Source organism: Nelumbo nucifera, chromosome 6, assembly GCF_055504915.1.
Source record: "Nelumbo nucifera cultivar China Antique chromosome 6, China Antique-T2T, whole genome shotgun sequence".
NCBI lineage: Eukaryota > Viridiplantae > Streptophyta > Magnoliopsida > Proteales > Nelumbonaceae > Nelumbo > Nelumbo nucifera.
Genome location: NC_142654.1, coordinates 54531567 through 54600162, shown reverse-complemented (window position 1 = coordinate 54600162; position 68596 = coordinate 54531567). Strand labels below are relative to the sequence as shown.

At 36.2% G+C, this 68596-nt stretch overlaps 1 pseudogene across 1 annotated transcript; it reads left to right on the top strand.

Moving 5' to 3' along the window:
* Positions 1 to 40191: 40191 nt before the first annotated feature.
* Positions 40192 to 49674, top strand: LOC104602093 (GTP-binding protein YPTM2-like; annotated as a pseudogene). Its single transcript, XR_016077696.1, has 9 exons — positions 40192 to 40219; positions 40439 to 40455; positions 40976 to 41059; positions 47743 to 47790; positions 47874 to 47921; positions 48550 to 48621; positions 48721 to 48876; positions 48990 to 49093; positions 49355 to 49674. The product of XR_016077696.1 is annotated as a GTP-binding protein YPTM2-like (transcript).
* Positions 49675 to 68596: the final 18922 nt, after the last annotated feature.

The following is a 68596-nucleotide window of genomic DNA, read 5'->3' as shown; positions in this document are numbered from 1 at the left end:
TATGGTATTCTTATAAATTGTATTAGAAACAATATCAAATACGTAAAATTATTTGAAAATAAAAACATGGTACTAATCAATAGGATCAAGAAACATGGTTCTATTCAGTAATAGGAACATTTACAGTTTCCAAAAAAAAAAAAAATAAAAAGAATATCAACAATCAATATTTACAAAATTGCCTATAGAATAAGAAGGATATTTATACATTTCATTTTGCGTTATTACGGGGCATGTTTTAACTTAATCTCCTAGAGGGATGGCACATTAACTGATTACACACTTCAAGTGCCCATTCATCATTTAGTATTCTAGCTCTTGTTTTGCATAACTATCTGTCTCTACCATCTCTTCCATTGTCACAATAACCAACATGTCTTCCATTACATAGACTTGGGAAGAGAAAAAGTGTGGCAGTCCTCCTAATACCTTGCAAAATGCGTTGTTCTTCAGTCAGTTCAACTTCGTAAGCAGCTTGAAAGAATGTTTGTATTTCTTTTTTCTTATACTTCTCTTATATAGATCGTGCTATTGGCTTCCATTCATCAAGTAAAGATTTCAAAAGTATTTGGATCCTCCTTTCATTGGGGAGATATATATTATTACAATTTAATTGTTGACACATGTCACTAACAACTCCTATATGCTCCATCATGTTGTGTTCTAGCTTCATCTTATAGTTTTCAACCTCATCAAGGATACACATGGCCACTACAAATGAAAAATTAATAACCAATGAGTGTAAATATTATAGTTTAAATTAAAAATTAATGAAGATATCATAATAATATATAAAATAAATAAAGTAAATAAACATTTAGCTAAGTGGTTATTAAGGAGAGTTAAATAAAAGTGCACCAATCTAACCTCAATAAGGGAAGTGTGTTTATCAATTATAAAGTTATATAAATTTTCAATTAATTATTATTAAAATATTATTAATATGGTAATAATTATAAAATCAGGAATAAATATAAAATTGCAATCATAATAGTAATAGTAAATGTAATAATCCGGTTCAAAGAAACCCAATCCAATTAATTAAAGTCAATTAGAATACTCATAGATTTTGAGTTCATTCATGTAGTGGTAATTTGAATATATTTTTTATTCCAAGTCTTTATTGAGTAATATAGATTAATAATTACAGAATCAATAATATTATGTGTGTATTGATTTTGAAATAAGTAATATTAAATTATTATTATTATTTATTTAATTTAATTTGTATTTTTATTATATCATAATTAATTTGTTATAATTACGACATGTAGTTAATTCCTGAAATAGTATTTGCTTTTATAATTCTTTTAGTTTAACAATAATGAATAATTGAAAATTTATAATTTAACTTTCATTAAATGAAATATTTGTTGGAGAATAATAATAGTATTAATTATAATTACTTATAATAATAATAATAATAATATAAATAAGTAACACTAATTATATATTTGTAAAATAAATATAAAATGATTATGTCCCAGTTAATAATTAACATTATTAAAATACTTGTTAATTATCATTAACTAATTAACATTCATAAGTAATAATTATCATTGTTATAATTAAGGAATTAATTATTAGTAAGTAATTATAATCAATAATTATTTTTTTATCAGAAATAATTATTATTAAAAATAATTAATAATAAATAGTGATAATAATAATTTAATTATATTAATTAATATAAACATTAAATATAATTATTGATAATAATAATAATAATATAATTAATTATACAAATTAATGGAACAAAGGTTTAACGAAAGGTTATAAAAATTAATTACATTAATAAATATAAATTAATTGATGGTAATTTAATTTAATGCAATGCTAATGAAAAGATCCGGACAAAGAAGCTCAATATATCCCACCTACGCTCAGGTTCTATTTTCTACCTTCATCATCTAGAGCCAGATTACTATTTAAGTAATTAGGTTTAATGTGGAGGGGATAGTGCTTGCAAGATGCTAATTCCTGAACTTGCAAGATGTCAATGGGTGAGATGAAGATCGGATGGCAAGGGGGATAGTGCTTTTGGGAGATGATGATGCCCAAGGATCTGATGGTAGAAGCTTATGGCAGTATATTTGGAGGGCCTATTTTTGCCAATATTGAAAAGACTTTGTTGGACTGATGCAGCACATGCATTGGGTGCCAACAAAATGATCCAGACATGGTCAAGAGAGAATGGAATTTTTAAGCACTCAACCACCCACCACATCATGACTCATGGATGGAATCATGATTCGAGTTGAGAAAGCTTGGTCAAGGTTTTTTTGTTGATTTTTAACCCAAATGGCCAAATCCTCTGTTTAATTTACAGGCCGGCACCTGAAATGAAAAAATAAAACAAAGTGGGGTACTCTGTGGGGTCCATTTGGAAAAAAAAAATGATGAATATTGTTTTGACATTTTGTGAGAGGAAGATAAAGACTTGGAATTTACTGTTTCGTCTCCTTCAATATGGCTGGTGTCTTGAGCAAAGTCATGGTCCTGGTGGAAAAATGCACAAGCATCACAAAAAGAACTAAAATGGAAATTTGGTCCAAACATTCTTCAATGGAAATGAATCGGGTTTTTTTTTGTCACCTAGGAGAACCAATGGGTTTGGGCTAAGGCTGCAACTTGGGCCGGTTTGGCCCGAACCCAATCCTAAACCAACCCAAAAAAATTGGGTTGGGTTGATGTAAGGGTTAGGATTAGGGTTGAAATTCATGAACCCGACTTTACTTCTGGTTAGGTAAGGGTTAACCCCTTAGCCAATCCGAACCCGACTTTATAGTACATATCATATATAAATATATGTTATATGTAATATATAACATACGTTGAATCGTTTAGATGCATGATATTTGCATAGCCCCACCACATAGTATCATGTATTTCTTTTAAGATAATCACTTCACTTAATCCTAATCAGAAAGACTAAAACCTTAATAACATTATTTTATTTTTTTTGAAAATTTTATTCTTCATCTCCTCTATGCTGTTTGCCACCCAAGAAAGATTTATCGTAAGCCATAACTCATAAATCATAATAAACTATAGTCATTTCTAACACTTGTTTTTCTGAATTTTGTACTAAAAGAACAAAAAAAAAAATATCAACAAACAAATACTAATGAAACATAGGATTAATATATGTAGTGAAAGTTTAGTTAAGATCTAAAATCAAGAAATTCTATTAGGATTTAAGGGATGGGAAAAAGGTTGGGTTGGGCCCAACCCAACCAACCCAACCTGAAAATGACTTCGGGTTGGGTTGGGTTGGAGGAATTTAGTTAGGGTTAGGGTTAGGGTTGGGTTGGCCGGGTTGAAGGTCAAGTTGGGTTAGGATTAGGATTGGGATTTGGGGTATAAAACTTAGGGTTGGGCTAGGGTTGACCTCAACCCGACCTAGCCCGGCCCGACTTGCAGCCCTATTCTGGCCATATTCATCCGGGTCAATTGAGTCCTTTTCCATTTGGAGGTCCCTTGAAGAGGAATCCATTACACCTTTTCATTATTTGATTAAGAAATACGAAAATAGATTAAAAAACAATAAATGGATTTTTTATCCTTTTCCCCTATTTTGTTCAATATTCACCATTGATTTTGGTAAATTACTCATTTGGTTCATGGCAGTAAGAGTCTAGGATTGGAATCGAAACAACTCATTCCAATTCCAATTCTTTGGTTGGGTACAATTGGAATCCAACTCCCATAGGCTCCTCCCTTGGGAATGAGACTTCCTTGTAGCTGATTCTGATTTATTCAACCAGTAATCAAGTACATTGTTTGGTTGTGATGATTACATGATCAATACAATGTGGAGTATCTATCCAAGTATACACATTCCTTCTAATTGCACCAATTTTGGCTAGAGGACAGCAGCAGACCAAACATAACAATCCTGAAGTGGCTATGTAAGGTCTAGTCTTGATAATTAAAAGTTTAATTAATTCATATCAATTATCTTGAATTTATTATCAGCCTGAATTAATAAGTTGCATTATTTTTAGTAATTAATTATTATTTTCATTAATTTTTGTTAGCAAGTTCTTAATTTGTTGTAATTCATTTTTTAATTAATAGTAATAAGGTATTTTTAATTAATATAGTTTATAATTAATGAATAATTTAAAGTTTTAATAATGATCATTATTAAAATATTTATTAATTATCTTGAATTTATTATCGGTCAGAATTAATAATTTCATTATTTTCAGTAAATAATTAGTAGAAAATAGTTACCATTAATATATAAGTAAGATATTATAAAATATAAAATCAGTAATAATAATAATAATATTACAATCACAATAATAATAGTAGTAATAATTATGATACTATTATAATTATTATTATTTGTTAAATAATGAAATAATAATTAATTAATATTATCAATAAATATTGATTTCATTACTTTAGATATATTAGATATATAATTATTCAGTATCATAATTAATAATATTATTATTAATGAAAATAAGTATAAAATGTAAATATGTAATAATCATTACTTATTAAATGTTTATATATATTGAAATTTTGGTTAATGAAATTACCGTTGATTAATTCAAATTAACACTAATTAATTAAGTACATTAATTTCTGAATATGTTATTATTTGAAAATAATAATTATTCATTGCAATAAATAAAATAAGTAATTTCAATAACCATTAACATATTTCAGTAATTTTCAATAATTATTTTGAAATGTCAGCTTTCAAAATAAGTAGGTATCATTTTTCAGTTATTAAATTTTTCCTGAAAAATATACAATAATTACTCACATAATAATTAACTTTTACAGTAATTACATTAATTTGAAAAAAATGTGAAATTTTGAAAAGTCAGACTTATTGTAGGTATTTATTTTTCCTAAATAATGAAAATAATTACTAACATAATATTTTAAATTAAGTAATAATATTTTATTATTGAAAATAATAATATTATCAGTAATATTATAAATTCAGCTTTACTGTAACAAATATTCAGTATGATAATATTATAATATTTAATTATTCAGTATAATAATTAATATTATTATGACTGAAAATAAGTATAAAATGTACATATGAAATAATCATTACTTATTTTAAATGTTTATATATATATATTGAAATTTTGGTTAATGAAAGTACTGTTGATTAATTCAAATTAACAGTAATTACAGTAATTAATGTACAGTATTTTGATAAATACAGTTAATATTTATGATAATTATATGTAATTTAATAAATTACTATAAATACAATTAAATTAATGTATTTATTACTTAATAGTAATATAATTAACAGTAATTAATTTTAATAGATAATAACACTATTGTTCATTATTATTACTGATAATAATAATATTAATAATGAACTTTACTTATATTTTTATGAATTATTATGAATATTAAATGATTATAGCCAAATTAATAATTACAATTATTAATATCATTATTAACTATCAGTCCGAATTAATAAGTATTATTATTATCTCTAATTAATTAGCAATAAGTAATTATGTTAATTAATTATTATCAGTAATTAATTATAAGTAATTATTATCAGTTATTAATTATCGCTGTTGGGAATTAATTATCATTAATTATTATTGGTAAGTAAAAAATCGTTATTAATTATCTCTTGGGAATTTGAATAGTCCGAATTAATGACTATATATATATATAATGATATTAATAATTGTAATTATTAATTTGGCTATAATCATTTAATATTCATAATAATTCATAAAAATATAAGTAAAGTTCATTATTAATATTATTATTATCAGTAATAATAATGAACAATAGTGTTATTATCTATTAAAATTAATTACTGTTAATTATATTACTATTAAGTAATATAGATAGATAGATACATTAGATTTCTATAAATAGCTGATTGTTATTATTATTTACTTATTTCAGTAATTTTCAGCAAGTAATTATTTGATTTAATAGAATTTAAGTAACTAAATTTTGCTATTTACAATTTTTTAATAATAATCAGTATTATTAAATTATTAATATTATACTAATTATAAAATCAGAAATAATTATAAGATTACAATCATAATAGTAATAGTAATAAAAATAATTGTATTATTATTATTATTAAGTAATTAATTTGCTGTAATTAAATAGTTATTTAATTAATGAAGTAATAAATTTATTGTGAGTACTTAATATGTGTATATTAAGTAATAAATTTATTATAATTATTATATTTTGTTAAATAATGAAATAATAATTGATTTTGTAATTAATTAAGTTAGCAATGTTGAATAATTAAAAGTTTAATAAATTAACTTTCACTCATTCAAATAATTAATGGGAGATAAAAATATTATTAACTATTATTGCTGACAATAATCAGTATTATTAATATATTAATAATTATATATTCAGTAATAATAATAATAATATTATTATTATTATTAAGTAATAATATATTCTTATTATGTAAGTACTTAATTTGTGTATATTAAGTAATAATTTTTTAGTTAATTAATGAAATAATAATTGCTTTTATAATTAATTTAGTTAACAATGTTGAATAATTGAAATTTTTTAATTTAACTTTCACTAAATAAAATGTTAATGGAATTGCTAATAATAATATGAATAATTAACATTACTTATATATTTATGAATTAATATAAATATTAAATGATTATATCCAAATTAATAATTGTCATTATTAAAATCATTATTAATTATCAGTCATAATTAATAAGTATCATTATTATCAGTAATTAATTAGCAATAATTAATTATAAGTAATTAATTATCGTTGTTAATTAATGTTGGTAAAAACATTAATATTTTGGCAACAAACATTGATATTTTGGTATTTACAATTGTTTTTAATAATATTTGGGTCAACAAACATTAATTATCGCTTTAATTAATTATAAGTAATTATTGTTACTAAACAAGAACCTTGGCAATAGTAAACAAGATGCGTATCCATGGTGAAAAAATTGAAGATGTGGCTGTGGTGGAAAAGATTCTTCGATCAATGGGTCCTAAATTCTCTTATGTGGTTTGTTCTATTGAGGAGTCAAAAGATCTTGATGAACTTTTAATCGATGAACTGCAAAGTTCTTTGCTTGTGCATGAGCAGAGAATGACAACATCAACATGTTCAACCGAAGAACAAGCTTTAAAAGCTTCAACTCATGGTGAAAGCTCTATAGGGAGAGGATCAAATAGAGGTCATGGTCGAGGCCGTGGAAGAGGTTCTTATACACCAGATTCTCGAGGCAGAGGCAGAGGACATGATCACCACCAGCAATCTCTCAACAATGACTCAAAGTTTGATAAGTCCAACATCGAGTGCCATCGCTGCCACAAGTTTGGTCATTGTTAGAGCTTGCAGTGCATTCAAACTTGTAATGACCAAACTTGTGGCAGCGGTAGCACTCGATGTTGGACTTATCAAACATTGAGTCATTGTTGAGAGATTACTGGTGGCGATCATGTCCTTTGCCTCTGCCCCGAGAATCTGGTGTATAAGAACCTCTTCCACGGCCTCGACCACGACCTCTATTTGATCATCTCCCTATAGAGCTTTCACCATGAGTTGAAGCCTTTAAAGCTTGTTCTTCGGTTGAACATGTTGATGTTGTCATTCTCTACTCATGCACAAGCAAAGAACTTTGCAGTTCATTGATTGAAAGTTCATCAAGATCTTTTGACTCCTCAATAGAACAAACCACATAAGAGAATTTTAGAGCCATTGATCGAAGAATCTTTTTCACCACAGCCACATCTTCAATTTTTTCACCATGGATACACATCTTTTTTACTATTACCAAGGTTCTTGAGAAATACTCATCTACAGACTCTCCTTGCTTCATGTGAAGAATCTCAAACTTTTTGCAAAGAGCTTGAAGCTGCTGCCTTTTCACCCTTGTTGTGCCCTGATACTTTTTCTTCATGGAATCCCAGATCTGTTTACAAGTATCCTTTTACAGAATAGTCTCCAAAATGAAACGATCAATTGCTTGAAACAAATAATTCTTTGCCTTGAGATCCTTTAACTTTCGTTCTTCTAGTTTCTTTTGCTCTGCTTCTGACAATACAACTCCAGGAGCTGGTTCAGCCACACCTGTTTCCACAATAGTCCAATACTCCTTGGATCATAGAAAATTCTCCATCAACATACTCCAATGATCATAATGACCATCAAAGCGAGGAATTGCTGATTGCACATAGCTGTTGTCTAATGCCATTGTCGCCTGCTGACTGTCTACAAAAGAACAAAATAAACCCAAAACCCTTGTTGGCTCTGATACCAAATGTTAGTGCTTAAAACTAGTTAGGACTCACGTAAAAGGCAAAGCTAATCTATTGACTAGAGAGCATAATTTTATTGATGAATTTAAACCATTAAATACAACTAAATCAGAGATGCACGTAGCAGAAAAATAGGCAGCAACTAACCCATGACTAACAACTCCTAAGCTCATGGATTTTTCCTAAAGAATTGATAAACACTACCTAACTTCCTAAAGAATAGGATTACAAATTTATTCTGCTGAATAACAACAAAATAATAAACTTTAACAAAATGCAATTTGAAGCAGCTCATGTATTGAACTTTTCTCCCATTTTAGATCTGCACAATCAATCTCTCCCGTTTTGCTGAAACTTTTCTTTTACCGGTGTTTGAAAATAGAGGTGTAGAGTTTGAAAACAGTGGGTGGTGGATGGATGCAGTCCAAATGGGGTTTTGCATTCCTTATGTCTCCTCTTCCTACTGACCCAATAATGTCTTTTCTTTTCGTTTAGTGGCCTGCTAACTGACTATGTGAGGGGTTTTGCATTCCTGAAATTCAGATACGTGAGTTGCTAAGTGTGGGGAGGGGCTGTGGCTTACTGCAATTTTCTATGGCCATGTCTTTGAATGGGAAGGCATTTGAGAAGGCCACGTGTCTGATTGGGATTGGGAGGGGCTTTGGCCTGAAGTTACTGTTCAAATTTCAATTTTCCTTTTTTTTAGAAAAGGATTGAGAGTGAGAGTTTCCTAGTTCACACGACATTGCATTGTGATGCATGTTAGTGGGCTTTGTTATCAAAAGACAATTAATTAGAAGAAGACACTTTCTAATTTGTTTATCAGTTTGAGTACAGGTGTCTGAATGGAGAAGAACCACATGTCTGACTGAGAAGACTTTGGCCTGATTTCATTACATTAATATATATATATATATATATATATATATTAGATGAGTGTGGCCTTACCATTGCTTGAAAACACTAGAGAAGTGGCTGGAGATATAACCATTGGAAAGCCTTTGAAGATTGATGCGGAAGACAAAGGAGCTTCATATTTGAAAGGGCTCGATAATTTTTTTCCCGAAGACGTCCTAGACTTTTCTTTTCTCAGTGGGATAACATTGATTTGGTGTGATATCACTTTCTTATTTTTTAGATCCTGTGTCCCACATTTTTTCCATCCAATCCTCTATTTCCCTCAAAACAAATAAATGAAAAGAATATTTTTAGAATATTCCCTTTTCCCATCCCCATCCCACGGACCAACGTAGCCTTAATTCATCTCCCTATTCTTTTTTTTCTCCCTCCTCTCCCACTTGCCATTCAACTAAAATCCATAAACCAAAGCTAAAGGAACAAACATTAGCGTCAATTTGAGAGGACTAGATTAAAGATTTAGCTAAGATGGTTCAATTGTTTTGAAGTGCTCTAGATAAACCTGTAGGATTTAAGCCATCTTATAGGCTGCCCATGTAGGGATTACCTCTCAAAAGCTAAAAGCCTAATGTGCTTCAACCCTTCCAAACGAGTACTAAGTAAAAGGGGAAAGACTGATTGGGTCATTAGGGCCACCTTTGGGATTCTATGGGGTCACAAATACACACATCAACAATCTATACTAGGATAGCTTACTAGCTAGCCTATGTTCCATGCCTTAGGGATCTTTGGCCCACAAAGACTCTACCACACTCCAAAAGCCCAGGCATCTAGCTATACATTGGGAATATATGTACCGAAGATATTCCCAACATTCGGTTGGATGCCATATGGGTAGAGTTTTTATGGGCAAAACTTGTTTCTAATGGAATAATAATAAAAAAATCTGTTACAAAAAGGAAAAACAAAAACATCCATTACTACACCATTTTGTTGAATCATATGAATAAAGGGGATATATGTTTTATCTTTTTTGTTCACATGTTTTTTGCACTTGCCTCCCTTCTTGTCATATATATACCAATAATGAAATGTGTGTATTAATGGACACCCCATGTGTTGAGAAAATGAAATCTAGTAGGCTCTATGTGTTCAGGAAATGGCATCCGAGCGTGTGAAGCCCATACCAACTAAACCCTATTTAATTTTGGCTCATGTGGCACATATAGGTGAAATGATGACACTGCTCTCTCGCTTCAACCTATCTCTCTATACATATCATATCTCTCTCTATTTATCAATCTCCATTCAACCTTTCTTTATTACATCACATCATCTCTTTCTCTATAGACATTACATCAACTCTTTCTCTGATTATCACTCACTTCAACCCTCCCTCTCTTTATACATGTCATATTTCTCTCTCTATCAATCTCCATTCAACCTCTCTTTACTACTTCACATCAATTCTCTCCCATGACTCTATTACATCACATCTCTCTCTTCTCTAATTTTTATTCTCTCTTTCTCCCTCTAATCGTTAGTGAATTGAGTTTAATTAATTAATTTAAATTAAAACAATAATTTTAATAAATCCCATTATGATAACCTTTTCCTCTCCCTCTCTCTCCCCCAATATATATATATATATATATCTTTTTATTTTATATCAAATAATTAATTTTTATTTTTATTTTATACTTTTTCATTATTTTATGTACTTTTAATATTATATTAACAACCTTACTTAAAAATATTTTTAATTTCACTTTTATGATTTTTACTATTTTTAGAATCAAAACAGAGAGGAGAAGAGAGAAAAGGGAGTTATTTGGAACCAGTTTCATGAGAGAAAGACAGAGAGAGAGAGATGGGTTGTGTGGAATACAGTCACTACAAGAAATTTGATTTCTAACAACGGACAAAACCATTACTAGAAATCTATAGCAACGGACTAGCGACTAATACAAAACCGATGCTTCTTCTACCGTGGCAATAGGTTCTAAAACCATTGCTAGAGATATTATTTAGCAACGGACGTAACCATTTCTATAGTCTTAATCCCTTGCAACAAATACTAGGCTGACAATTACTAAAACAACTATAGCAATGAACAACACCGTGACTAAAACAGTACAAAACAGAAAATTGGTTGATATGTTACTATGATCATTTTTATATAACCGTTGCCAAATGATACCAATAGCAATGGTTCATGAAAACCGTTGCTAAATGATACAAATTAGCAATGGTTTACCATGAAAACCGTTGTTACAATACATTTCTAATGATGGTTTTCATATACAAGCATTGCTAAAAACCATCTACAGCAATGGTTTTTATTTAAAATCATTGCTAAAAGTTATCTATAGCAACCGTTTATCATGAAAACTGTTGCCATAATATGCTTTTAGCAATGGTTTTTATATAAAACCATTGCTTAAAATAATTTATAACAACAATTGTATATTAAAACCGTTGCAAAAGACTATCTCTAACAATAGTTTTCTTGATAAATCGTTCCTATAACATGATTGCTATAAGATAGTTAATCATGAAAACCGATGCTAGAAATTATCTTAAAAGACTGATTTTCCATTGTAACCATTAGTAAAGGCAAACTACTAGCAATGATTAGATTATATATGTTCTCTTTGTTCCCATGTAATACAAATAAAAAATAATTTATAAACAAATATATTTTTTATTCAAATTATCAAATGCTATTACAAAGTACACTTATCATTTGTCAAGAATACATGAATAAGTGTTTTAAACAAAAAAAAAAAAACTTCCATGCCTTGCTCATAGGTTCAACCAATAATGTTTACTTTAATGTTGTACCCCTTCTTTTTGAACCTACAAGAATTAACAAGTAAATCATGAATAAGATCACTAGGAGCTAGAATATCTGGTTTGAGAAGTTCTGGGAAGTTGTAATCTTTTATGTTGGGTTCTTGAGCAAAGAATAGTGTTACATGGGGTGAAGATTTGTGGAGTATGGGCATCAGACCATCCCCAATGCTACCTGTTGCCTTAAAACTCCTCACTAGTCCAGTCTAATCTCTTGAAGTAGAAATGTTTCCTACAACAATAGAGATACCGAAAGCCCAATAAATGGGTGCTATATGAAGCTTTTCACACACACACAAAAAAAAAAAAAAGATGAATGCTTTCTTTCATCTATACTATCTTGTACAATAAGAGTCAACACTACTTTTGTGGGATAGTAAGCAGAGTCAACACTACTTCCAAAATAAGAGTAGATGCTCAGTAAAGCTTACGTTGGATAGTTCCAATAACAAAACCAAATTTATACTTTTGTGACTTCTACCTGAGTGACTGGTTAAACCATGGTTTGGCCAATTTGACCATCACATCAACATAACACCATAGATGCAATTGATGTATCCAAAGGACCTAGAAACTAGTTAAATTTGGATAAAAAGTTCATGGTTCAATTTAACCATGTTTCATTATGCCTTTGACATGTAATTGATATGAACCGGAAAGGGTCCTAATTAAACTAGTTGGTTCAGTTTATGTTGTTCAAAACATGATTAGTTGCAGGATGAGCTACTCCCATTGTATAGCCCTTTAAAAGATATCAGAATAATATAATCAACCTAATTTCAGCTTCAACCATTAAGGGGTTCACCTCCTTAATAATTTATTTATTGATTTTTTATAGATAACTCCTTAATAATTTATTCACTAAAAGATTAAGCAATAAGTCTTTTAGTTCATCCATTTTAGCTGTTACCAAACAGAGCCTAAGTACGAACCATGTGCTAGCAACCTTAATTGTTCAACCCTGACTTCCTCTTAACAAATAAAGCTTCGGACCTTTAGAAATATTATAGCCTGTAGAATTACCATTAAACTTTGACTTTGTTGTTTGCTCTACTGATGTGGACAGATAGGGGTAGTCCTATAGATTCATTTTACTAGTAATGTAGGTATATAGTGTCCACTCAGACCCTCAGGGAACATTAAACACTGAATTGATACCACGTGGCTGCATACGAACATCTTACAGCCAACTCTCCTATTGCTATGAACCCACGGTGCACCATAGGCCTACGATGAATCCACAGCATGGATTGTAGAAATGCGATAAACCTGCGGTTCATCGCACGCCCTCGACAAGCCCACTTGCAGCTCGAGCCAAGGGAAACCTGGGGTGAACCCGCGGCGAGGCCCGCACATGCTCAGACTTGCGATAGACCTACGGCTCATTAAGGAATGCAGTGAAACGCCACGTAGGGCTAACAAGACATCGCCTGCTAGACAGTGATGTCACTGGTGCCATGTCGATTAAATAAGGCACACAAGAGGTGGTAGCACACATGAGTAATGAGGGCTCCTGAGTGAAAGGAAAGCCGATCATTGGGAAGATTCCCATGAGATATGTGGCAAAACCCTAGTGGTCCACTTAATGATTGACAGCAAACACAATATCCCCTTTCCTAATAGGAGATGAATATCTTTATTTCCTACCTTTTAGGATCTTAGGATCTCCCCCATAAATAGAGATCCTCCTCATATTGAAACTTACTCAACATTCAAGAACCTTTTGCCTTGAACTCCTTACTCCACACAATACCCTAGCCCGAGAGCCAATTTCCCCCCAACTCCTAGTCTTTCTCTGTCTTTCAAAGAGACCATCCCCCAACTAAACCTTACCCTACCTACAGTAGAATCTCTGGTTCGTCTTTGATCATAGAGAATGGCCTCACGAAGGATTAACCTTACATTCATCCCTGAAGAGTAAAGCAACATCCTGGAAAATACCAACCCAAGGATGGAGGACCAACCCGAAACGGAGACACCTATCCAAGCCGACATCAAAATTCTCTCGAACAAACTATACAAGTTCGAGGTGCTTTTCGAAACCCGGTTCAAAAAGCTCAAACATATGCAGGAGGAAACAAGGAGAGCCCTCCAAATCCTACTCCAACGCTCGGCCCAATCCGAACAAACCCCCTTCACCCTTGTCGCCACTCTTGCTGGCATCCCCAACCCTAGCTGCCATGCCTCCAACCCGATTCCCGCCATCCCAGAGCAGTTCAATAGGACTGACCTAGCACCAACCCAGATAGGCAACCAACCTATCAACCCATCCCAAACCTTCCTCCGCATCGACCCGATGACAAAAACCCCGCTCAGCCATATTGAGCTGAGGGAATACATCTAGGGGCTGGTGGTGGAAAGCCGCAATCGAGTGCAGGATTCAGCCATCTTACAAAAGCCGTATTTTGATCATATCTTGTACAAGCCCTACCCTACTGGGTACACTCCTTCACAGCAATGGCCGTAGTACGATGGACAGAGAGGTAGTCCACAAGAACACATCAACAAGTTCAAGGACACCCTTGGTTCGTTCGCTCTAGACGGAGACCTCAAAGTATGCAAGTTCTCAAAATCCTTGACCGGCCTGGCGTACACATGGTTCATGAGCCTCACCGCCGGAAGCATCAATTCGTGGGGTGAACTGGCTAAGAAATTCCTATTGAAGTGGTTCACCTTGGAAAGAAAGATAACAATGGCTAACTTGAGGAACGTGGAACAAGGACCGGGAGAGGATCTCTTGGCCTATGTCATGAGATTCCAGAAGCTAAAGCACTCTGTATTCGATGAACATGCCACAGAGAAAAGTTTCATCAAACAGTGTGTGCAGGGCATATGCCCTAACTACAGGATCGGTATTGAGAACGTGGAGGTAGAGACGTTCAACCAACTGTGGAGGTGTGCAGAAAGAACGACACATACCATCAAAGATACCTCCCCGTATAATAGGAACGAGGCGTATGTAATTGACCAGATGTCTAGAAACAATAGAGGAGCCAGACAAGGGTTGTACCAGCGTGGCAATGCCCCAGGAAAAAGAAGCAACTTACCAATCCCTCCCCCTTTCCCCTGCACATGGGAGGAGGTGATCATGATAATGAACAAACTAGTCAAGGATATAGTCATCAATCTGCCACCACCACCAGTAGGAGTAGACCCAGAAAAGGACAGGTGCGGCGGAAGGTGGTGCAACTTTCACCAATCACCGCATGACTTAATGGATTATTTCACCCTGAGGAGGTTATTTATACAGAAAGTAAAACTTGATGAGTTCGTAAAGAGAGACTAGGCGTGCGTAGAGACCGATCCCCTCCTAGCCCATACCCAAGGAAGCAGTATCAACATTGTAGGAGCGGCCAACAAATACCAATACAACACCCTAATAGAGAAGCTGGATTAGAGTCAAGAACTACAACAGTTCTTCCGCAAGCAAGGGACAAATACGATAACACAGAAGTTGGCCATTAGAGCACTGGCAGAAGTTTTCAGGCACTCGCTATAGCCTACAGTTGCGACTGCAGCAGCGTAGAGTTCATAGCGGAAGACATGTTAACTGTTGACACCCATCACAACAGACCATTGTACATCCTAGCAAAGATAGGCGGGTTCGAAATGAGAAGATCAATGATCGACCCAAGAAGCTTTGTCAACCTCATTTCCATCCACACATTGAAGCTGATGAATGTGCAGAAAGAGGATATCAAAGGGCTACAATTAGAGGTGACAGATTTCAATGGGAATACATCCATCACAGAGGGGTCCATTGAACTGCAAATCGCGATCGGCCCATTTTGTATCACGCAGGAGTTCCAAGTGATCCTAGGAAGAGCCTCTTACCATGCCCTCTTGGGACGCCCCTTAATACATGCCTTGGCCCTCGTCCCTTCGACATACCACCAATGCATCAAAGCTAAACACAGGGGATGATCAATTAGGATCCTAGCCACCAGGGCCCCCTTTGATAAGTCAGAAACACACCTGCAAGATGCCATCTATTACACAGAGCTGGCAGACGAAGGGGAAACAAGAATTGCCAAGGTTAAAGGGACAAAGCTACCAAGCCTCATAGAGAGCAAGCCTGCGGAAATGGACGAGTGAAAGAAAAGAAGCAGATGCATACAAGTGACGAGAACCGATGGAAAGAACTATTACACCATCGTCATGGATTGCGATGATGTCGAACTGCTCGCAAACAAAAAGGCCATCCTTGAGGTATGATATTTTTTAGTTTTTCGATTTCTGGTTGCTTTTTCCTGTAAATTGCTTACCAAGCCTATTCTTCAAGAAAGCGCATTATGAACTGCAATCCCCTTCAAATATATTTGTGCAACCCTTGGCAAATGCACATACATATTGCCTCTTTCTTGCTAAGAAGGTCATCATAATCCTCTAACAAAGAACTCTAAGTAATGTTTCAACCATATTTCATCGCACTGTTCTCACAAACTGATGACGTTGCAGTAATGCCATCAAACAATAAACCAATCCCTGAGCATGATACAAAGGTACAACATTGAATTGAATCACAATTATACGAAATAGAAAACCCAAAAAGCAAATATAAAATAACAATAATGATGACAGGAGTTGAAGGAGGATGCCTTAGAATACTGCGACGAAGTCAAAGCACCTTCCAAGTGCATGACGGATTCTGTTGACGCAGTAGAGGAACCCTTAGAAGAAATAAACTTAGCGGCTGATAGAACAGAGAAAAAACCGCTATACATATCTGCCAAACTTGGATCTGAGGACAAAGAAAAGCTTATCACACTACTGAAGGGTAAGGAGCTCTCCTTATCACAAAACTTTAAAACCTATAAACTAGTCTAATCTGTGTATCTTCCTAGAGTTCCAGGATGTTTTCACCTGGTCATACGACTAGATGCCGAGACTAGACCTAGACCTCGTCAGACACTCACTGTGCATAGATCCTAAGTTCCATCCAATGAAGCAGGCGCAAAGGATTTTCAAGTCGAAAGTAACCTTGAAGATTAAAGAGGAAGTAGAGTGGCTCTTGAAAGTAGGTTTCATTAAACGTATAGGACACCCCTTGTGGCTAGCCAACATAGTACTGGTAAAGAAGAAGAGAGGACAGCTCAAGTTAGTGTTTCTCGCCTAGTCATTTAGCGATAGTACTCTATCCGAAAACTAACCTCACCTTATCTTAGGTGTTGTGTCAACTTTAGACACCTAAACAAGGCCTGTCCAAAGGATGAGTTCCCTCTACCTAATATGGAAGTCTTGATAGATTTAACCATGGGACATGAGCTTTTCTCCTTCCTAGATGCTTACAGCTGGTACAATCAGATTTTCATGGACCCCGCAGACGCACCCCACATAGCCTTTAGGACACCGATAGGGAATTTCTATTACAAGATGATGCCCTTCAGCGTGAAGAATGCCAGAGCCACGTACTAGAGAGCGATGATTAGTGTCTTCCACGACATGGTACATAAGGAAATCGAGTGTTATGTGGATGACATAGTAGTCAAAGCGAAGAAGAAGGAGGACCACCCTGAAGTTTTGAGAAAAGTATTCACCCGATGTAGGGCTTTTAAGCTGAGGCTCAACCCATTGAAATGCACATTTGGAGTACAATCAGGCAAGTTCTTGGGTTATAGAGTAGACCAAGTAGGGATACACCCAGATGAGAGCAAGGTGAAGGTTGTCCTAGACCTCCCACCCCCAGCCAATGAATCTCAACTGAAAAACTTCTTAGGAAAAGAATCATACCTGAGGAGATTCATTCCAGGCCTCGCACATGCAGCATTGCCATTTATAAAACCTGTCAAGAAGTCTGTAGAGTTCAGGTGGACCAAGGAGCACCAACAGACATTTGAAAATTTAAAAGCAGCCCTAGATAAGGCCCCAACCATGTCACCGCCCAAGGACGGGCGCGAATTCAGGATATACATCGCAGCGGGCTCAGAGGCCATAGGATGCCTATTGGCATAGGAAGATGATGACGGGGTGGAATTTCCGATAATATTATGCCAGCAGGACCCTTAAGCCAGCTGAGAAGAATTATTCCCATATGGAATAGTAGTGTTTAGCACTATTTTTTTCCACACAAAAATTCAGGCACTACATCCTAGGTCACAGAGTCAGACTCCTCGCATGGAATTACCCGATAAAGTTCTTCGTGGATAGACCTCCCCTTTCCAATAGACTCGTCAAGTGGATGATGCAGCTTAGTGAATATATGATAGAATTCACTCATCCCAGGGCTATTAAGTGCCAAGCAGCAGCAGACCTGCTAGCCACCTTCCCTTCAAGCAACGATTTTCCCATATTAGGAGAAATACTGGGAGATGTACCCATGATTGCTGTAGCTGAAAGTAGTGAGTGGGTCTTGACTTTTGATGGAAGTAGCACCAGCACCTCAACCGGTGCTGGGGTTACCCTAACCTCGCCCGACAGACAAACGTCCGCCTATTCTTTCAAGCTCAAGCTCCCTTGTTCTCACAACATAGCGGATTATAAGGCCCTAGTCCTAGGTCTGATTAAAGCAATAGAGTCCAGAGCAAAGAGAATCAAGGTGATTGGCAAATCCAAATTAGTGATTGGACAGCTCGGTGGAAGTACAACAGTAAAGGAATTAACTATCCTGCCATACAGAACCCTGATCCAGAAGCTAGTCCGCATCCTGGAGGTAGATTTCAAGCAACAAAATAGAGCCAAGAACAAGTTTGCCGATGCACTAGCTACTCTAGGATCCAAGATATAGTCCAACAAATAGCCCATAGAGATCACCATCTGGTCGGTAGATAAGTAATCAACTGTCAAATTGAAAGATTGGTTAGAAGGAGATGATGAAATAATGACGGATGATTGGAGATACAAAATAGTCTAGAAATTGAACAGTCTGACCATAGGGACACAGGACGACAAGTTGCTCGCAAAGTTCCAACTAGTAAATGGTGTACTGTACCATAGACAGTCGGACGAGGTGAGGACGAGATGCTTAGGAAAAGAGGAGGCTGAAGTAGTCCTAAATGAAATACATAAGACCCATTGTGGGGACATCACAAGCACCCTATTCCGAAAATTACAAAGGTTAGGGTACTACTAGCCTACGATGAAGTCAGACATTGCCAAGGTAGAGCGAAAATGCGATAAATACATCCTTCAAGTAGATGAAAGAGAATGCCTTGTGGTCTATGAAGAGGACTGGAGGGGAATATATATAAGCTATCTACAAGACCATACATTGCCCATTGATACTACATTGAGGAGAAGGTTATTATCTAAAGCCAGGCGGTTCTTCCTCTAAGAAGGGATGCTATACAGGAAGCCACATACAGGGAGACCATTGTGATGCCTGGCTAGTGATGAGATTGAAGAAATACTAGAGGTAGCCCACAGCTCCGAACTAGCCACCCACCAGGGATAGCTAGCGCTATACAATCACATCCATGCCGAAAGAATCCACAAACCCGTTAACAGCCTTCACCCAATTATCACCCCTGGCCCTTTCAAACTTGGGGAGTAGACCTCATAGGTAAGATACATCCCTCTTCTAGAGGGTACTGCTTTATTATAGTGGCCATAGATTACTTCACCAAATGGGCAGAGGCCATGCCCTTGCAAAGAATTTGCGCAAAGAACATAGCCAACTTCTTTAGGCAGAACATACTTCATAGATTCAGATTCCCAATGAGGATTCTGACAAACAATGGCCTATCCATAAAAATTCAGGAAGTCCATGACCTTCTAGGGCAATACGGTGCAAGACTAGGGACATCAACAACATACTACCCACAAGGCAATGGACAAGAAGAAGCTACAAACAAGACCCTACTAAGGATGTTAAGTAAAATAGTGGCCAACAATCAAAAGGATTGGGTAGAAATGTTGTCAGAAACTCTTTGGGCCTATCACACCACTATTAGGAAGAGCACACAGGCAACACCCTACTCACTAGTATATGGCTAGGAAGTAGTACTGCTAGAAGAAATACATGTTGTATTTGCCCGAGTAAACTTTACAATGGGTAAGAAGGTTAGACCAGAAGACATGGACCACTTGCTTGCAGATAAGCTCGGAGCCATAGATGAAGTCAGAGACAGGGCCATGCAAAGACAGACCAAATATAAACAAGCCCTAGCCATAAATTTCAACAGACTTTTGAGACCCAGAAACTTCAAAGAAAGAGACAAGGTGCTCAAAACAGCGATAAACGTTAGATAGGGCAAGTCTGTGGGAAAAATTGCCCCAACATAGGAAGGGCCATATGTGATAAAAGGTTAGACCAGAAGACATGGACCACTTGCTTGCAGATAAGCTCGGAGCCATAGATGAAGTCAGAGACAGGGCCATGCAAAGACAGACCAAATATAAACAAGCCCTAGCCATAAATTTCAACAGACTTTTGAGACCCAGAAACTTCAAAGAAAGAGACAAGGTGCTCAAAACAGTGATAAACGTTAGATAGGGCAAGTCTGTGGGAAAAATTGCCCCAACATAGGAAGGGCCATATGTGATAAAAGAGGCCCATGCGTCAGGTTATTATGTATTGAAGACTGTCGATACGGAGGAACATGATGAAACAATCAATGGCTATTGGTTGAAACCTTACTTTGAGTAATACTGTACTCATGCAATTCCATTACTGCATGTACTTACTTCAAGAGTAAATGAAAAATGTTTCAATGTCTCTGCTTTCTTATGTATTGTACTCTACTTTTGAATAATTGTGATCAATTACTAGTACGTATATCAGAAGTTTGCATTCTGCGATAAAGTCTAGATGTACCCATATACTTTGATAATGTGATAAATCTACAGATCAATGATTTGAACGACATAATCTGTGTACTAACTTTCAGATATGCTTTCTGTATGCGCTCTAGCCTCCCGACAACCCCAGGATTGCACTCAATTTCCTTGGCAACCTCGGGAAGGCCTTGGAAACCCCAGGCGCACTCAATTTCCTTGGCAACCCCAAGTGCGCTCTCATTCCCTGGAAACCCCAGGAAGGCCCTGGCAACCCCAGGTTCACTCTCATTCTCTAGCAACCCCAAGTGCACTCAATTTCCCCGGCAACCTCGGGAAGGCCCAAGCAACCCCAGACGCGTTCTCATTCCCTGGCAACCCTAGGAAGGCCCTAGCAACCCCAGGTGCGCTCTCATTCCCTGCAAACCCCAGGAAGGCCCTGACAACCCCAGGCACACTCAATTTCACTAGCAACCCCGGAATGGCTCTTGCAACCCTAGACGTGCTCTCATTCCCCGGCAACCCCGGGAAGGCCCTAGCAACCCCAGGCGTGCTCACTTTCCCTGGGAACCCTCTTAGGTGCACTCACATATTCTTTGGCAATCCCAGGAAGGCCCTGGAAACCCCAGACGCACTCAATTTCCCTAGCAATCCCGAGAAGGCCTTGGAAACCCTAGGCACACTCTCATTCCCTGGCAACCCCAAGAAGGCCCTAGAAATCCCAAGCACGCTCATATCACCTGGCAACCTTAGGCTTGCACTCAAATTCCTCAGCAACCCCGGGAAGGCCCTGAAAACCTTAGGAGCACTCATATGACCTAGCAACCCCAGGCTTGCACTCCCATCCCCTAGAAACCCCAGGGAAGCTTCGGTGTCATCAGGTATGATCTCTACCTAGCCTATAAATGCAGATACTTTGTCCAAGTCATAAATGCAATGCTCGTTTCAATAAGTTTTCTCATACATAGACTTTGATACTTTGCCATGAATAATGCTCGTTCCAATAAGTTTTCTTATATACTGACCAAAATTCATCGCGAAAGGCAACAAAGGGCTCAGACTCAAGCCTGAGGCACATCGACCACACATAGTGTTATTTTCTCAGAGCACAACAACATTTGGAAAGTTGCACTCTCTTATGAAAAGATTCAATTCCTATGAGATGCTAAGTCACTCGCATTATATAGAGATAACCTTATCGCACCCAGCAAAGTCTCGAGGGACAGAACAATAGTCGATTCCTTTTCTCCTCTCTAACAATTTGTGATTAAAGGCCAGTTATGATAATCGATCATCAGGAAACATACAGAGATATTAACTCATGGTGAGAGTCCACAAAGTATCCAACCTTGATTACTTGGGTTTTATTTGTTACCTATAGATGCAATTTGCGATAAACTTGTGACCCTAAATACTTACATCATGTTGCTCAACCATCTTGCTGGGTCTTTAGACTTGAAAGTGTGCCTTATACGTTTTGATAAGTACCTACGGTGTGACGATGGTAGTCTTCAATTTTCTTTAGCAGGGCATGGCTTAATGCTAAAATACATATGATATATTTTGGAAATCAGTATGACACTCGATTCCTTTCTCTAGAGGCCTATGATTCAAGTCTATGTCACCACGCATTTACGTTTACAGTCCACTGATAGCAGTACTCGATTGCAATCAAATTTCACAAAACACCCTAGTTTAAATGATCGAATCCTATTTTGGCACTCACACTAAATTCCTAAACTAAGGAGTACACACGATTTGTTTTGCCAATACAACGAGTTGCGATAATGTTTTCTTCAAAGCTTTAATTCTGAGTAAACACTGGATCACTATAAGCGTGAACATTGTACCTCACAGAATTCCTTCAAAACTTAGAATCCCTTTATTTGCAATTAAAGTTTCAGAGGATACTGATTACCCTTCATAAACTGATGACACCCCAGCCTCAAGATGATATTCAAACCCTACTCGGGCATAAAAACATCACTCAGGGATAAGTAAAAATACTAACTATGGTGAGGAACACACCAAAATGTGATAAGTCAACATTGAGCTTTTCAAAGTATAACAAACTTCAACTTTCCCTTTTGCAATGATATCCACCTCTCATAGGCAATGATGTCTATTTTCTATCATACGATACCAATTAAAAAATCAGTCACGATATCATTTGACTTTCGCTAATGAGATAAATTAACTAAGGTGCAAATAACCAACCAATAGAAAAACATAGTTTAGCGGAAAGTTACTATTTACATTTAGTACACATTATCTATCAGTTTACAACAACAATTTTACATTCACGAGCTGACCCACTCTTGCCTCATTGCGACGATAGATTCCAAAGCCTACCCACACCCTTTGAAGCTTTTAAGATCTTCCAGTTCCACTTCGTACTAAGCAAGGATCTTTTGCTATCACGATTGTTTAGCCTTGAGCTCCTCTAGCTTGCTTGCAACCTTGGTGATGCTAGCTTCAACTACCTTCCGACGAAGGTGCACATCTTTCAGAGAATGAAACAACACATACTACGACTGTTAGATAGTGTATGCCCTTAGCTCCAATCATATTGATGTACAGATCCAATTATTGTAAATGAGTGAAAGTACGTAATTGATTCGTGTTATCTATGGTGTGTTTTTGTGTAATACACTTAAACTGTACAGTTAAGAGACTCGTGTTAGTTTAGAATCTTCATAGCCATTGGATAGGCCTGGGAAAGTTTATCCTGCCAAGGCTGACACTAATGTGCTGCCAAGTTGGTTGGGGTGGTTTGTCTCAGCTGGCAGGGTGAGACCTGAAGCACATGTAGTGTGGGTTTACTTGAAACCTTGAATCAGACCATTTTCCAATTATGCCCTGGACCTTGGAGATAGATGGGCAAAACTAGAAAGTTACACCTGACCCCTAAACTCGATTATGATACTACACTAGGTGTTGGACTGGACTTTCTTTGATATGCCAATCAGTGAAATCTTTAGAGGGGGTCAAAACCTGTGTATGTTGGGGCAAATCGAGAATTCACCTGAGTGGGTAATCATAGTGATAGGATCAGCCCCTTTGTTGGACAAAGTGAATGATCGGGGAATGCACTCTCTCTGATGGAAACCTAAATTGCTGGCAATTGATTTCAAACTTGTTGAGATTTGCTTTTGCAAAATATATTTATATAGAGATATACATATATACTATGGTTTCACAAAATGTTTGCAAAAGGTTTTAATTCCCGAGATCCATGTGAGTAGAGAGTGCAACATTGTACGTTGCAGCCAAGGGAGAGGTCCTCTCTTGTCGGGTAGTGTTTGATCATTATGGGCTGAGAGGTTAAGTGTAAGACCATTTAGGGATTTTACCTGATCGGCTAATCTCACATCTGCCTACAGTTCTTGGGCCTTTATAAGATGGCTGGACCGAAGGACCATTTAGTGTAAATGTTGGGCCCATTAAGAGCCCATATTGATGAACTCAGGGGTTCACTGTATTCAGCATTGAATTCGGCCAAGCCTTGTAACAGAGGCTAGGCTGAACCCATGTGGCTTATGTTGAGATCAATGATAGGGTCTAACGCCATACAAAGAGAGCCAAGCTAGCCAGCATTAAAGGGAAATGAGCCTGAAAGCTTAATGGGCCTAAAGCCCAATTTGAACTGGGTTTAATTTGATTAATTAAATAGGGGGTGAATTAGGGTATGGATCAACAGATAAGGATAAGATGACAACTCTTATCCACTTAAAGAGTCCAGATCCAAATAAAGATTTGGATTTGGAAACGTCTAATTGGATTAGGAGAAGCTGATCCTGATTTGTAGATAAGATAAGGGATAAGCCTTATTACTTAAAGAGTCCAGATCCAAATATTTTATTTGGATCAAGAAACTCCTAATCAGATTAGGAGATTAACTCTTTAAGGATTATATAAAAGGAGGAGGAAGAACTGGAAAAAGTTTACACAGTTTGACTGACTTTTCTACATTCAGTTATCTCTCTCTCTTGCCACCCTACCCTGTTCGATCTCCACCTCTTGGAGTGATCAAGATTGGATCTTGATATTGTTTCTTGGTGAAACAAACAATCTTAAAGTTGTGCTCACATCCCTACATAATTCTTTATGAAGAATTTGGGTTCTTGCTAAAGAATCACCTTGCTGATCTTGCCTCACCCTAAGTTGTGTCATCTTCAATGGATGAAGTATTTAATACCCTCTTTGGGTGTGAACACCTACGTTGGGAGGAGGTTGTTGCGTGAATTCCGTATAAGGTGTTTCTCTCCCTAATCTTGGTTTCAGATTTGGTCCTATTTATTTCAAGAACGAACCTTGAAAATTGCAATTTTTCTAAATCAGGGAATAGGATTCCTGGATGGGAGAAAGAAATTTTTGAAAATTTGCCCAACCACCCTGCATGGTTCGGCCATCCATATGATGGATCTCCCATCCCTTTAGTGGTATCAGATCCAGGTTCAAGTCTTAAAGCAAATCTAGACCAGATCTGAACTTGCACAAATGGGCATAAATTGTTCTACCCGATTTGTGCAAGTTTACTATTTTTCTGAGAAATAAGTTCTCAGTAATGGGCATGTAGTTCTGAAATTAATTCTTATTATTCTTTAATGGGTATGGAATGGTTCTATAATTGTTTCTTGGATTCTTGGGCTGTTATTTGGTGGAGATCGAATTCTTTAAAGGCGCCAAGATTTGCACACCTTGCAATTTTTCATTCTATTCATTTTGGTCTATAAATAATTTTTTTTTATTTTTAGAAAAAATGTATAGGACTTGATGTGATGTAATTAATTGAAAAATAGGTTTTTCTATTTTTTTACATTTGAAGACTTGCTGGAACGTGTGGAAGAAGAGAAGACCTTTTGTAGTTTGAGAAACTACAATCTGCAATTTACAAATATCGATTTCATTATCTGCGATTAACGCTTTGTTTTGCAGGTTTGAAATCATACGTATGGTGTAGCCGAAAGCTTGTCGTTAACCATTTCGAAACACCAGTTTAAATATTTATAAATTTTTCCAATCCTCACGTAACCTTAAACAACGTAGTACGTGGTGAGGAAGGGGTCGAACACATAGAAAAGTGAGGGAAAAATTATTATTTCTCTTTGTTCCAGACAAATAAAAAGAAATGGAATTGGGAATTGAAAAAAATCAGAAAATAAAATTTATTAAAGCTGAAATTAAATGTTTGGAATTAAACTACACAATAATTAAAATTCTGAAATTAAAAGAGTACTGAAATCAACAAAAGAAATAAAGAAAAGCGATCCAAAATTCGGATCCAGTGGCGGTAGCTGTAGATTGGCTAGACAACTTGTAGGAACCCCTCCTAACAAGCACTGGGCGTCCTTTCCTTCTTCAGCCCTCGAACCCCTCGAGACACCTTAGCCTTGAACCAGACGAATTCAGATATGCAAAACACAAAAAATTATAGAAATTAAATCTAAAAGAATGTCGGAATAAAAATTACAGAAAATAAAATAAAGAAAATAAAAGGTGGTTGATCAGATCCAGTGGCGATAGTTGCAGATTGGTTGAACAACTTGCAGGAACCCCTCCTAACAAGAATTGGGCATCCTTCCCTTCTACAAACCTTGAACTCCTCAAAAAACCTTAGCCTTTTGAACTGGATGAATTGATTAACCCTTTCTCCAGGGCCCCTGAGGTCCTTTTTATAGAGAATGGTGAATATAACTGGAATTAGAGAGAAAAAGGGGAGTGGCAATTGGGTTTTCGGAAAAATCTGGGTGCCCTAGGTTTTAGAATGAAGGGTTAGTTTGGTTCTAGGGTGATCCTAAGGCTGAGAAAAAAATGAGAGGGTGGCCAATATTATGTAGGGTTGAGATTTAATGGCTAAAAGCTAAATAGTGAAAATTAGAAGTTAGGTGGCTCCCTAGGGTTAGAATGCTAAAAAGAGAGGGTGCCCAATATTATGTAGGGCTGAGATTCAATGGCTAAAAGCTGAATGGTGAAGATTAGAATTAGGTGGCTCCCTAGGGTTAGAATGCTAAAAAGAGATTGCCCTAGAATGAATGGTGGAAATTAGAATGGACAGAACGTGAGGATTTAGCAGTTTGGGGCGGCTAGGGTTTGTTAGGATGAAAAGAATGACTTAGAAGGTGCCCTAGGGTTTGCTAAGGAGAGGGGAGCAAGCTAATATAGTAGGAGGGGCGCCATTTTGGGTTTAGCAGATAGGAGGCACCCTCTCGTGCTCAGTTTTTTCACAAAAACACCCCCTCTCTCAACTGGACTTCACACCAGCTTCCCAAAAACTGCATTTCAGCCATGTAACTTCCCTAGATTTGCATAGAAGTTGTATAGAGACCCCCAAAGGTCACTACATTGAACTTAATTGGGAAAAGGGCACACTTTGACTATTCTAAGGCAAAAAATACCCCTAAAATGATGCCCTTAAGGCATCAAAATACAGAGTTATCACACCCCCCAACTTAACCATTGCTAGTCCATTAGCGATGTAGCCTTAAAACTATACTGAGTATAGAGATTATTCCCATTGCAAGATCATCCCTGACAAAATTTGCCAAGTATCCTAATTCCAGAATTCTCAAACTTTGTGTAGATCGATGTTGGACTTAAGGGAGTAAAATTGTCTTGCTTTCAACATTACAGAAATTTGGCTTAAAAATCTTATATACCTTTCCATTTGCAAAATATGTTGATAAGTTGAGATTGATTTTTGAAATCAAACGGGGTATTCTTCTTATCATTTCTGACAATGGATTTCTACCCCTAAACTTAATATGCACACTTATTTTTATTGTTACCTTCCACAATTTTATGCGAATCCTAACACTTGCCTTATGTAAAGAGACCAATTACTAAGTGTTAGGTAAGTGTCTTTGGCATTTCCTTTTCTGTTTGATGTGAATCTCGACACTTGAATTAGGTGAAGAGACCCGGTTACTAAGTCTAGGGTGTCTATTCACCTTTTTTTTTTTCTTTTCTTTTTTGAAACATTGTTCTGGGCAGTCCACTGTTGTTAACAATTTGAAGAATTTTTATCTAATTTCTCCATCTTTCTCTTCTTATCTTAGCAAGGGCAAACTTGGGAGTATTTTCCAATTTCTAAATGGTTTCGGCAATATTCAAATAAGACCAATTTTTACTCCTATCACTTGCTACTAATTTCTATAAAATTCAATATTCTTTTATCAGTTTCCTCAACTTTTTCTTTTAATTCTGCATATTTAAAGGCTTAGCTTCTCAATTTTTTTAACATTTTTTTTCTCTCTTTCCTCACCCCCGAACTTAAGTGCCATTGTCCCCAATGGCATGACTAGACTGATGCAAAAAGGACTTGGGCCAAAGGAAACAATCAAGAGGGTTTTCCCAAGGGGTTCAAGGTCTACCAATTGGTTTCAAATCAAGAAAAGAAAAACTCAAATCCTAACAGTAGAAACACTAAAAACTACGCTGGGTTGCCTCCTTACCAGTGCCAAGTTTAACGTCTTCAGCTAGACCTATTCACACACTTCCCTCATCTACACTCGCAGACTCGCTTTCTTCCTCACACATACAGGGCTCAGATTGGGCAAACCAAGGGGTAGACAGGGCATCTAAAAGATTGTCTACTACATCCACCATGCACTCATCTTCCATTAGGTTTGGATACTTAGAGGCACAAAAAACATTTAGCTGGACTTTCTACTTCCCAAATGAAATGTCCATTTCTCGTGATTTACAGTTGATGTTTGTATTGGCTGTTGCTAGAAACAGACATCCTAAGATTATTGGGTTATGGTTCAATTCCTCGGTTGGGGTCATGTCTAGGATGATAAAATCCGTTGGGAAGTGTCAACCCTCTACCCTAACAATGACATCCTCAATAACACCTCGATGAGTCTTGACTGACCAATCAGTGAGTTGCAGAATTACTGGGGTAGGTTTTAACTCGCCGATCCTAAACCTATTATAAATAATGGACGGAAGCAAATTTATACTGGCCCCAAGATCCAATAGGGCCCAATCGAAGATGATTCTAGAGATGACGGTTTACGAGAGGAGCACCCGGGTCTTTCATTTTCTGGGGAAGTTGGTTTAGGATAGATGCACTAACATCTGCTGAGAGCATCATTTCTTGTGGGGCCGATCGTGGCTCCATCGTTTAAGTACACAGCTCTTTCAAGAACTTGGCATAGGCCGGGACATGTTGGATCGCATTGAGGAGAGGGAAGTTAATATGGACTTCCCTGCTCTCCTCGTTGCGAGTCACTTTGTTCTTTTGCACTGGCCCGGTTGTGAGTGTAGTTGGAAAGGGAATGACAGATTGCTTCATTATAGGCTTTTCTTCTAAATTTTCGTTTCCTTTATCTTCCCCCACCCCCAACTTATGGTCTTCTTGCTCATTTTCTTCTTCACTAACTCTCTTTTTCTCACACAGGTCCTCTAAAATCCTCCCACTCCTTAAGGTTATAATAGCCTTGGTATTTTCAGGCTGAGGGTTCTTAGGAGGTGGTTGAATTTGTTGTGGAGGAAAACCTAGTGGTTGATTTTTAGGATTTGCAACCGGTTGACTCGGTAGTTGCCCTACTTTCCTCCTCGCCTTGGCTTCGGCTAGCTGTCCTATTTGTCTCTCTAATATATTGATGGACTGCTGCTGATTTAGGATCAGCTGCTGAAATAGCATGAATTGGTCATCAACTGTACGGGTTTGAGGAGGTTTTGGGTAAGCCTGATAAGGTTGGACCGGTTGGTTCCTAGGGTACACCTGTTGGAATGGCTTTACACTTGTGGCCTATAAAATTGCTGGGCCATGGAGATAGTTGGATGGTACTACTGTTGGGACTGTGTGTAGGTTTGATATGGTTGAGCCGGTTAAGTCCTAGGGTAATCATTGTACTCCTAGTGAGTTTGGATTTAGACCATTGAGAGTGTACATTTGGCAAGGGGCTTCTTAGGCTTGGGCCCCATAAATGAAGTTGGGTTGATTTTCCCACCCAGGGTTATATGGGCGAAAGAATGGGTTAGCATTGGGTTGGAAAAATCTGTTGGCTGCATGTACTTAGTCTGGAATGACTGGTTGACATGGACTCACCGTAGGGCACTGGCTAACATGATGGGCCGGGCTTTCATAGATGGAACATGTTGGATATGATGACAAGGTTGGGTATGGGCCACTTTGTTGACGAAATGCAAGGACTTGATTAAGTCTTTGGGCCATCCCATTAATCTTATGCAGTTGTTGAGGCACATGGTTCCAATCTATCTGTGGCTCAGGTTGGAAGTAGTTCCTGATTCCACAAACTCTGGCCATTGAATTCATTTTATTTTATTTTGTTTTAACCCTCCTTTTTCTTCTTTTTTTTGAAATTTGAAATTTAAATTTTGAATTTAATTTCAAATTTAGATTTTGAAATTTAAATTCTGCAACTTAAACTCAAATTTGAATTTTTAAAATCTTGATTTTCTTGTTTTATTATTATTATTTATTTATTTAATTATTATTTTTTATTTGAAATTTAAATTAAAATTTAGATTTTTAAACTTAAATTCCTGATATTTGAATTTTTTAAAATATATATTTTTAATTTTCTCTTTTTTTTTTTGAAATTTGAAATTTACATTCAAATTCAGATTTTGAAATTTAAATTCCTGAAATTTAATTACAAAATTGAATTTTTAAATTTTTAAAAAATGCAAGCAAATCAACCACACGACCTAGGGCTGACCTAGGGTTTTCCTAAACTAGTGGTCCAACCAATGTGAATCCTCTTAGGTGCACTTGCACTTGGAATTACACCACTTCTTTTGGTTAGCCATGTAAGAGGTGGGGATGTGGGAGGTTCCCCTTGCTCTCACAAGGACCTAATTAAGTAACCACAAAACCCGCTTAGGCTTAGCCTGTAACCTTTTTCCTTAGACACCAACCGCCGATTATAGAAAGTAATTACAAGCTTCCCAAAAATTTAGTACACATTTGAACCAAATGTGGGGCTCCTTAAAGGATCTTGCTATCAAAATTTTAAATTAGGGTTTAGGGGGAACCACACGTGAAGGGTGGTGATTTTTGGGCCAAGGAAGGGTGATGAAATCCCCACCTAATCTTATTTAAGTTGGATTGCCCTTAAATGGATTAACAAAAAAAAAAACACAATAAACCAAATAAATGCAACTAAATACAATGCATGAACAATTATTTCTAATATGCAATTCAACAATTTAACAAAAAATAATAAAACAAACTAATTAAGCATAAGGAACAATTAAAATAATAAAAAGAAACCTAACACATTCACAGCTAGCAATGATAATTTTAGCAATTAAATAAACCTATATGATGCATGCTCTAGAATATAACACCCTAAATGTTGGAATGCAAATGCAAAACTTTTAAAGTATTAATTAATTTTTTTATTTTTTTACTTTTACTTTTTTATTATTATTTTTTTTGAAATTTGAGATTTGAAATTTAAATTCAAATTCAGATTTGAATTAAAATTAAAATTTAGATTTGTATTAAAATTTAAATTCAAATTTGTAATTTAAACTCAAATTAAAAAAAATTGAACAATTTCCTATTTAACAATTAATTATTTAATTAAATAACTAAAAAAGGAAATTAAATAAATTAACAAATAATTATTACAAACAAAAATAAAAAAATTAATTGTGCTGAAAAGAATTAAAAACTACCAAAAATAAAGTATTACAAGAGAGAAAAAATACCTACTCAAAAGGTGAAATTCAAGCAAACCTAATAAAACAGAAATTAAAATAAACAATTTTTTTTTATCTAAAAATGAAAAAACAAACCTAATAAAACAGAAATTCAAACAAGAAATTAAAATAAAGAAAAAAATAGATCTAGAAACAAAACGAAAGAAAAGTAATACTAAAAAAATATAAATCGGATCTAAAAAAATTAATTAAAAAATAAAAAATCACTATTCTACCAAAAAAAAAGAGTTCAAAAATAAGAATAAAAAATCAAAAATAAAATGGGACGACTACACTTGAAACGCAATCCAATTAATCTTCTCTTATCCTTTCTCTCATAGTCCTGTAATGATCTGGTACCCCACCTTTCACTATTTTGTCCTGCAAAATCAAAGAGAATTAAGAATTAAAATGATGTAATAGATCAAGTAATAAAACAAAATAAAAAAAAATAATGAAACGGCTACAGATAAAGAAAACAAAAATTTTTCTCCGTTGCTTTCCCGAAAACGGTGCCAAAAACTTGGTGTAGCTAGAAGCGTGTCGTTAACCACTTTGGAATACTAGTTTAAATATTTATAAATTTTTTCAATCCTCACGTAACCTTAAACAATGTAGTATGTGGTGAGGAAGGGGTCGAACCCAAAGAAAAGTGAGGGAAAATTATTATTTCTCTTTGTTCTAGACAAATAAAATGAAAATGGAATTGGGAATTGTAGAAAATCAAAAAATTCAATTTATTAATGTTGAAATTAAAGGTTTGGAATTAAACTAGACACTAATTAAAATTATGAAATTAAAAGAGTACTAAAATCAACAAAAGAAATAAACAAAAGTGATCCAAAATTCAGATCCAATGGTGGTAGTTGTAGATTGGCCGAAGAGCTTGTAGGAACCCTCCCAACAAGCACCGGGCATCATTTCCTTCTTCAGCCCTCGAACCCCTCAGGACACCTTAGCCTTGAACCAGATGAATTAAGATCTACAAAACACAAAAACGAACAGAAGTTAAATCTAAAATAATGTTGGAATACAAATAACAGAAAAGAAAAAAAAGAAAAAAAAGTTGGTTGATCAGATCTAGTGGCAGTAGTTGCAAATTGGTTGAACAGCTTGCAGGAACCCCTCTTGACAAGAACTGGATGTCCTTCCCTTCTACAACCCTTGAACTCCTCAAGAAGCCTTAGCCTTTTAAACTGGGTGAATTGACCAACCCCTTCTCTAGGGCCCCTGGGGTCCTTTTTATAGAGAATGGTGGATATAACTGGAATTAGAGAGAAAGAGGGGGGTGGCAGCTAGGTTTTAGCAAAAATATGGGTGCCTTAGGTTTTAGAATGAAAGGTTAGTTTGGTTCTAGGGTGATCCTAAGACTGAGAAAAAAATGAAAGGGTGGCCAATATTATGTAGGGTTGAGATTTAATGGCTAAAAGCTAAATAGTGAAAATTTGAAGTTAGGTGACTCCCTAGGGTTAGAATTCTAAAAAGAGAGTTAGAAGGCTAGGGTTTGTTAGGATGAAAAGAATGAGTTAGAAGGCGCCCTAGGGTTTGCTAAGTAGAGGGGAGCATGCTAATACAGTAGGAGGGGCGCCATTCTTGGTTTAGCAGATAGGAGGCACCCTCCTGTGCTTAGTTTTTTCACATAAACACCCCCTCTCTCAACTGGACTTTACACCAGCTTCCCAAAAACAACTTCCCAAAAACTACATTTCAGCCATTTAACTTCCCCAGTTTTTCATAGTAGTTGCATAGAGACCCTCAGGGCTCACAACATTGAATTTAATTGGGAAAAGGGCACACTTTGACTATTCTAAGGCCAAAAATACCCCTAAAATGATGCCCTTAAGGCATCAAAATACAGAGTTATCAATGTACAACCCTCTAATATATTTTCTTATTGATTCTTGATTGTCTTTAATCGGCTGTAATTAATTTCAGATCACAATTTTCAATTGAATCTTGCAATGGACACCAAACCCTTGGCCGGTTTGACCCAAGATTGGTTCAAACTGGTTGGACCGAACCTGTGGTTCAATAGGGGTCTATTCTCAGCCCAAATTCTGATTTAAGCCAAGGGTTTGATGGCCCATTACAAGATGCAATTTGGTCCACCTTGTAAAACCCAGTTTTATTAAGTTAAAACTGCATTAGCCCTAATTCAGCCTAAATGCTATATGGGCCGAAGTGCCTTTTGTAGTTCAACCCATATACCTTGATAATGTTATATGATAATATTATGGGATTTAATGGGCTGATATTGATTTAACTTAATTAATTTAGGGTTTTATAGTTGATTTAATTGATTGGATCAATTATGTGTTTGTTTCATGCATGTGATGTTTGATGTGTGATGTGCTGCACATGGGCCATAAGCACTTGGCCCTGTTCATTCATTAGTGGCTCTCTACGCACACCATGGCTGAATGCACATCATTGCCATGGTGCCCTAAAGATCACTGGATGATCTCTCTTTTTGGCCCCCAGATCAACTTCCTCCCCAAGAGGAATCCTAGCTGTTTTGGGCCCATTTGAATCTGACTTTAAGAAAGTCAGTGGGAGCCACTTTGGTTTGACCTAAATCACATCTAGGGACGTAACAACTTGTTTCCTCTAGATATACAAGTGCATGTGATAGGGAGATTCATATGACGAACTCTTTAAAGACCTTCTACCATTAGCATGATGATGAGTTTATCAGTAATGAGGAGATGCACCGTAAAATTGGGATATGCATTTGCTAGTGAGTCTGTTTGATTGCTTCATAAGATGATAGGGGCGTCATAGACCGATGTGGGAGGGGCCTATCCTTAAATGGAAGATTCTCTGAAGGTACCTTGGCGTTTACAAATATGACGGGTCAGAACTTACTGGACAAAAAGGTTTAACCTAAAATGGCAATGAGCCTTGTTTGATAGAGGCCAAAGGGAAAGCTCATAAGATGAATGGATATGATCTTTCATAGAAAGTGGTGGAGTTATGCAGTTGAAACAGTTGGCTCCATGCACCATATGTGATTTCCCACATTTCTAGAGACATAACCACGTCTCCGTCACTGAGATGAGAGAGAAATCTCAGAGATGAAGAAATGAAAATGGAACATAGATAAAAAGCCTTTTCTATGTAAATAACACAAATCAATTTAGGTTGTGGATTAATAATTTGCATTGCCTTTTATCAGAAATGGTAAATGAACAATTCGCCAAACTGTTGGACGATAATAAGCTTAAGGGCCCAAACTACGCTGACTGGTTCTGTAACCTTATGCTGGTGCTGACGTCCGAGAAATTGGACAAGGTAGCCAAAAACCCTGCACCGGAACGTCTAGGTGACAGGGCTTCCGAGGCACGGAAGAAAGAGTATCAAGAATAGGAGGAGAAAATTCTCTTGCCCGGTGTTATATCATAGCCTCCTTGGACAATCTGATACAACAACAGTTCGATAAGATCGAAGTGTCCAAGGATATCATGGATAGTCTAAGGATGATGTATTAAGAGTAGAATTGTTCTACTCGACAAATGGTCTTAAAATTGTTTATGACCACTCAAATTACTGAGAACCAACAGGTTTATGACCATTGTCTAAAGATGATGTGCTATATCAATGAACTGGAGGATCTCGGTTCAGGGCTTGATGATGACACTAAAATTGATGATGTTCTTAATTCTTTGCCACCCTCCTTCAATCAGTTTATCATGAATTACAACATGAATAAGCTAAAACTTAGCCTTCAGGAACTTAGCAATATGTTGCAGAGGGTTAAAGAACTGATTAAGAAGGATAGGCCAATTTTCATGCTTGTTGAAGGTGGCAAATCAGGCAAGAAGAAGAGGAAGGCAAAGAAGAAGCCTCAAAAGAAAGTTGGCAAGGCCAAAAAGCAGAAGAAGGATAAGACATCAGATGCCTATCACTTCTACAAGCAGACCGACCATTGGAAGAGGAATTGTCCCCAATATCTGGAGACCAAGAAGCAAGTTAATTTCGAATCCTTTATCATAGAAACCAATTTGTTGGACACTTCTGCGTCCTGGTGTATTGACTCTGGGGCTTTTATTCATGCATGTAACACATTGCAAGGGTTCAAGACAAGTAGAAGGCTGAGTGATAGAAAAGTGACTCTTTACTTGGGAACTTCTGCAACTGTTGCAACTACAGCCATAGGAGTTGTAGAATTGTATTTCAGAGGAGTTATTTTACTTAAAGACTATTTTTATGTACCGAATTTGATAAGAAATTTGATTTCTGTTTCAAAATTGTGTATGGATAGTTATTCTACTTTATTCAGTAATGTGATTACTATTAGACATGTTCATGGGCCGGGTAGCCCGACGGCCCGGCCCGGCCGGGCTTGGTCATATAATTAGGCCCGCGGGCCTAACCTCGGGCTTAACACAATAAGCCCAACTGTGTTTCGGGCTAGGCTCGGGATTTGTCAATAAAGCCCGGCCCGAGTCTGGCCCGGCCTGACTCAGTATTATATATTTTATAAAATATATAATATGTATTTTATATATTATATAAAATATATAAATAATATAATATTTATAATTTAATATATATATATATATATATTTTATTCTTTTCTTTATAATTTCAATCTATCTCTCTCTCTATTCAGCTGCTTCAACATTAATAATAATAATAGTATAGGCTAAATTTCGGGCCCGAGCCCGGGCCCGGGCCCAAGCTCGGGCTTTTTATGAGGGCCGGGCTCAGGCCCAAGTTGTAAGCTCGATGGTCGGGCTGGGCTCGGGCTCGGGCCTTAAAAAAATTTGTTAATACACAGTAAAAGCCCGGCCCGGCCCGGCCTATGAACAGGTCTAATTACTATTAAGCGGAATAACAAATTCCTTAATTATGGAGAACTTGAGAATGGTCTCTATGTTCTCTATCATTCTCTAGAAACAAAGTTAACCGAAACTACGTCGGGTGTAATCCCCAAGAAAAGAATACGTGATACAGTTAATCCCACGTGCCTGTGGCATTATCGACATGGCCACATTAACATAGATTGTATCACAAGGTTGGTAAAGGATGGTCCTTTGGATTTTTTAACTGTAGAAGATCTTCTAACCTGTTAACCTTGCCTTTAGGGTAAGATGACGAAACGGCCATTTACAGGTAAGCCTGAAAGATCTACAAGCACACTAGACCTGATACATACTGATGTTTTAACTGTGGTCCCATGAATGCTAGGACATGTAACCAGCACGTTTACTTTATAACATTTACCAATGTTTTTTCACAATATTGTTACGTGTACCTAATGAGACACAAGTCTGAATCATTTGAAAAGTTTAGGGAGTTTAGACAAGAGGTTGAGAAACAGTTGGGGAGACATATTAAGGCCCTTTGATTAGATCGAGGAGGCGAATATATCTCCGATGAATTTAGGGAATACTTAAGGGAAAATGGGTATGTATCATAACTAGCTCCTCCTGCTACACCACAATTAAATAGTGTATCAGAGAGGAGAAATTGGACTCTATTGGATATGGTTCGTTCACTTCTCGTCCACTCGGAATTATTTATATCCTTTTGGGGTTACGCATTAGAAACTGTGATAACGTGCTGAACCGGGTTCCAACCAAATCCATTCCTTAGACTCCATATGAGCTATGGACCGGTAAGAAACCAAGTGTAAGACACTTGAAGATTTGGGGTTGTCCAACACATGTTAAAAGAACAAGTGCTGACAAATTGGAATGCAAGACCAGCCGTTGCCTATTTGTTAGCTACCCTAAAAGCTCTGTAGGTTATTTATTCTATGATCCAAATGAGCAAAAGTTGTTTTGCAGTCGAAATGCCCATTTCTTGGAAGAATACTATATTCTAGACAATCATCATCAGGAAGTTCTTGATGAGGAGAGGCCAGGGGTAGTGAGAGATGTCCTATAGGCTCCAGAAAACAACCAACCTAGAAGATCTACCCAGGTTTTTAGGCCTCAAGTTCGTTACGACTATGATCAAGAAAGTTACTTGATGGAAGCCGTGAATAGTGAGGAAGATCCCATAACTTATAAGGAAGCTATGTTGGACATAGATTTCTTGAAGTGGGTAGATTCCATGAGAGCTGAAATGTACTCAATGAAGACTAATGGAGTCTGGACTCTCATAAATCTGCCCCTTGGGGTAAAAGTAATTGATTGCAAATGAATTTACAAGAGGAAGAAGGGCCCCGATGGGAAAGTTGAGACCTACAAGGCTCGTCTTGTGGAGAAAGGGTATACTCAGAAAGAAGGAATCAACTATGAGGAAACCTTTTCACCAGTGGCCATGCTTAAATCCATTAGGATCCTGCTAGTTATAGCAGAATACCATGATTACGAGATTTGGCAAATAGATGTCAAAACCGCATTCCTGAATGAAGATTTTACTAAAGATATCTACATGCAGCAACCACAAGGATTCATTGCTATAGGTCAGGAACACATGGTGTGTAAACTCAATCGATCCATATATGGACTTAAGCAAGCTTCTAGGAGCTGGAACATTCGGTTTGACTCTACTATCAAATAGTTTGACTTTGAGCAGAATCCAGATGAGCCTTAAGTTTATATTCCTGGTTCTGTATGTAGATGACATCATACTCATTGGGAATGATGTGAGAATGTTAACTATGGTGAAAGTGTGGCTTTCACAGCAATTCTCCATGAAAGATCTTGGAGAAGCCTCCTACATCTTGGGTCTACGACTCTATAGAGAAAGATCGAAGAGGATAATAGGATTATCTCAACCTAATTACATTGACAAATTTGTCAAAAGCTACAGCATGGAGAACATTAAGAAAGGAAATGTTCCTTTCAAGCATGGAGTCACTCTCTCCAAGGGGATGTCTCCCAAGACTCCCGAGATTGAGGGCATGAAAGAGGTTCTCTATGCCTCAGCCGTAGGGAGCATCATGTATGCCTTGCTATGCACTTAGCCTGACATTGCTCAGCTAGTGAGTGTGGTAAGTAGATATAAATCAAACACAGGACAGGAGCACTAGATTGCTATGAAAAACATACTGAAATACTTTCCAAAGACGAAAGAGTTTTGTCTAGTATTCGATGGTAGTTCACTATAGATCTTAGGGTATATGGATGTTGATTTCTAGTCAGACCCAGATGATAGAAAGTATACATCTGGTTACATCTTTATGATGGGGTCCTATGTACTAAGAAAAATAGTCCTCGACCCAAGCCAAGCACGTGCTATAAGAGAAGTTGCCTAATGAATGAAGTTGTTCATTCTGGAATTAGGAAGTCAGCACATCACCCATTCCACTGTTGTGTGACAACACTTGATCTACGGGAGATTGTTGTTAGAAGGTAGCATCAGTGGAGAATGTGATAGACTCATTGACTAAGCTACTCACGCAGAAAGTGTTTGAGAAACATGTGCAAAGTTTGGAACTAAGGCTTGTACCAAATTAGACCTAAGTGCAAGTAGGAGCTATTAGATAGTGTATGCCCTTAGCTCCAATCAGATTGATGTACAGATCCATTTATTGTAAATGAGTGAAAGTACATAATTGATTCGTGTAATCTATGGTGTGCTTTTGTTTAATACCCTTAAACTGGACACTTCAAAGACTCGTGTTACTTTAGAATCTTCACAACCGTTGGATAAACCTGGGGAGGTTTATCTTGCCAAGGCTAACACTAATGTGTTGCCAAGCCAGTTGGGGTGGCTTGTCTCAACTGCAAGGGTGAGACCTGAAGCACATGTAGTGTGGGTTTACTTAAAACCTTGAACCAGACCATTTTCTAGTTATGCCCTGGACCTTGGAGACAGATGGGCAAAACTGGAAAGTTATGCCTTAAGGGCATCATTTTAGGGGTATTTTAGGCCTTAGAATAATCAAAATGTGCCATTTTCCCAGTTAAATTCAATATTGTGACCTCTGAGGGTCCCTGTGCAAATCTTGGGGTAAACTGGTGAAGTTTTAGGGCTAAAATGCAGTTTTTGGAAAGCTGGTGTGAATTCCAGTTGAGAGAGGGGGTGTTTTTATGAAAAACTAAGCATAGGATGACACCTCCTATCTACCAAACCCAGATAGGATCCCCTCCTACTGTATTAACATACTCCCCTCTCTTTAGCAATCCCTAGGGCGCCTCTCCACTCATTATTTTCACCTCTAACAAACCTTAGCTGCCCTAGGCTCTAAAATCTCCACCCTCCACTCTCTCTTAACCTCTAATCTCAACCATCTAAGCCTTAGAAGCCCCTCATACCCTTAGATCTCTCCCTAGACAGCATACTAGCCTTACACGTCACTCCTTAAACCTCAATCAATCACCTTAGGGCGCCACATCACACCAACCAATCACATTTCTCCATCTCTAGTCACCCAAATTTGCTCCCTCCATTCTATGCGCCCAAATCTCAGCCCTACATAATATTGGGCGCCCTCTCCTTCTCTTCTCAACCTTAGGATCACCTTAGAACAATTCTAACCCTCCATTTTCAACCTTAGGGTGCCCATATTTTTGCAAAAAACCCATCTGCTGCCCTTTTCTTTCTCTCTAATCCTAGTTTTGTCCACCATTCTCTATGAAAGGGACCCCAGGGGCCATGGAGAACGGGTTGGTCAATTCACCAAGTTCACAAGGCTAAGGTTTCTTGAGGAGTTCAAGGGTTGTAGAAAGGAAGGACGCCCAGATCTTGTCAGGAGGGGTTCCTACAAGCAGTCCATCCAATCTGCATCTACCGCCACTAGATTTGATCAACCATCCCTTTTGTTTTCTTTATTTTCTTATATGTTATTTTTATTTTAGCAATCTTTTAGATTTAATTTCGGTTGGATTCTGCCCCCAGGTAAAAATGAAGGCTGTTCTTGAGAAGTTCAAGGGTAGAGGAAAAGGAGAACACCCAGGCAAGAGGAGGGGTTCCTGCTTGCAATTCACCTAGCCACTACTGCCACCTCTGGATCCGGATCCCAGCCAGTTTCCCATAGTTTTAGATTTACTTTTTACACATGTTTTTATTTTCCGTTCTTTAATTTCCAATTTTTATTTTATTTCTGTAATTTACTTTTTATCAAATTTAATTTTTGTCTTCATTTCTACAGATCTAAAATTCGACCAGGTAAGACGGAAGGCCCAATTCAAGGAGTTCGAGGGTCAAAGGATAGATTCGGAGACTGCTACCTCTGACCGAGTTGCAGATTTTCTATTTAGTTTTTTTTTTATTTCTGTTATTTATTTATTTTTTTGCAATTTTTTCTTTTAGTATTGTTAGAATTTTATTTTAATGAATTCCAGTTCAGTTAATTAAATTTTGTGTTTCTGCAATCTCAAATCTTGTTATTTTGTTTGGATTGAAGTACGTAACAATTTTTCCCTTGCTTCCCTATGGATACGACCCCTTTCTCACCACTAACTGCATTTTGTAGTTATTTTGAGAATTGTAAAATTTATAAATATTGAAATTGGTGTTCCGAAGTTGTTAACGACACACTTCCAGACACACCAAGTTTTTGGCGTCGTTGCCGGGGAAGCAACAGAGAAAAATTTTTAATTGCTTTGTTCGGATCTGTTTCATTATTTTTGTTTGATTACTTGATCGGTAATCTCATTTTAATTCTTGTTTCTCTTTGATTTTGCAGGACGTAATAGAAAAAGGTGGGGTACCGGAGCGTTGCCGGACTACTGAAGAAAAGAGAAGAGGAGAAATTGGGATTGTGATTCAGGTGTAGTTATCCCAATTTAATCCTATTTTTTTTGTTTTTATTCTCAGATTCTTTTTGGTAAAGTAGTGCTTTTGAATTCTTAGTTAATTATTTTTATTTCCTGGTAGATCCGATTTATTTTTTTTGTCTTGTTCTTAGATCTATTTTTTTTCTATTTATTTCTAGGTTCGAATTGGGTTTTTCATTTTTCATTTCTAGAATCAATCACTCCTGTAACTTTTCGTTTCTTTGATCTTTTTCTTTTAGTACTAGGTGCGTTATTTCCTTAGTTGTCATTTTCTTAACTTTTTTTGCTTTTATTGATTTCTGTGTTCGTTTAAGTTCTGAATTAGTAGGTGTGAGTTATTTTTCTTAGATCTTGTTTTTATTTTTGTTTTATTTTCTTGAGCAAACTAGATTTCTGTTTAGGATTGTTAGGTTCTATTTTTTCTTTATTTTCAGATTAGAAACTCACTTCATTTCTTTGATTTTTTTTATTGCCGCATATTCTTATTTTTTTTTATTTTATTTTCTGTTTAATCTTTAGAGTAGCGAACTCCCTTCTTAATCTTCATTTCTGTAGTATTATCTTTTTGTAAAATTAGTTCCTTTATTTTTCTATTTTTTTGTGATTAATTGTTGTTGTAATTAATTGCTCCCTTAATTAGTGGTTTAATTGAATAATTGATTGTTAATTAGGAAATTATTCAAAATTTCAAATTTGAGTTTAAATTTAAAAATTTGAATTTGAATTTGAATCTGAATTTGAATTTGAATTTGAATTTAAATTTCAAATTTTGAATTTCAAAAAAAAAAATAATAAAATTAATATTTTAATTTTTTTTTCATTTGCATTCTAACGTTAGGATTTGATATGTTCTAGAGCATGCATCATATAGGATTATTTAATTGCTGAAATTATCTTGTTAGTTGTTAATGTGTTAGGGTTTTTCATTTTTAATTGTTTTCTTTGCTGAATTAATTTGTTTTATTATTTTATTGCTGAATCGCATATTAGAGATAACTGTTCATGCATTGTAATTAGTTGCATTTATTTTGTTTATTGTGTATTTCCATTAATCCATTTATTGGCAATCCATTTTAAATAAGATAAGGTGGAGATTTCATCACCCTTCCTTGGGCCAAAAACAACCACCCTTTCACGTGCAATTCACCCTATACCTTAATTTAAAATTTGGATTGCAAGATCCTTTAGGGGGCCCCAGGTTTTACTTTCCATAGGGAATCTTGCGATTAGTTTCCATAACCGGCGGTTGGTGTCTAAGGAAAGAGGTTAACCGGCTAAGCCTAAGCAAGTTTTATGGTTACTTAATTAGGTCATTGTGAGAGCAATGGGAGCCTCCCACATCCCCACCTCTTACCTGGCTAACCAAAGGAAGTGGCATAATTCCAAGTGAACCTAAGAGGATTTACATTGGTTGAACCACTAGTTTAGGAAACCTTAGTTTTGCCCGTAGGTCATGTGTTTGAATTGCTTGCATTTGAAAAAAACAGAAAATAAAAAATTTAAAAATTCAAATTTGAGTTTAAATTTTAGAATTTAAATTTCAAAATCTAAATTTGAAATTAAAATTCAAAATTAAAATTTCAAATTTCAAAAAGGAAGAAAAAGGGACTTCTAAGTTGTATGTTGGGAAGGAGATCTCCGAGGAGAGAAATAGTAGAACCCATACCTGAGATAGAGAGATACCTCCATCACCAGCAACGCAACCAAATGGCTGAGATCGATGATGAGCAGCCCAGAATGTTGAATGAGTATTTCACTCCGACCCAGTATAACCCTTCATCCTACGCATAGTTGTTGGATACTCAAGCCTTTCAGTATGAAATTAAATCAAGAACAATCCAGGTGCTCCCCTCTTTCTACGGGAACCCAAGTGAGGACCCATACAAACACATAGATGAGTTTCTGGAAATCTGTTCCACTGTAAGGATCCAAAACAGTAGTGACGATGCCCTTAGATTAACTCTTTTCCCCTTTTCCTTGAAAGACAAGGCCAAGCCGTGGTTGTGAACTATAGGGAGACCTATTAGAACTTGGGCAGAAATGCAACAAGAATTCCTTAGAAAGTTCTACCCTATAGGACGAACCAACACCATGAGAAGAGCCATCACTGGATTCACCCAAACACCGGGTGAACAAATTCACGAGTCTTAGGAAAGAATGAAAGAGTTGTTGAGAAAGTTCCCACACCATGGCCTATCCAAGTGGGAAATTGCCCAAGCCTTCTATGAAGGTTTGATTGATCAATACAGGCAAATGGTAGATGCATCATGTGGGGGGGCATTTATGAGTAAAATTGAGGATGAAGCGTATGCTCTTTTCGAAACATTGAGTGAAAATTCTATCAACAATGCATCATTATATTCCTATGAAAGGTCAGTGGGACCCTCAAAGAGGGCAGGGCTCTATGAAGTCAGGAATAGTATAGAACCCAAGGCAAGAATGGACCTGAATGCAATCTCTAGAAAATTGGACAAGGTAGATCTTCTAGCCCAAAATATTGATCAATTCTTCACCTATAACCAACAATCGGGCCCATCTACCCCTTATCCTGAAGTTTATTCCATTTGTGCCAGCCCAACCCACCAAGTTGATGATTGTCCAACGGTGACTCAGTTTCCACCGTTTATCCAAGAACAGGTAGCCCAGAGTTTCTCGAGGCCTAATAATGATCCATTTTCAAATACTTACAACCCTGGGTGGAGAAATCACCCTAATTTTTCTTGGAGGACATGTCAACCTAACACACAGTCCCATCAGTACCATCCATCTAACACCATGGCCCAGCAATTTCAGAGGCCACAAGTGTAGAGCCAATTCCAGCAAACTTACCCTAGGAACCAGCTGGTCTAACCTTATCAGGTTTACCCACAACCTCCTTAGACCAATATAGTTGATAACAAATTCATGCAGTTTCAGTAACTGATTCTAACTCAGTAGCAGTCCATCGCTAGATTAGAGAGCCAAATAGGACATCTAGCCAAAGCCAAGGTGAGGAGAAAAGTAGAACAACTACTGAGTCAACCGGTTGCGAATCCTAGAAATCGGCCACCGGGTTTTCCTCCACAACAGATTCAACCACCTCCTAAGAACCCTTCGTTTGAAAATGCCAAGGCTATTACGACCTTAAGGAGTGGGAGGATTTTAGAGGACCCGTATGAGAAAAAGAAATTTGAAAACATCAGTGAAGGAGAAAAGGAGCAAGAAGACCATAAGCTGGGGGGGGGGGCAAAGAAAAAGAAAAGGAAAATTTAGAAGAAAAACCTATAGTGAACCAACCTATAGTTCCTTTTCCAACTGCACTCACAGCCGGGCCGTTGCAAAAGACGAAAGAGACTCGCAACGAGGAGATCTGGGAGTTATTCAAGCAAGTCCATATTAACATCCCTCTCCTCGACGCGATACAACATGTCCCATCCTATTCCAAGTCTTGAAAGAATTGTGTGCTCAAAAGAGGGAGCCACGATCGGCCCCCCAAAAAGTGATGCTCTCGATAGATGTTAGTGTGGTTCTCCTAAACCAACTCCCCTGGAAAATTATAGACCCTGGTTCTCCTCTAATAAGTTGTTCATCTCTGGAATCACTTTTGATCAAGCCCTATTAGATCTTGGAGCTAGTGTAAATTTGCTCCCCTCTGTTATTTATGAAAGGTTCAGGATCGACGAGTTAAAACCTACCCCGGTAATTCTGCAACTTGCTGATCGGTCAGTCAAGACTCTTCGATGTGTTATCGAGGACGTCATTGTTAGAGTAGATGACTGTTACTTTCCAGTGGATTTTATCATCCTAGACATGACCCCAACCGAGGAACTAAACCATAACCCGATAATCTTAGGATGTCCGTTTCTAGCAACTGCCAATGCAAACATCAACTATAAATCAGGAGAAATGGACATTTCATTTGGGGTGTAGAAAGTTCGATTAAATGTATTTAGTGCCACTAAGTATCCAAACCTTGGGGAAGATGAGTTTAAGGTAGAGGTAGTGGACAACCTTGTAGATGCCTTGCCTACCCTTTGGTTAGCCCAATGTGAGCCTTGTCTGTGTAAAGAAGAAAGCAAGTCTGGAAGTATAGATGTGAGAAGTTAAACTTAGCGCTGGTTGGGAGGCAACCCAACTTAATTTTTAATTGTTTTTGCTTTTAGGATTATAGTTTTTGTTTTCTTGATTCGAGACCACTTGGCAGACCTTGAACCCCTTGGAAAAACATTCTTGATTGTTCCCTTTGGCCCAAGTCCCTTTGTATCATTCTAGACATGCCATTGGGGACAATGTCACTTAAGTTGGAGGGTGAGGAAAGAGAGAGAAAAATTGAAAAAAAAATAATAAGAGCTTAGACTTTAGAAATGTAGAACTAAAAAATTTACTGAGAAATTTTTGAGTAATAAGAAGAGAAAGATCGAGAAATTAGACAAAAATTCTTCAAATAATTAGAGATAGTGGACTACCCTAAACAGTGTTTCCAAAAAAAAAGGTCAATGGGTCAATGGACACCTTGAACTTAGTAATAGGGTCTCTTCACCTAACGCAAGTGTTGAGATTCGTGTCAAATGGTGGAAGGTAGCAATAAAATAAGTGTGCATCTCAAAGTTCAAGGGTAGAAATCCATTACCAGAAATGGTAAGAAGAATATCGGTCTAATTTTGAAATCAATCTCAGATTTTCTTGACAAACTGCAAATGGAAGAGTATACAATATTTTTAAGCTAAGTTTTTGAAATATTCAAAGCAAGACAGTTTTATCCCTTAAATCCCAATACTGATCTTGCAATGGGAATGATCTTTTTACTCAGTGTAATTTTAAGGCTGTGTTGATAAGGGACTAGCAATGGTTAAGTTGGGGGTGTGATAACTCTATATTTTGATGCCTTAAGGGCATTATTTCAGCCTTAGAATAGTCAAAGTGTGCCCTTTTCCCAGTTAAATTCAATGTTGCGACCTCTGAGGATCTTTGTACAACTTCTGTGGAAATTTGGGGAAGTTACATGGCTGAAATGCAGTTTTCAGGAAGCTGGTGTGAAGTCCAGCTGAGAGAGGGGGTGTTTCTGTGAAAAATGAGCACGGGAGGGCACCTCCTATCTGCCAAACCTAGATAGGTGCCCCTCCTACTGTATTAGCATACTCCCCATTCCTTAGCAAACCCTAGGGCGCCTCCCCACTCATTCTTTTTACCTCTAACAAACCTTAGCCACCCTAGACTATCAAATCTCCACCCTCTACTCTCTCATAACCTCTAATCTCAACCATCCAAGCCTTAGCAGTCCCTCATACCCTTAAATCTCTCCCTAGACAACATCCTAACCTTACACCTCACTCCTTAAACCTCAAACAATCACCTTAGGGTGCCACATCACACCAACCAATCACATTTCTCCAGCTCTAGGTGCCCAAATCTGCTCCCTCCATTCTGGGTGCCCAAATCTCAGCCCTACATAATATTGGGCACCCTCTCCTTTTCTTCTCAGCCTTAGGATCACCTTAGAACAATCTTAACCCTCCATTCTCAACCCTAGGGCGCCCATATTTCTGCAAAAATCCAGCTGCTGCCCCTCTCTTTCTCTCTAATCCTAGTTTTGTCCACCCTTCTCTATAAAAGACCCCAGGGGCCCTGGAGAAAGGGTTGGTCAAATCATCCAGTTCACAAGGCTAAGGTTTCTTGAGGAGTTTAAGGGTTGTAGAAAGGAAGGACGCTCAGATCTTGTCAGGAAGGGTTCTTGTAAACAGTCTAGCCAATCTGCAACTACCGCCACTGGATTTGATCAACCATCCCTTTCATTTTCTTTATTTTCTTTTATGTTATTTTTATTCTATCAATCTTTTAGATTTAATTTCGGTTGGATTCTGCCCCCAGGTAAGATGGAATGTTGTTCTTGAGAAGTTCAAGGGTAGAGGAAGAAGAGAACACCCAGGCAAGATGATGGGTTCCTACTTTTAGTTCGCCTAGCCACTACTACCACCTATGGATTTGGATCCCAACCAGTTTCCCATAGTTTTAGATTTACTTTTTACGCATGCTTTTATTTTCCATTATTTAATTTTCAGTTATTATTTTATTTCTACAATTTATTTTTGTCAAATTTAATTTTTGTCTTCCTTTTTGTAGATTTGGAATTCAGCCAAGTAAGATGAAAGGCCGAGCTCGAGGAGTTCGAGGGTCAAAGGATAGATCCAGAGACTGCTACCTCTGAGTGTTTATTGTCTGTTTTGTGGTTTGTGTTGTTTATTGTCTTTGGAAGGTTGTGGTTTGTGTTTTTTTCTCTGTTTTGTGTTGTTTATTGTCTCTTTCTTTTCCTTATTTTGTTATTTTTGATTGGGTGGGGGGGTGGAACAACATCAGTATTATCTTATTGTGTTGGAAAGAGGATTTGTCAAGATATGTATCTGGAATTTAAAATCTATTTAATGTAAATATATATATCCTGATAATTGTTCATGCCAGATGTTAATTTGAGTAAAACTAAAATTGATGGTTTTAATACAATTTAGGCATGGGTATTGCTTGTCTTTATTAATTTTTAATTGATGCTAACTCTGTCTGTAGTGGCATCTTTGCCTCATTGGTTGAAGATTTCTTTTTATGTTGTCTATGCATTTTTAACTATGAGCTACTGTGACTATTCATATGGAATTAAATGTCATTTCTCTTCAATCAACTTTTTCCTCTTTGATCATTCAAACAGGATGATTCATATCTTGAGAGTTACATCAGCACCATTGGAATTGACTTTGTAAGTGATTATTACATATTACTAAATCTTCCTCCTTACATAGGTGCATGGTGCTAAATTGTACTCCCACCTTTTATTTATAGAAAATACGTACTGTGGAGCAGGACGGGAAGACAATTAAGCTTCAAATTGTGAGTATAGTTAAAATTTTAGATGCATTATCTATTCTTGGTTGCTTATATGACAATGGCTATAAGCAGTGTAGCACATACTAAATAGTTGTGTTCCTTATAGCCTAGAAGACTTAGATGATATTGTTTGTTTTTAATTAATAGTTCTGAATTTTATTTGAGAAATGTTCATCAATCCTGGTTCTGCCCTTGATGTGGGATAAGAGAATTATTGAAAGTGTGGAACTAAATTTCAATAGATTACCTTAAAAGGATCCAACTGCTCAAAATCGAGGAGAATTTCTGGTCCTGGGTCTAATGATCAGCCAACCTTGTTTTGTTTTTGCCCCAGATAATTTTATTGCAGAGCCCTCCCCATGAAATATTGCTGAGCCAGTGTTTTTTAGTAGGGTTATCCTAGCTACAGCCTTTTATTTTAATTCACATTTGTGGTGTGTTTGCCACTGAAAGGGTGGATAGCTTCTGCTTGTCCCTCTGGAATTCATGGCATGATCATGTAATGAACCTTATTTCTAATATTGACTGATTGTTGACCACATATTGGAGTCAATTTGGTTTTTTGGGCACTCATACCTTTTTAGTTGGTGTTTTTTCATGCTAACCCATTCTGCTTGTATGAATTTTGCAGTGGGTCACCGCTGGGCAAGAATGTTTCAGGACAATAACTAGCAGCTACTACCGTGGTGCTCATGGAATTATAGTTAGTCATTTCCCACTTCTTTTTCCTTTGTTTGCATAGCCCCTCTCTCTACTTGTCATTGCAATTCAATTATCTCAAACTTGGTTGTTTCTTGGGCAGGTGGTATATGATGTAACAGATCAAGAGAGCTTTAACAATGTCAAACAATGATTGAATGAAATTGACCGCTATGCTAGTGAAACTGTCAACAAGCTTCTGGTTGGGAACAAGTGCGACCTTACAGCACACAAAGTTGTCTCTTATGAGACAGCTAAGGTATTACTGATAATTCCCATGCTTTTAGGTGACTACTTTTCTGTTGAAGCAACTCCTGTTCTTCTTGGAGATGTGAAAAATGGTTTCTTCATATTTTCTTTCTGTTGTTTTAGGCCTTTGCTGATGAAATTGGGATACCATTCATGGAAACCAGTGCGAAAAATGCAACTAATGTGGAACAAGCCTTCATGGCTATGGCTGCTGAGGTCAAGAATAGGTACTGCTTATGCCTGCTTTCTATGCATTGGAATAATATCATATCAAATAAAAGGGGGGTTATATGAAATTGGTACACTGATGGAAATACTTGCATTCTCGCGAGAAGGCTTTGAAGTGTAGTATTATGATTATCATCTGTCGGTGTGACTTCTCACTTCTAGTCCAGCATTAGTTGGGTCTTTCAGTTACTTTTGTTTATGTGGATGACCTTGTATCAGCTACCTATATTTCATTTCCTGTTTGGTTTTGGTTACTGCAGGATGGCAAGCCAACCGACTATGAACAATGCCAGGCCTCCAGTGGTGCAGCTCCAAGGACAACCTGTTGCTCAGAAGACTGGATGCTGCTCCTCTTAGATTGAAGTATTTATTGGTACTGTGTTGCCTGCTCAATGGCATGTGAAAGTAGTTGTCTTTTCTTTCTACTTGAGTTCTAAACGACTGATCACTTCCAACCCACTTTACCATGATTTGCTTTTCATTTTGGTTGCTTCAGATTGTTGCTAAAATCCATTCTTTTCAACTACTTGATTCTAAGAAGGCATGTACAAATCAGAAATATTAGTTGCAGTTATTTCTTTTCTGTGTTGCACCCTTCTATCATGATATATCTTCTTTTGGAAACTTTACAAGGCATGACTTAATATGTATGGCACATGGATGGATACCAATGCAATTTTGCTTCGCAAAACAAATAATTGGCACATGGTGACCAATTATTTCATATCAATTCAGATCTAAAACAAATATGTAGAGTAATAATTATTAAATACATAAGCACTGGAAGCTAATTGAACGTTGACTCCATCTTACCTGATTAGGTTATAATGAATAAATTATTAAATACAAAAGAGAAATAGGCCATTTCGATTCCGATTCCAATCACGAATCAAACCGGTCCTTAATTCTGAAAATAGTATAGTCTAGTCATGGTTTTGAAAACAGGACTGACCAGGTTATATAAATATATATATATATATATATATATATATATATATATATATATATATTATAGATTTAGCGGCAGTCGCGACAGTGGCAGTTCCAAACATCTTTAGCTATTTTTAGTGGCAGTTTTTTGTTCTTTACCGGCAGACAAGAAAACTGCCACTAGAATTTCTAGCGACAGTATTTTTAGCAGCTTTTTGCTGACTGCCGGTAAAGTTTCTAGCGACAGTTTTGGGGACCTTTAGCGGCAGTTAAAGGTCATTTTTCCCCGTAGTGAGACCATTTCTCTATCTACAAGTATTATTCTTTTTTTCTTTTGTAAGTCTTTGTTGGTGTCTATATTTAATAAAATAGCTATAAATATAACCTTTTTTATATGGCAAATTTCTTAAACTAGTCTTAAGGTTTAGGAAATTGACTAACCATACCCCTACTATTTCAGTATTGTTTTAAAGTACCCCTACTGATTCTAAAGGATTAAAAAGACTATTTTACCCGAGATCCCTGGTTCAATGAAAGACAGCATCAGTGATCTTCAAGCTCTTTGATTCCAATAAATGTTGAGGGTTGATCGTCCTTGAAATCTTAGGGGTTGTGATCAGATACAAAGAACAGATTGAGGTGGAGGGGGTCGAGCAGCAATAGTGGTGCTTAAGAATGGAGATGGGTCTTGGGAGCAGTTGGGCATTTGAAGGACTTGGGTGAAGGGGGGTGAAATAGATCGGCAAGGGAGATGAAACAGATTAGCAGAGAAGAGAGAATGAAGGGGAAGAAGGAGAGAGAGAGAGAAGGGTGGAGGTGGCGGTGATGAAACAGGGGAAAGAGAATGAAAGGGGAAGAAGGAGGAGAGAGAGAGGCCGAGCCAGACCGGAGACCCACCTCATGCGCCCAAACCCCCAAGTCAAACACTTCTCTCCTCCCTTAGCGGTGACACCACCAACTCCCAAACCTGTGCCACCAGCTTTGGCCTCAAGACCACAATTTGGTCTAAACTCAGTGGTTAGTAGGCGATCTCGACACTTACATCTCCATCATTTCTACACTTGAAAATCCCTTTGAGAACATCGATAGCAATCATCATCGTTGAGTTCAAGGGGTTGCTAACAATGGAGTTTGGATTTGACAATATCACAAGATCTGGTGTTCTTGTTGGTGTTCCGCCGCCGCCGCTATATCAAGTATCAAAACCCACCCCACATAGTCTTAACTTGTTCAGAGATTGAAAATTGCTAAGGTTTAGCTCTTGCCAATCGAGCTTTGAAATCAGTGGTTCACCGATTCTATCTATTTGGATTTCTGCTAAGAATAGTATGCATGGGATTCACTGCTTGACGAGCTTTGAAATCGTGGTTTAGGGGATACTACCGATGTCGGAGGCAAAGAAGCTTCACTCCACCGAACAACATTTATGGTTGATGAATGGTTCAATTGCAGAACCAGTGTGCGCACTTAGTAGAGAACAGAGCCCATTGTCTTGCCCAAATTGAAACAATGATTTCTAGAATAGATTGAGGTGGAGGGGGCCAAGCAACAACGCTTGCAGTCATTTGCAATGACGATTTCTTGAACAGAGCCCACCATTCTCTCTCTATCCTTTAGCTTCCTTCCTCCACCACAAAATTTTAACCCCCTTGTCCTCCTCGCACCCCATCGTCTCCCTTTTTTTTTGTTGCTCAAACTAAATCATTGTCGCCACTATAACTTTCGATGGTGGTGGTCTTCCTTCCTCTGCCCCGCTTATATATTTTTAATCGACCAAAATTATGGTTGTCATTACCTCCACAGGTTACAAACTTACAGAAATGGACTCAGAATTGCTGGGTAAGGCAAGCTAGGAAAGGGTATTTTGGTATGATTTAAAATTAAATCAAACACGTGAAGTCACGTGTAAAAGGTCTGTGACAGAGACTCAACGGAAAGGGAGCTTTGTATCATTTATTACAAAAAGTAGTACTTTAAGACAATATTGAAACAGTAAGGGTATAGTTAGTCAATTTCCTAAACCTTAAGGGTAATTTAAGAAAATTTTTCTAAATAATAATGTTTCTATCATTTTATGTGATAAGTCACGGTAAAATTGCAATTTTAAGAGTAAATTTTTTAGTCAATGTTGATCAATGCTAGTGGTCAAATTTTTTTCATTAATGTCAATTGGCATTCAATATTGTCACTAAAATCCAATATTTAACAAAAGTACTACTTTTAACGACATTTAAAGGAGATATTTGGTCACATTTGTTAAATGTTACAATAAGTGGTCTTTGGTGACGTTTACTAAATGTGGATTTTTGTAATATTTAATAAATATCATAAAAACCCATTTAATGGCCTTTAATAAATGTCGCAAAAAGTCTTAGAAACATCAAAAATTCTTTCCATGCATGGTTTTTTTATAGACAATGATGACATTTGCAAAATGTCACTAAAAGTGACATGTCACAAAAAGTTTAACAACATTTGCAATCAAATGTCACTAAAAGTGACAAATGTCACAAAAAGTTTTAACAACATTTGCAATCATGATAGTGATGCAAACATCATAAAAGCCTTTTTGTGATATTTGCCTACCTTTTAGTGACATTTATGCAATGTCACTAAAAGCCTATTTTCCTGTTGTGCCACATTTCATGCATTGGTTTGAAAATATCGAATACGCAAAAGCAACCCAATAGATAAGGTTGAAAGTGATTGAAGAAAAATTCAAACAAAATTAAAATTAAGAATTATTTATTTTTCAATTTGTAAAGCATTCTAAAATACCAAAAAATTAATATTCATGAACTTTAACTAACTAAAACTATTGTTAAGACTTTTATCCATGTTCTAGAAGAGCAACTAAAATGGCATACAAACTTAAAAACACAATTTTCTACTCACATTTCCTATCCTCTCTATCGTTGTGAATTACAGCCACACATCTCTCAATATAGCTTTAAATATACCTCATATAAAGTGGGTAGAAAAAGTGAACAGGAAATCTGGGTTTACATTCTTATCCAGTTTTAAATATACCCCATATAAAGATACATAATAATAAAATAGAAATAAGACTGACTAAGAAGAGTACGCTTACCTTTACAAATGGCAATGAGTTCTTTTAATTTAGATGGTTCTAGTCTCTCAGAGTTCCCCTATCAATTTCTTTACAATATAGCTTCTTGCTAAAAAGAAAGAAGAAAAATTACAAGAGACTCCATAGATATTGCTATAAAACTATGTATTTTTAATTCATCAACTACAATGCTTAGTTATTCAAAATAAAATATAAAAATATATAGCTTATTAGAGACCAGAGAATAAAACTTAAAACGATTACAAATCAAAGTTCAATGAGTATTAAACACATATCGCAAATTCAACATATAAATGGTATTTATTTAAATTCTAAAGCCATAAAGTTCTCATTTCTTAATGATAGAACAAACTAAAGCTAGGTGGTATTTTATCATCATTTTCATTTCCAAGAGGTTGTATTTCATCTTCATATCCAAGTTGGATGTTGGATATATTTTCCTCCAAGATTTTCCATGGCTCATTGAATAATTCATCATCATTATTATCACCATCTAACTCATTTTCTTGATAGTGCTTCCATTACTGAATTTTTGTCCCATCACCTTTAAATATATCGCCATTCTCATAACCATTAAATAATGGAGGATCCTCATCATCATGTACTATCCAATCTTCCACAACATCCACATGTTCATACTCAATTGGGTCAAGACTTAACTTTTATCACAAAGTCACAAGTGATAAACAAGATGCAATTAAAGCATAAAAAATAAATACTAATATAAATTATGAAACACAAAATAATTATCCATCCATCATAGGTAAGTTGCAATATGAACATATATTAGGTCATTGAATCTTTGGTGTTCCAATTTATTCCTTTTCTTCGTATGTATATGTTCAAAATAACTCCAGTTACGTTTACATCTAGATGAACTACACATTTGACTATTTGACTAAGGATTTGTACAACAATTTTTTTAAGATATGGGGTGTCACAACCAAATATTGACCACTAATCACCTATATGCAATGAAATAGAATTGAATTAATTTATCTAGTAAAATTAAAATGACTATCCAAAATAAAAAAAAGAAAATTAAAATAATAAACATGTTATAAGAAAAAAATAATTATTACCTAAAGACAATGTCTTAATTGCTTTCATAAAAAGAGACCTTCTAAAATTATTTGCACAAGTTTTAAAAAGAGAAAGGTCTTTGTTTAGCTTTATTTGTGCATCATTTGATTTAATTGAAAGCTTTTCACTAACATAAAAAACTATTGATATAATGGTCGGGGATTTGACTTTTATTATTTCCTTCCCCTTTGCATATTTTGCCTATTTAGAGTCATTAAAACTTTGATTAATCACCAAATTTTGCAGATCATGCATGTGCATCAGAATGCTATTCAATGCAATGAAATTGGTTGCAAAGCAAGTGGTTCTAGGACATACTTTCTTAATTTAACCATTTTTATTTCTTATCATTGATAGTACAAAAGTATGATTATAGATAAACTTTATACTTATATGTTCATGTTGAATCTCATTTGCAACACAATTTATTTCTATAATTTCCATCAATATCAAGTGACAATGTGTTGCACAAGGTAACTAATAAATCTATGGAAATTTTACTTCCAACAATCTCCTTACAATTACATAATTTGTAGCATTATTACTAACTACTTGAACAACATTGTCTGCTTTAACCCAATTAATAATTTCTTTAAATAAAAGAAACAAATTCTTTGCACTCTTCACTATTTCAAAAGTATCTATAGGCTTCACAAATTTAGTTCCTCTAGGACAATAAACTAAAAATTAATTAATGTTTAATTACATGTATCTATCCAACCATTAGCCATTACAGTATAACAAAATTCAACCGATTAAATACAAAGTTTATCAATAGACAACTAAACTTCCCAAACTAAATCTTTCAACAAATTAGTCGTACAATAACCCTTGAAGATTTTATCATTGAACCAAAGAGCTTGAAGGTCACCTCAATCTGTTCTTCTCAGCCCAAGATTTTATCATTGGACCAAGTAATAACCCTTCAACAATGAAGTTGCAAGAGTAAAATGGGAGTGGCTGCAAATTGGGGGATCTTGTCTGTCTCAAGTTGTAAATGTTGGAGTAAACATTGCAAGTTGATAAACTCATGGCCATGTCTTTCTGCATTTTTTTTGAAGCTTTTATATGGAATACTTGGAATTTGTAACCAATCAAGATAAACTATTTTGTCAAAGAATACTCTTGCTATGAAAAAAAAAATGCTTTCTTATGAAAATGAAGTATTAATCCATTTAAATTGCTTATAATTCTAGAGTTTACAATACTACAATAAAATATTTTCTTTTTCCCTTGATTTTTTCACAATTTTCGGAGCTTTACTTTATGAAATCTGAATATCAAATTGTCAACTGATCTGAACCAAGCATTTTCCCAATTATTTAGGGTTTAGCTACAAAGTCATGTTCCACCATTCCACCAGCACCACATCTTCTGTTAAATTCATAAGGCTTCCTCTTCCTAATGAAACCAACATTGTTTTTGGACTCTACATTGTTCTTTGAGAGCTTTTAGCTACACCCAATTAATCCATATTCTGCCACTTTAGGTCTTCACTGTCAACTTAGTCACTTGTTGGGACCATCCCAAGGTTTCAATGAATATTGTTGTCTATAATTTTATCTTTTCATATTTTCACCACTCATTCATCTCAACATCCTACCCTAAAGGGCAGACCAGCGCATGAGGCTCCCACCAATTCAAGGTTTTGGGAGAGACAGAAGGATACACCCTTATCCCTACAGACACAGAGAGGTTATTTCCAAGATTTGAACCCTGATCACCCAAGTCGCAATGGAGCAACCTAACCATTGCACCAAGGCACCTTCATCTCAACATCCTTATCTTGGCCCATGCTTATTCTATTGACATGTTATTTGTTGGTAATTCCAAAATCATATTCCATAAAGTATATTGTCTAATAGCCATTTAATATGAACAGACCCTTTCCTAGGAAGAGGTCAACTGGTCATGGCATTTTGGGATGGAAAAGGAGAAGCTATGGTATCGGAGGTAAGCGCTAGTAAATATGGACATTATACCCTGATTGGGGTCCATACTAATCCAAATGTCTTACTGCACTAGCATATGCAGGAGACTTGTGGATAGAGAGGACTCTATTATGAATGTGGTGTAGATATTTGGTAATGGGGAAACCATCTAAATTTTGAGTAATTTCTGGAGTTTAGACATGTCCCTTAAGGCTGTGTTTGGTTGCAATGCAAATAAGTTTGTACTGATGCAAAACCATGGCAGTGCAAATGATTTGAGTGTAAATTCTGACATATTTTTGTTTCAAATTTTAGATTTTTTTGTTTGATTGCATTACAAATTAAGTAAATTAAGACATGAATCAGAATAAAGTAAAATCCAAAACAAAATTAAACAAGAATTTGCATTTTTTACATTTGCACTCACATGCATTTGTACTAGTGCAAATAAATTTGCACTGCAACCAAACACAGACTTAACATTAATTTCCCATCCCTTTGTAGTTTGTAACCTGGCCATGGACCATGATGACACAGTAATCAATTCACAAGATTATTGATGATAAGGGGGTATGTAGTCCTAGGTCATGCAGTCCTGTTAATGATGAAGAAACTGATGTTTTGCTTTCCTTGCTAACACATTTAAGTTATTCTACTACTTGTACAGGCCAGAATTTGGTTAGCTGATAGGAGTGGTGTCTCTATGGTGGAAGCATACTATGGTTATCTTCTTGGATCAGGAGCAGATTGTTTTCCTTGGAGGTGGATACAGGAAGCCCATGGACCTTTTAAGGTTTCTTTCTCTATGTGGACAGATACATTGGACAAAAAGATGCTAACAATCATGCTAACAATCAATCATCTCAAGGAGTAGGAATATGAACAACCACAGAATCTCTGTGGGACTGAGGAGGATACAGTCCCTTGATACCATTCATCAAAATTCTTACTCATGATGCCTGTTCCCAATTACTCATTCTGTTTCAAAGGATCTCTATCACTCCCATGGATATGATTATGCTCAAATTACCTCTTGGCCTATGAGAGGTTTCAGCAGGCATGGCAGGATCCTCTGGAACTTTCTCCCTTTAGCCTTATGGTGGTGCATCTGAAGGTTATACAATAGTCATATTTTTCAGAACAAAAGTTCTCCAATTGAAAACCACCATTGGTAAGATTAAAAGAACATTTAGTTGGTGTTTATTTTGAAGGAACTTACAGGGATGTAATATGCACATTTCACAAGAAATTGGGGGACTGTACTTTCTGATTATTTAGATGTATTGATACATGTACATGGGTGTTTGTGTTTTCTCCCTCTTTAACCATGTAAAGCTGTAATCTGTTGGGGCTTTTCCCTTTCTTGATCCAACTAGCACAAATCCTATGGTATACTCCATAACAGCATCTAGACTTGATCCAACTAGCATAAATCCTATGCTTTCTTTTCCTTCTTATGGATAATCTAACAAAGATATTGAAAACAGTCACTCATGGGGGGTACCTTTTGGTCTTTGATCTTCATTTTGTTCATTACTTCTTCTCTTATTACTAAGTATGCACTTTATTTGTTCTATTCCAGATTATCTTGAATCACGCGATTCACAAAAAATTGCATATGGCGCATATCAATACTTTGAACCTTGGTTGTAACTTTTCTTTTACCCCTTATCTATCTTGTCAACAATGAAATTCACCGGGAGACCTCTGAATGAATTCACTTATATCCAATGCTAAAGACACTGGTTTAGCATTTACCTTTGATATTGTAACTGGGAACTCTCTCCCTCCCAAAATGCAGTTCTCATTCTACTTACTGTTCCTTCCACGTTATCTCTAATAATGAAAAAAGTGTAAATTCTACTCTGGAAGCAAAAAGTCCACTGAAGATAGATGGAAATGAAAATCTCAAATAATCAAACAATTAAGAAATGTTGATAAACTGATCCAGTTTGTTTCCTTAGAGGATCCCTTTTTTCTCTCTTTGCCTTCTCTGGGTGTTGACACATAACACTTCTTTCTCCTCTATTTTTCTTTTTTTAGTTCTTTTCTTTTTCAGTTAACACAGTGATGGGACAGGGTTTGTGTAATCAACCCCTAATAGTTTGGATCAAGACTGAATTGAGTCTAGTTGAGTGTTTTTTTTCACAGTTATTGATCCCGAGGTGGTAGAGGGAAAAAACTTACTGAGAAAGTGAGAATGATGGTAGGCCCAACTTGCACAATGGGAAATTAAACATCAGAATGGTGTTTGCCTTTTCTTTTCCCATCCTTTTTCAATTTATCTTTCTCTTTCCATCCATATTTCACATGGACTGAGATTCTTCTTTTTTTTTTCTTAACAATGAAGACTGATGTCATAAGTACATATTACTACCTCCAAGTTCATATGGTTGGATGGAATATGCATGTGCTTGTTGCTGGTTTCTATTTCTTATTGTGTCCATCTACTTTCATTTCTCAAGGGTTATGATATTGTTTCAAAATTGGAAAATTTCCCCTATGACATTACAAACATGTAATTTTCTCAAAGGAAATGCTTTGGCAATACTGAAGCATATATCATAGTGCCATGGTATGCTAGAAATCTGCATTTTTTTTACAAATAAAAAACCTAATTGTAAAAGTTTTCATTCTTGCTATGCTTATTTTTATACATAGGTGATAGTTGTTCCAAAGCTACATGAATAAATACAAGATATATAAAACAGACTTTTGTTATTTGAAGTAACTGTGGAATTGATGCCATCTGAGGTGGAAAGGAAGTTTGTAAAGGGATAGAATTCTCATTCTCATCTTGCTTAAGTCTTCACTCATCATTCTGATGTTTTACTGATCCTAGCAGATGGGATTCTTTGTAGCAACTGTTCTGCCAGTTTTTCTCCTTTTGAATCTTAAATATATGTTTAGCACAGGAACCTGCCCCAACTTTTTTAGTATAATGTTGTGTCATTCTCAACCATCTGCAAGTTAATGGCCTCCATTTCAGAAGACACTGCACTGACAATGGCAGCATGGGAAATCTATCCACCTTGAGCTTAAAGTAAAAGCTGTCTTGGATGATGTTAGCATGTTTCGCTTGTATGCATGAGGAAATCAAAGAGGCATCTGGAGTTTCAAGATTCTTTGGTCCTAGGTCCTAGCAGGATTCAAAAGTTTTTTTTTTTGGGTGGGGGGAGACTGTTATCCTTTCTTAGGCCCCGTTTGGTTTGTAGGAATAAGGGTCTGGAATTGGATTCGGAATGGGTTATTCCGATTCCAGCTGTTTGGTTGGGTGGAAGTGGAATCCCATTCCCATTTCTGCTAGAATGGCATTCCCCAGGGAATGACCATTCCCTGCCCCTCCCTTGGGAATAAAATCTCATTCCTGCTGATTCCAAACAAACTATGAGAATAGGCCATTTCGATTCTAATTCTAAAGAATTTCAATTCTGATTCCAATTTCAACTACAAACCAAACAGACCCTTAATGGTGTCAAATGGGTCCTGTGACTAAACTCTTGTTCTCATGCCTGTGAGGTGCCATAATTATTGCTAGAAACATTTATTTTCTAGGTGCTGAGTAAGCAAGTGGACTTTCCAATATTTCCTTCTTTATGTTCTGAATAGGGAAGTGAGTTCATTGATATATCATACATAGGGTAACTTAAATGTAAAAAGAAATACATGTAAGTTTCAGTTATTGGGTAAATTACAGATTTACCACCCTGTACTTTGGCCTTGGTTCTAGTGACACTTAGAACCCCAAACTTTCATTTGTGATAAATACCCCCTGAAGTTTCAGAGGCCAACACTTTCCCCATTTCCATTAACTGAATTAACCGGAAAACGATAATTTACTAAAATGCCCTTCGAGGATTCATGTAGGTGAAATGTGAAATGATGACATTTCAAAGTAACAAAAAATGGACGGAGCAAAGCATGCTATCTCTTTCCTGTCCACTTTGGATGAGAAATAAGAAAAAAGAAACATAAAAGGATTTATATAAATACGTAAGAAAAAGGATAAAATGGGTCCACAAATTAAAGAACAAATAGTTTGGAGATTTAGAAATATTATAGTCAAATGAAGATCTTGTTTTGAAGTTAACTGATGGAGGGCAAAGTGTTGGGATCTGAAAGTTTAGGAGGGTATTTGATGCAAATGAAAGCTTTGGGCTAAGTGTCACACTGCCCAAAGTACAGGGTTATAATCTATAATTTACACTTAGTTATTTGGCTCCTAGGAAGCACACATACTTTTTTAGTTTTGAGGTTTCAGAGTTCTGCACAGTCGACACCAAAACAGAAGTGAGAAGAAAGGCCGTAAAGAATCCAGATCCTGTATCTCTTTCCAACGTGGAGAAAAAGTTCAAACTTCAAAGGAAGTTCCAGTTTGTAAAGATAATCCATTAATGTTACGTACTGGTCTCCATTAACTATTTTTTAATGATAAAATCATGGTTGTCATTGGGCTGGAAGACTGGATCAAATAAAGTATCTGACAAGCTTGCTTCCTTGTACACTACCATAGGAGAAATGGAGAATGATATTTTACCTTTTTTTTTTCCTTGAACTTTATTCGATGATATAGTACTTTGTATATTTTTTTGTTTTTTATTCGTTGTATCTTTTGGGCTGGAAAAAACTTTTACAGTTAATCCCTGCAACTGCAATCACCCATTTTAATCTCATGGACCTTCCACATTTGCACACACAAGGTTTAGTTTGGGAGGAGTGCAAATACAAATACAAAGTTTAGAAATGCCTTATGCAAGGTTCTGCACTGAACATATTTATATTTGCACCGTTCCCAAATTGAGCCTAAGGTTCTGTTTGTTTATAACAGAATTTCATTTGCACCAAATGCATGGGAACGCACCAGCTAATGGTGACTCAGTTTGTAGGTTCTCTGGCCACTAGGGTTGGGGTGTTAAGTATATTGAGATTTGGTGATGGGCTACCCTCATCCTCATTGTGTACACGGGTGTCAATGGTATTCAAAAATCTGATTTCAAATTCGAGATTTGAAATAATCGAATCGAATTCAGATAATTCGAATATCTAATTGATTGAATTTGGATGATCTCATTCGATTTGATAAATATCTAAATTTAATCGATTATTTAATTCTTATATGTAATATATAAAATATTTAAATATTTTATATAATTTATATATAAAATAATTAAATCATATAAATAACTTATATATTTATATACTTTATATAAATAAAATATTTATTTTTATATGTTTATTAATTACCTAAAAGAATTAATTGGTCGAATTCAAATCGAATCGAATATTTGAATATTTAATCAAATTTGAATTCGGATATTAATTTTCAATATCCATTGGATATCGAATCGAATTCAAATATCAGATTTTCTATCCGGATTCGAATTCGGATATTGCCTAATTCAATTCAAATTTGATCCATTTACACCCCTCGTTGTGTAGCCCCGTTAAGCAAAAAGAAAAAAAAAATAGCATGGGAATACAAATTAGGAGAAGTATTAATCCTCATTTACTTTTGCTTGAGATTTTACTTTATTTTTGCTTTAAGCTTTATTTTTTTTTTCACAATCATAACAAAGTAAAAATTGAGACAAATAAATAAATAAATAAATACTTCAGATTCTGCATTCAACTTATTTCCAATCCCATATTTGAACTACTGTAAATGAAATTACATCGCAAACTATAGGCCAGCATCACCAACTGATGGTGACTCAATTGGTACTCTGACTTGTTGTAGTATAGACCTCAACTGATGTCTATAGAGTACTGTTTCATTGACTTCTGAATTGGTAAATGACCTAGTGACCCAGCTAGGTGTTTTATAATTTTATTATTATGATGCCATAGGTCAACCTGTTTGCATTGTTGAACTGCTGACCTACCACCAAGAAGGAAAAGCAGTTCCATTTTTAGCTAGGGTTTGAAACATGATCCTTACTAAATTAGGAGATAGTATTGCCTTTTTGAATATATTGGTAGACATGTGCCGAGTTAAGCATGTGGAGTAGGAAGGAATTCTGACATTAGTCTAGAAGTAGTAAAAAATTCTAATATTAGCCTAGGAGTAGGAAGAAATTTTGATATTTCCAAATATGATTAGTTTTGAGTGAATAGAATGTGTGTTATCTTACAACATTTTTTTCTTGAGTTTTAGCTAATTTTAACATAATGTGTGGTATCTTGGATGTTTGATATCTACATGAAGGTCACTGCCATAGAGAAAAATTCAAATTGATACGCAAGATGAAGAATGTATTAGGCTCTATAGTGAATGTGAAAATCATGCAAATATAGATTGCCGCACTGCACGTAAATTGCAATTTGATAATGGGACCGGTGATGGAACAGAGAGCACTATAGGGGAGCCAAAGTTGGAATGCTTTTGATAATTTGGATGATGCATATTATTTTACAATGAATATGCTAGAAGAATTGGATTTAGTACTCAAAAGAGCAAGGAACACAAAACAAAAACTGGGTTAATAAGAGATAAGACATTTTGTTGTTCTACTCAAGGTTATCAACAAGATAGACAAAGAGATAATGTGAAGTATCATCGTGATAATACAAGAACTGGATGCTATATACACATGCTTGTGACTTTGAAAGAAAGTGGTCAATATTGCATTACACGGTTTGTTAAGGAACACAATCATGAGGTTGTAGCTCCAAACAAGACATATATGTTAAGAGCACAAAGGAGAATGACAGTGGCCCATGTTGCCATATAGAGCAAACATTTATTTTGCACAACCTATTTATTTTGTATTCATATTATCTTTCCATAAGTAGATTGTATAGCTGTAGGTAGAGATAAATCAGCCTTAAATCTCAGTAAATCAATATAGCTGTAGGTAGAGATAAATCAACCTTAAATCTCTGTAAATCAGTATAGCTGTAGGTAGAGATAAATCAGCCTTTAATTACTTTATATTCAGCTATATATTCAAAGAAATCAGAATGAAAAGGCATTGAGCCATTCAATCAAAATTCTTTCAAAGCAAAAGTTATCATGGTATCAGAGCCCTTGTCTTAGAGTTTGGAATTTCTGGTTATTCTTGGGTGTTGGAACTTCAGGCCGCTATAGATTGCAAGTTCCATCTGTGTAATTTTTTCAGAAAGCTCACATATTTTAGTATTTTTTTTCCCAGTCATATTTTGGGTTGCTTATCTCTCTATATTTGTCTTATTTTCTACTAAAAATGACTGGTAACCACTCTGAATTTTGTATTAAATTTACGGGAAAAAATTATTCGACATGGGAATTTCAATTTCGTTTATATGTTACTGGAAAAGAGTTATGGGGACATATTGATGGTACTACTCCAGCTCCAGCAAATGCTACTCAATTGGCTCAATGGAAAATCAAAGATGCTAGGGTGATGTCTTGGATTACCGGGTCATGCGATTCTCAAATTGTTCTTAATTTACGCCCCTTTAGAAGTGCTCAAACCATGTGGGAATATTTGAAAAAGCTTTATAATCAAACAAATTCAGCCAGGAAATTTCAATTGGAGTGTGAAATTGTAAATTATACACAGGGGAGTCTCTCTATTCAGGATTACTACTCTAGTTTTCAAAATTTATGGGCTGAATTTTCTGATATAGTGTGTATTGCAATGTTTAAAGATTCTCTTAATGATGTATTGGCTGTTCATGAGATTAGCAAGCGCGATCAATTTTTTATGAAGCTACGATCAAATTTTGAAAATGCTCGTTCTAATTTGATGAATCGTCATCCTCCTCCTACCTTGGATGTGTGTCTCAATGAATTGCTTCGTGAGGAACAACATCTTCTTACGCAAACCACTCTTGAACAAGAGAAAATGACTACAAGACACATGGCATTTTCGGCTCATGGAAAAAGCAAGGGTAAAGATATGAGTAAGGTTCAGTGTTTTAGTTGCAAGAATTATGGGCATATTGCAGCAAATTGTACCTATAAATTTTGCAATTATTGCAAAAAGCATGGGCACATCATCATAGATTGTTTAACTCGCCCTCAAAATCATCAAAACACTGTTTTTCAAGCAACAGTTGGCAATTCTTCTACGGATCAGATTCAAACTGGGTCCTCAACTATGTCAGCAGCCAATCAAAATGCTCAATCCACTGTTCTTACTCCAAGGTAATGGTAATTCTTTATCTAAGTCTTGGCTTGTTGATTCTGCCACATCAAATCACATGACTAGTTCTGCTAATTTGCTACAAAATGTCCGGTCATATCAAGGTTCAGAAAATATTCAAGTTGCTAATGGAAATCATTTGCCCATTACTAGTGTTGGTGATATTACTTCGGTTTTCAACAATGCTTTTATATCACCTGGACTTTCTGATAATCTTCTTTCAGTTGGCCAATTAGTAAAAAATAACTATAATGTCCATTTTTCTCATAATGGTTGTTGTGTGTAGGATCAAGAATCGGGGACGGTGATCGCGAAGGGGCCTAAAGTTGGACGTTTATTTCCTCTGCATATTTCCATTCCTAGTAATGTTTCTTTAGCATGTTCTACTGTTATTAATAAAAATGAGGTGTGGCATAAACGTTTGGGACACCCCAATTCTACTATATTGTCTTATTTGTTGAATTCTGGTTTATTAGGCAATAATAATAAATTTTCAAACCTTTCTTTTGATTGTTCAACTTGTAAACTGGGAAAAAGTAAAATTCTTCATTTTCCTCTTGCCGGTAGTCGTGCAGATAAATGCTTTGATATTATTCATAATGATGTATGGGGGATTACACCCATTATTTCTCAGGTACATTATAAGTATTTTGTGACATTTATTGATGACTATAGTTGATTTACTTGGATTTATTTTCTTCGTTCCAAATCTGATGTTTTTTTTTTGTCTTCAAGACTTTTATTGCGCATGTTGAAACTCAATTTTCTACTGTCATCTGATTCTAGTGGAGAATACATGTCTCATGCACTTCATGATTTTTTAAATGAAAAAGGTATTCTCTCACAACATTCTTGTCCACACACACCTCAACAAAATGGTGTGGCGGAGAGAAAGAATCGTCATTTCTTAGAAGTTGCTTGTACTTTGCTACTTGAGTCTTCCGTTCCCTCTCAGTTCTGGGTAGAAGCTTTATCTATAGTAGTTTATCTTATTAATAGACTGCCTTCTCAAACTCTAAACCTTGAGTCTCCTTATTTTCGTCTTTATCAACAACATCCTCAGTATGGGCATTTACATACATTTGGTTGTGTTTGTATCGTTCATTTGCCTCCTCTTGAATGTCATAAACTTTTTACTCAATCTATTAAATGTGCATTTATGGGATATAGTACAAATCATAAAGGTTTTGTTTGTTATGATTTTTCTTCTAAGAAACTCTGTGTTTCTCACAATGTTGTTTTTTTTGAAAATCAGTTTTTCTTTCCAACTTGTGATCAGTCATTCTCCGATATTGCTATTCTTCATAGTTTTGATGAATCATCTTCTTCTCCTAAACAATTCAAGCCTGGATATGTGTATGAACGACGTCATTCACCACCGCCCCTTCCGACTTCAGATCTGTCACCTGATCCTTCCCCGGCTATCTTGAGATGCTCCACTAGAGTCTCCCGTCCTCCTAATTGGTATGGCTCCTACCATACATCCTTTGGTGCTTCTTTGTCCTCTGTCTCGGTTCCATCTTCTTACTCACAGGTTAAGCATGAGTGTTAGCAACAAGCAATGCAAGAAGAACTTCGAGCTCTTCAGGATAATCATACAAGGGATATTATTCCATGTCCACCCAAAGTTAAACCTATTGGGTGTAAGTGGGTTTACTCAGTGAAACTTCGTTCTGATGGGACTCTAGAGCGCTATAAGGCTAGGTTGGTTGCTCTTGGTAATCAACAGGAGTATGGGGTGGACTATGAGGAGACATATGCTCCAGTGGCTAAAATGACTATTGTGCGAACAATCCTTGCCATTGCTGCTTCACAGGGTTGGCCACTTAAATAAATGGATGTCAAAAATGTTTTTCTCCATGGTGATCTCAAAGAAGATATCTACATGACACCTCCTCCTGGTTTGTTTTCCTCTTCTACTTTGGAAGTTTGTAAGTTGAATCGCTCATTGTATGGCTTAAAACAAGCTCCCCGTGCATGGTTTGAGAAGTTCAGATCTACCTTGCTACAGTTTAAGTTTGTGCAAAGTCAATATGACTCTTCTCTATTCCTTCATAAAACTTCTATTGGAATTGTCCTTCTTTTGGTCTATGTTGATGACATATTTATAATAGGAACGGATTCTTTATTGATTATTCAGCTTCAGCAGCGTCTTCTAAAGTCCTTTCATATGAAAGATCTTGGCCTCCTTACATATTTCTTGGGATTGGAAGTTCAATCTAACTCCTCTGGTATATTTCTCAATCAACATAAATATACTCAAGATTTAGTTGCATTGGCTGGTCTTCAGGATTCTTCATTAGTTGATACTCCTCTTGAAGTGAATGTCAAGTACGACTCGGATGAGGGAGAGCTACTTACTGATCCATCTTTGTATCGACAATTAGTGGGCAGCTTAAACTACCTGACTATTACCAGACCTGACATCTCCTTTGTTGTCCAACAAGTTAGTCAGTTTATGCACTCTCCCCGTCATCTTCACTTAGCTGCAGTTCGTCGCATCATAAGATATCTTCGGGGTACTCCATGTCGTGGTTTATTTTTTCCCGCTGGGTCTTCTCTACGCCTTAGTGCTTTTAGCAATGCCGATTGGGCTGGCTGCCTAAATACTCGTCGCTCTGTTACAGGTTGGTGTATGTTTCTTGGGGATTCTTTGATATCGTGGAAGAGTAAGAAACAAGATCGGGTCTCTAAATCTTCTACTGAATCTGAATATCGAGCTATGTCTGCTACCTGCTTTGAGATTACTTGGCTTCGAGGATTGTTGAATGAGATTGGATTTTCTCAATCTAATGCCACTCCTCTACATGCAGATAATATCAGTGCTATTCAAATTGCTACTAATCTAGTCTACCATGAGCGCACCAAGCACATTGAAGTTGACTGTCATTATATTCGAGATGCTATAAATACTCGAGTTATTTCTCTTCCACATGTTTCCATAACTTTGCAAATTGCCGATGTATTTACCAAGTCTCTTACTCGACAGCGCCATCAATTTCTTATTGGCAAATTGATGCTTCTTGATCAACCAACATCAATTTGAGGGGGGATGTTGCCATATAGAGCAAACATTTATTTTGTATTCATATTATCTTTCCATAAGTAGATTGTATAGCTGTAGGTAGAGATAAATCAGCCTTAAATCTCAGTAAATCAATATAGTTGTAGGTAGAGATAAATCAGCCTTAAATCTCTATAAATCAGTATAACTGTAGGTAGAGATAAATCAACCTTTAATTACTGTATATTCAGCTATATATTCAAGGAAATCAGAATGAAAAGGCATTGAGCCATTCAATCAAAATTCTTTCAAAGCAAAAGTTATCAGCCCAAACTAGTCAAGTTGTAGATATTGCAGACATGTCAAGTATAGCTCCAAAGAGGTAGAATGATATGGAAAAGGGAGGTACATGAGCTATTTTAAAATTTTTTGAGACATTACAAATGGAGAGTTCTTCATCCTTCCACTCCATACAACTTGATACCACATATCAGATTACAAATGTATTTTGGGTTGATGCAAGAATGGTGTCTAACTATCATTTTTTTGGGGATATTGTTTGCTTTGACACCATCTTCAGAACCAATCGAAATCAATGGCCATTTGCACTGTTTGTCGGTGTTAATCACCATAGACAAGTAGTTATATTTGGGGATACATTGATGTATGATGAGACTGTTGAATCATTTAAATGAGTTTTTGAATCATTCTTAAATGCAATGGGTGGAAAAAAGCCAATAACAATCTTAATATATCAATGTGCAGCAATGGCAAAAGCCATACAATATGTCTTCCTAGAGGTTAATCATCGCCTTTGTATTTGGCACATTTATTAGAATGCAATTAAATACTCATGCTTTTTGTGTCTCCAAGATATTCGAGAAAGATTTTAGCAAATTGATATATGATTATGAAGAAGATGATGCCTTTCTCACAGCCTAGGAAGAAATGCTTTGTATTTATGATCTGAAAGAGAACACATGGTTGAAAGGGTTGTTTGAAGTGAAAGCGAAGTGGGCATTGGTTTATGAGAAAAACCACTTTTTTGCAAACATGAAAAGCACTCAAAGGAGTGAAAGCATTAATAGTTTATTAAGGGGTTATTTGAAACCATCGTTGAATATATCTCAATTCTTCGATCATTTTGAAAGAGTTGTGAAAGATAGACATTAGAAAGAATTGAAGATGGATTTCAGGATGATCCAAAGCAAGCCCCATTTGAGCATACAAGTGACAATTCTTCAACAAACCACAGATGTTTATACTCCCAAAATCTTCAGGGAATTTGAGAAAGAGTACCATAATTCCTTGATAGGTCGATGAAGGGATTAAGACCA